This window comes from Fringilla coelebs, assembly GCF_963513975.1.
Source record: "Fringilla coelebs genome assembly, chromosome: 18".
Classification (NCBI taxonomy): Eukaryota; Metazoa; Chordata; class Aves; order Passeriformes; family Fringillidae; genus Fringilla; species Fringilla coelebs.
This window is the reverse complement of record NC_140044.1, coordinates 10,865,459-10,935,013: the sequence shown is the minus strand read 5'-3', so window position 1 is coordinate 10,935,013 and position 69,555 is coordinate 10,865,459. Positions and strand designations below refer to the sequence as shown.

At 50.3% G+C, this 69,555-nt stretch overlaps 4 protein-coding genes across 6 annotated transcripts in view; all 4 read right to left on the bottom strand.

The window, feature by feature from the left end:
* MYBL2 (MYB proto-oncogene like 2) overlaps positions 1–11,768 on the bottom strand; it is a gene marked incomplete at its 5' end in the record, with an annotated part of 16,687 nt that extends 4,919 nt beyond the window's left edge. The window contains 9 exons of the mRNA XM_084218096.1: positions 1,328–1,714; positions 2,929–3,198; positions 3,934–4,090; positions 4,230–4,450; positions 6,027–6,119; positions 6,495–6,566; positions 7,656–7,749; positions 11,393–11,530; positions 11,764–11,768. Of these exons, the coding sequence (XP_084074222.1) occupies positions 1,328–1,714; positions 2,929–3,198; positions 3,934–4,090; positions 4,230–4,450; positions 6,027–6,119; positions 6,495–6,566; positions 7,656–7,749; positions 11,393–11,530; positions 11,764–11,768 (1,437 nt within the window). The remainder of the gene's footprint in view (positions 1–1,327; positions 1,715–2,928; positions 3,199–3,933; positions 4,091–4,229; positions 4,451–6,026; positions 6,120–6,494; positions 6,567–7,655; positions 7,750–11,392; positions 11,531–11,763) is intronic.
* Positions 11,769–13,664: 1,896 nt separating this feature from the next.
* IFT52 (intraflagellar transport 52) lies at positions 13,665–22,642 on the bottom strand. 2 transcript variants are annotated; one of them, XM_084217665.1, is made up of 14 exons: positions 22,374–22,642; positions 21,411–21,498; positions 21,020–21,149; positions 20,088–20,163; positions 19,930–20,001; positions 19,466–19,592; positions 18,801–18,887; positions 18,433–18,501; positions 17,532–17,686; positions 16,447–16,534; positions 15,185–15,293; positions 14,546–14,691; positions 14,166–14,291; positions 13,665–13,969 (listed from the first exon to the last, which is right to left on the bottom strand). In XM_084217665.1, exons 1-13 carry the CDS (start codon positions 22,490–22,492, stop codon positions 14,202–14,204), a joined length of 1,356 nt encoding a protein of 451 aa, XP_084073791.1. In that variant the 5' UTR covers positions 22,493–22,642; the 3' UTR covers positions 13,665–13,969; positions 14,166–14,201. The 2 variants fall into 2 exon arrangements, with proteins under 2 accessions (XP_084073791.1, XP_084073792.1); XM_084217666.1 differs by lacking the exon at positions 14,166–14,291.
* A 1,777-nt stretch (positions 22,643–24,419) lies between these two features.
* On the bottom strand, positions 24,420–37,805 carry SGK2 (serum/glucocorticoid regulated kinase 2; the record flags this gene model as incomplete). Of its 2 annotated transcripts, none has more annotated exons than XM_084217911.1 (14): positions 24,420–24,575; positions 24,775–24,864; positions 25,233–25,388; positions 25,660–25,755; positions 27,034–27,120; positions 27,680–27,716; positions 28,196–28,308; positions 29,101–29,232; positions 29,540–29,623; positions 30,207–30,264; positions 30,838–30,887; positions 31,332–31,389; positions 32,596–32,665; positions 37,754–37,805. In XM_084217911.1, 14 exons carry the CDS (start codon positions 37,803–37,805, stop codon positions 24,420–24,422), a joined length of 1,239 nt encoding a protein of 412 aa, XP_084074037.1. The 2 variants fall into 2 exon arrangements, with proteins under 2 accessions (XP_084074037.1, XP_084074036.1); XM_084217910.1 differs by lacking the exon at positions 37,754–37,805 and adding an exon at positions 36,197–36,389.
* Positions 37,806–46,663: 8,858 nt separating this feature from the next.
* On the bottom strand, positions 46,664–49,030 carry SLC32A1 (solute carrier family 32 member 1; the record flags this gene model as incomplete). The annotated part of the gene is made up of 2 exons (XM_084218026.1): positions 46,664–47,851; positions 48,659–49,030. The coding sequence occupies 2 exons, from the start codon at positions 49,028–49,030 to the stop codon at positions 46,664–46,666; spliced, it is 1,560 nt and encodes a 519-aa protein (XP_084074152.1).
* Between the last annotated feature and the right edge of the window lie 20,525 nt (positions 49,031–69,555).

Here is a 69,555-nt window from a genome sequence, read left to right as displayed (position 1 = left end):
CAGTGGGGGTCACAGACTCACAGCTCTGTACATGGGTGGCACACAAAAGCTGCCAGAAGGTGCCTCACACCTATAAAGATTATTCACCTCCCACATGGGATGAGCTGATACAACTATCAGAGCTACCAACTACAGAGTGAAGAGAACTCTCTCCCTGCACTCCTGGTAATCCCAGCTCACCCAGCTATTCCAACTCAGGCTGGCAAACATGAGGGACAAAGTGTACACGTTTACAGGTCTTGCACTGAGCTGTCTTCAGCTTAAATTATGAGAAAACAAGCTGTTAGCTCTTCTAGGGTTTTGCTTTCCAGCAGCCAGTAAGGGACAGCTGTGCTTCCACAAGGAACAGTGTTTGCACCCAAGAGCCTCTTGGAAGAGAAAAGCTGAGTTTGTGACATTCACTGATGGCTGAAGCTCAGCTTGAGGCAGGGCATGCACTTTTGTCTTCTCACTCAATCCAGATATTCCTGCCTTTTACACTCTGCAGAGCTGTACATTATGGGACATTATGGGTCCTGCTCTGATTTCTTCTTTGTGCTGGGCTTTCATTCAAGGTCCACCTGAACCCATGACAACCTCCATTTTGGACCCTCCTGTGGTGCCTCTCCCATGTTTTCTGCTGCAGAAACAACAGAAATAAAGGCCTGGAAGGCACAGTTGGGAAGGGTCTGGACAATGGAGCTGCAGTAGGAACTGTTCTGGAGAATGCAGCAGCCTTTATTGTGATTTATAGACACCACTTCCATATGAGACACTAGTGGGTCTGACCACCACAGTGTTCCAAGGTGATGTGTGTTGGAGACCACATGTGTGGACACTGGGAGTCACAGCAAAGGCTGAAAGATCCTGAGTCCCTTTTCCAACAAAGACATGGCCAGGAGCATTTCCATAGTCACAGCAGGACAGATCTGCACAAGGTGTTTGCTGCCCAGCCTGTCTGTGTGACTGAACTGCAAACAGACAGGGAAAGGAAGTTTTTTTTTCTGGTGCCACTCTGCTGCCCACAGCTGGGGCAGAAAAGCCCTGGGGACAGCAGTAATGCCCTGGGGACAGCAGCAGTTTGCTCTCCATCACACCCTGGTATGCAGATGCCCCTCACACAGGGTAGCTGGGCTTTCTCAAAACTGCAGTCACTCCCAGATGGAGACATAGGCTGCTGCTCCCACAGGAAGGGCAGCACTGAAGAGAAGCAGTGCCAGAAACCAACTCTGAGCCTTCTTTTAGCGCAGGAACACACTCTGCACACTGGCACGGCCTCATTCAAGGCAGGAGGAGCACAAAGCTGGCAGAGCTGATGGGCATACATGACATTAGGGCAAGAAGATACCTGAGATGGAGAGAAGGGCAGTGTCTTTACAGGGGTGCCCTTGGGCGTCATGCTGTTGCAGGAGTCCAGGAAGGACATGCTGGTGCTGGCGACGTTCTCCGTGACGGGCGAGAGGGACATCTTCCTCTTCTTCTGCCTCTTCAGCACCGAGGGCGGGGTGCCAAAGCTGCCCTCAGCGTGGGGGGAGATGGGGATGAGCTCTCCCTTGCTGCTCCTGCTCAGGTCAGAGATGGTGTGGCCGTCCAGGCGGTACTCAGTGACGCTGGGCAGTGTCGGGGCCGCCTCGCCGGGCGCCGGTCTGGCCGGGCTGGCACTGCCGCTGCTGCTGCCGGCCAAGGGCTCCTCGGGCAGGTCAAACTGGGTCAGGTCACACCACCCATCCGGGTCCTGCACACAAGGGAAAGCGTCAGCAGCAGCCCAGGGTGGCAGCTGAGCAGACAGACTGGTGAACTGGGAGGTGAAATAAGTGGGGGTGTGAGATGGCACCAAGCTTTGGAAAGAGCCTGGCCAGGGACAGCTCAAGCCCTGCTCTCCTCTGCCACAGGCACAGCTGGAGCCAGAGCAGGGATCTGACCCAGCTGATAGCTACTGCTTGTGCACAGGGCAGGTTTTTCTATTTATGCAAGGCTGGTTTCCCTGTTTGGTTCACAGCACAGCTGTTTAAACAGCTGCACCCCTCAGAGAGGAGACAAAAAAAAACAGCTGGGCAGAGGGCTGAGGACAGAGACTGAAGAAAGCAACTATCACCCAAGGGCAACCCACAGTCTTGGGCACACCTGTACAGCTGGGCACGGGGCTCTGGTGTAACCTGCACAGCTGAAAGCAGATTAAAACTAACCAGACCAGTTCAGAAATGAGCTGCTTCACAGCTCCACCCCAGCAACACCCAGCACCACACAAGCAGGCCCCAAGGGCCCACAGATGTGCTGCTCAGCCTCAGGCACACCCTCTTGCTATACAGAGGCAAAGTGACTCCTTCATGCCTTAGGCAGGCTGGGGGCTGCAGAAGCCACTTCCCTCTGATGGCAGCAAAGTGCCCTGTTGATTTTAGCCAGCCTCCCACCCTGGTGTGCCTCTGTTACCCAGGGGGCCACAGCACAGAGTGGCTGAAAATAACCCATTTCAGTGAAGCTACCTCCACTGAAAGCAAATGGTGGCAGTTATGCCAGCGTGAAGGGGTCTGTCCTGCAAAGTACAATGGGAATGAGCCAAGCCCAGTCTGTCCTGTCCTATCCCACCCCAGGACAAAAAAGGGCAGCCAGTGAGCATGGGCCTAGAACCATTACAAAAAGGAGAGCTGGGCACACTCTAGCTGACAAAGAAGGGCTGGAAATGAAGTTTGCCAGCACTTACAGCCTCCCACACAGGCAGATCCCATGCACAATGACATCCAGCTAGGAAAAGCTACAAGCCCACAGCAATACTGGCAGAGCCGGAAAGGTCTAATCCAGCCCTGGAAGAGAGACAGGGGGAGGCTGCAAGGCAATGACAGACCCAGTCCTCCTCAGGGTGGATCAAGGGGATCCAGTAAGTTCACTCAAATAAAATGGGCAAGGATAACACCCTAACAGTAACTGCAGGAACAAGGGTCTGTTACTTACAGATTCAATCATGTCCAGAGCTTCACTGAGGGCTGGGGCACAAGCTGGGTACAAATAGTTGGCAGCTTCAACAACCCATTTGTACGGTGACTCGACCAATGAAGTGCCATCCTCAGGCACTGCATCATCTGGGGTCCCCTCCACGTTCTGCTCTGCCACTCCTGCAGCTGGCAGCTCCAAGGGCAGCTCCTGCACACCTGTCACTTCCTCATCACTGACATCTTCTTCCTTTATTTCAGAGATATCCACTGGCCAGCTTGGCAGGACATTCTTGGCACATACAATAAGGAAAGCCAGACATCAGCAGAAAGCAAGGGAACAGTGTCAAGTCCTGGGGACAGAGAGCACCTGAACACATTCAGCTTTGCCCACTCTACCTGACCCTGGGTTTGTTCCAAATCCCCCTTCTCCCTCACTGCTCTGCCCCATACACTGCCTAGAGCCCATGCAACATAACGAGCACAGGACTCTTTAATTGAAGATTTCACTTAACAGTGTCCCAGGAGAAAGTTGTACTTAGGCTGAGCATGTAGCACTAGTTCTGTGTTTCCTATTTATCAGGAGCCTGCCTTCAAAAACTACATGCTGTCTTCATGAAAACAATTGCTGGCTGTACTTCCCTGCTTCCTTTTTTAGAGGAAAGGAACACAGTATCTCTTCACCCTGCTCCCACACACACACTGTCTGGAGCAGCTGCCTCCTCCCACCAGCAACAGCACAATGTAGCCAAAAGAATATACAGGTCTAAGACAGACTTGATGCTGGGATTGGCAAGGTAACAGCTCCAGCAGACTGCTGTCCTCTGCCTGGATAACACACTCAGGCTCCCAAAACACCTCTAGCTCCTGGAGGGAAAGATTTGGGAGGCTGGGGAAGGCACAGACCGTCTATGCAGACACCAGGCTGTGGAAAAGGCAGTGGGAGGCAGCAGAAGGGTCGATGAAGAGCTCCAGAATGCATTAGCAGGGCAGGGACTGACCCAGCTGCCTGCTACAAGTGCAATACCTGGCTCTCAGCTGTCGTCTGACTTTGCCTCTCCTTGTTATCCACCTCCACAAGCAAGTACAGAGATTTGGACTCCTTGGTTTCATTGAGGAAACCTCCCGTATCCACCTTCCTCTTGATGGTGGAGTTCCAGTGATTCTTCACAGCATTGTCAGTCCTGCAGAGAGACAAGGGAACAAACCATCACTTATAGCAGCTTTAAAGCACAGCTAGCAGCTCCACCACACTCCCCATCCCCATCCCAAGGGCCTAACACACACCCAGCAGGGAAGGCAGCAGTGACAGAGGGGTCCTACCTCCCAGGCAGCAGCTTGGCAATCTCTGCCCAACGGTTCCCCAGGACCTTGTGGGCCTCAAATATGATGCGATCCTCCTCCTCTGTCCACGAGGACTTCTTCACCTCAGGGTTCAGGTGGTTGTGCCAGCGTTCCCGGCACTGCTTCCCTAACCGCCCTTTCAGGTGCTTGGCTATCAGGGTCCACTGTTTGGTGCCATATTTTTTAACCAGTTCAATTACCTTTGGAGAGAGTGAGAGGGAAATAAGGAAATGGAAAAAAAGAAGGGAAGGTCAGTGCAGTCATCTTCAGGCTTTACTCTTCACCTTTCCTGGGACCAGGTAAGGGCAGACAAAGGAAGGCCCCTTTGGAGGAAAAGCTGGAGGGAGCCAGCAGGGCCATCAGGTGTTCCAACCCTCATGAGAGCAATGATTCTGCCAAATTTGTGTAGAAGGCTCTTTCCATGCAGACATTTTGCCACAGGGCACCTGTGAATGCAGATGACCCCTTACAGAAGATGGGGTGGAGACTGGCAGGTGCCCAGATGTAGAAACACATTCCCATTTCTGAGCAAGGGCCAAGTCCCACCTGCTCCAAGGCTCCTCTGCCCTCCCTACTTCCAAGGGCCTTGCTGTGTGACAACTGCCCCCATCAGTGTGGTACACCCAAGACAGACAGGCCTGCAGCTCCATGCCCTGACAGCACCAGGACATACAGGGAGAGATCCAAATTCACTTCAGAACCATCCACTCTGCCTCTTACCCTCCACCCAGGGCTTTGTCACTTCTGCCAGAGCCCCAACATAAATGCTTCTGGGCACTGAATCCATTCTGGGCTCCTAAAATATCCAGGGCACAGTCAGGATGAAACAACCTGCAATGTTCAGCCAACAAAATCCTGGCTGAAGAGTTCTCAAAGAACATTCCTACCCTGCCAGCTGTGCTGGGCTGAAAGGTGCAGGTAGAAGTGATGCTCATGTAACAAATGTCCCTGCTGCAGACTCTTACCTTTCAAGCACAGAAAAATGGACCAAAGATGCCAAACTGAGGCCAAGGAGCTGGGCCAAAGCAATGAGGAGAGAGCTGGAGCCTAGCCTGGCCAGGATGGGTAGGCTGGCAGTCAGGACAAGGCAAAGGGAAGGGGAAAGTAGGCAACAACTGCTCTGCTGCAAGAACAGGGAACAGCATCAAAAGAAGCTTCCTTAGAGCTTGACAAAACATAATGGGACCAAAAAGGAAAGAAGCTGGGAAGCAGGAGTGTTACAGAGAATCTGCTAAATTAGGATGTTCTGTACCAGAAAACCTTGGTAGAATTGAGATTTCACTCCAACTTTCCTTAAGTACAGCAAGATGATGAGTCTGAGCTGGCCCCTCTTGGCTGACTCTGGATTCAGCAGAGAAACGGGCTCACAGAAGTCATGATTCACGCAGCCAACCTCAGACATCCACTCCAGCCTGCCTACTGTGGCACAGGAAATGCCAGTTTTATTTTCTCTTAGATCCAACCTGGCCAGGCCAGGTGGAGACCTGCCAGCAGGCAGATGAATTAATTCCCTTTTCAGCTCTCTCCCTTGGCAGCCCACTGTAGCAGCACTATGTGTAAGGGAGAAGGTGTTTACCTGGAGAGGCTTAGATTCACATGACATCCCAACCATGGCTGCCTGGGCTGCTCAGGGCAGGGCAGACAGAGCTGCTCTCACAGGTACCCACCAGGGAGAACAATTACACACAGTGTACAACACCTGAGGATGGGTCTGACATCTCCACCCTCACTGCAGACAGGCAATCCAACACTCTGATCCTCTCAGCCCTGACTCACCTTTTGATCCTCCTCTTTGGTCCACGGGCCCTTAACCAGGTCTGGATTCAACACCCTCAGCCACCGGTACTGACACTGCTGGTCACTGCGGTTCTGGGAACAGCAATGGGAAAGCCTTGAGTTAGACCAGGGGCTCCAGAGGCCCAGAAACCTTCCAAACTGACAGCAGTCCCCATACACACAGGCTGTCCCACAGAACACCAGCAGAAGCACAGAGAACACATATGGAGCTCCTGAGCCCAGGGCACCAGACACAGGGACAGGAACCTCAATTTCTCAGCCCAGCTCCAACAGACTCACCATGGAAAGCCCTCTATGCAGGAAGGTCTCCCTGCCCTGAAGCAGCCCCATTTCACAGCTTGGAGCTATGAAGTCAGAACATAGTCAGCAAAGAGTCCCACTGCACAGACACAGGGAACCAGCAACATGCAAACACTGGGATTCCCAGCTGAGCATGGGGTCACTCACAGGAAAGTGGCTGGCCAGGAACTTCCAGTCATTCTGCCCATAATGGCTCACTAACATCTTCAGCTGCTCATCCTGCAAAGAACAAAAATATCCACTTTAGATACACTGAGGCAACACACACCACCAGGCTGATGACCTGAAAAGAACAAGTTAGATGTTTTGAACTGTCAAGGTTTTGTTGGCATTGTGTGTTCAGGGAAGGAAGGCAGCTCACACCAGTGTTTAGCAGCCCTCCAGTACGTGGAGCCCAACTGGAACAGACTGGTTCTGAGCTTTGTACTGAGACAAGTTCATACATTAGGTACAAAACAAGAGCTCAGCTCTGTTCCTTTACAGTCTGGTTCAAACCCTGTGGCAAGGGCCTGTTTATCCAGCCCCAAAACACTCCTGACCAGACAGTCCATCTCCCAGCCCAGCCACTGGTTTTGTCTGGCCAGGAAAGCTGACTGATTGAAGTGTATCACCACCTGCACAGTGCTTTTTCAGTGCCACAGGATTCTACAACATTTCTTTTGTCATCCCTGCTACAGCCTGGGTATGCAAACTCCTACAGCTCACAGAAGGCCTGTTAGAGACATCCTTGTCTGTGAGCTCTGGATAGTTCAGTAATGAAATTATTCCCTGCCCAACGTGAGCCTAAGGCTTTGATCCCTCCACAAAGGCCACCTTACTTGGTGCTCTAACCCCAGCTGTAGTTTTCATACAGTATAAAACTGATAGTGAAACTGGGAGGAAGAGAATATCCCAGTTAACTTCAGGCTCTCAGCCAGGATGACTAAGCCATAATCCCAAATGTCAATTCTCTTTTGCTCCAGGAAAAGGAGTACATTTCCACTACACATTTCAGCTCATTGGAGGCCTCAGACATCATCTGGATTCCTCTGTGCTCACAGGAGTGCTGCAGGCAGTGGTGTTTCACTCAGTACTCACAGGCTTAAGTTAAAAATGTTTGAGCTCTTGTTCTTCAGGCTGCACTTCAAACTCCCCTGAACCTCTAAGCCTCATTCAGGCCTGAGCTCAGTACAAAAGACAGAAGGTCCTCTCCAGTAGTAAGTCAGGCCAGCAGGTGAAGGCTGGGGTGGAGTCACCCATACCCAGGGTGCCATGTCAGAGGCACCACCCCAAAGCACTTCTCTCGGTAAATGTCAGGCTCTCACTCACCTCTTCTGGTGTCCACTTGACTTTGCACCTGCCATCCCGCTGCTCCGGCACATCCAAATCTGTATCCTGGTAATGTGGCTCATCCTGGTCCTCACTAGGGGGGGAACAAAGGAAGATTATCATTTCTACCTGATAAAAAAGCAGGAGAGGGAGCAACCTCCACCATACAGAGCAGAGCTCCAGATCTCCCCCTTCCAGCACCGAGCCCCAAGCTCACCGACACCCACCCACACACCCTAGGCTGAAAGGAGATCCTCCACTTTAGGCACCAGCTGGCAAGTTTTATTCTGCCCAGAGCAGGGGAATGAGTATTTCTTTCCATTTCTTTCCACTTCTGTCCTTCGGGGTGGACTTTGCATGGGGGCACCCAGGCACGGCTCAGCAGCTCCAGGACCGCTGGCGCAAAGGGGCGCGGGGAGCGCTGAGGGGAGCGGCCGCAGGGCTCCCGCTCGCCCCCGCTGCCGAGCGGGCAGAGCCGGGGCGATGTCCCAGCGCGGGTACCGCGGGGCCGCCGCCCCGCATCCCGCTGTCCGGCCGGCGAGCGGGAACGGGGCGGCCGGGAGGAGCCTCCCGCGGCTGGGAGCGGGCACGGGGAGCCGCGGCACGGCGGGGCCGGCACTCACCCGCGGGCGCGGCGAGCCATGTCGGGCTGGGCCGGGCGGGCCGGGCCGGGCTGAGGGCCGGGCGCGGGTCCGGAGCGGCGGCGCTGGCGGCGCTTTCCTATCTCGCGCCAACGGCGCCCCCCCCCGCGCGGGGCCGGGCCGCGCATGCGCGCCGCGCCTCCCGCCCGCACAAAGAGGCGCGCGCGGGAGGGCACCCGCCCGCCCCGCCCCCGGCTCCCTCAGGGAGACTGCAGCGAGCCGGGACACCCCGCATCCAGCCCCTCACCGAGCCGGGACACCCCGCATGTACCCCTGACACCCCGAATCCATCCCTTCACCGAACCGGGACACCCCGCATGTACCCCTGACACCCCGCATCCAGCCCCTCACCGAGCCGGGACACACCGCATGTACCCCTGACACCCCGCATCCAGCCCCTCACCGAGCCGGGACACCCCGCATGTACCCCTGACATCCCGCCTCTACCCTCACACCGAGCCGGGACACCCCGCATCCAGCCCCTGACACCCCGCATCCAGCCCCTCACCGAGCCGGGACACCCCGCATGTACCCCTGACACCCCGTATCCAGCCCCTCACCGAGCCGGGACACTGCATCCACGGTCATACCGAGCCAGGACACCTGGCATCTATCCCTACACCGAAATGGGACACCCCGCATCCACACCTGATACCCCGCATCCAGCCCTGCCACCAAGCAGGGACACGGGGCAGGAACATCACACGTTACAGAAGCACAGAATATTCCAGGCTGGAAGGGACCCCCAAAGATCATTAAAGTCCAGCTCCTGGCCCTGCTCAGGACAGCCACAACAATCCAACCCTGTGCCTGAGAGCATTGCCCAAATATTCCACATATCCTGTCTATATCAATGCAAGAGCTGTACACGTGGATATTCCTAACCAGTAGCTCCCAAAACACAAAGCAAGACTTAAAGTGTGACCTTACTAAGGAGCCACTGACAGGACAACCACGGGCCAGCCCTCAGAGTACATCCCTCAATCAGCCATAGCCCACCCTCACTGCCCCTGTGCTTAATAAACGGCAAACAGAAGCTCCTCCCTCTCCCAAACTAGCTTAATTAGGAAATCAGCCTGTTAATTGATTACCAGAACTATAAAATTGCTGTAAGTAACACTAGTAGAACAGGGTCAAGAACATCAAAGGGTCTTCCCAGAAGTTGAAGGTATGAGTTATTCTGTTTTCTAATTACTTCATTTATTTCTTAAATGCTAAAAAAAAAAAGTGGGTTTTAGTCTCTTAAAGAAGACTTTCCTTCTAGACTGACTACACAGCCCTATTACAGTAAATTTAGGAGTTATTTTTCACTGTTTAACATGCATTCAAAGTAAAGCTGGGTTTGGAGTACAGCCATCCTCTTCCCTGGCCTGCCCAGTCCCTCAGGAAGGAGCTGGAGGTGAGGGTTATCATGTATAGGACTTAAAGTGAGATGAGAGCTGACCCTCAACCTCTCCCAGAGCCAGAGCCTGGGTTTTGGTGCCTCCTTCTCAAAGGCACTTAATATTAGCTGGGCCCTCTTGACTGCAGCAGTGAGGATGAAATGCCTCTATCCCTTGTACCAAGCTAAGAGTAGAGATATACAGGCTGAGGTAAAATAAGTACAACTTCAGGGAGATGCCACTATGACCTCTGAGCAACGAACAGGCTGTGGTGGAGCTGTTTAACCCTAAAAGAGATTGATAGGCTGGATGCCCTCCTTCATGTCCCACATCCTGCTCAGCTCCTTGCAAGACTGAGAGAGGGTTTTGCCAAGAGTAGTCCTGCTACTGTAAATCTGTAATCCATTGGTGAATAGTAGTGAACAGTAACAGGTTTATCCTGATCTGTCTCCATAATCTAGAGAGCTGCTGGATTCTGCACCATGCTGTCTACCCAGAAGCACAGTACCAGCATTCTGACCAGAAAGGAAATCCTGGAAAATGGGTTCTTGGCCAGCTTCTCCAGCCATAGCTATTCCTCTCCTGTTGTGAGCTATTACAGGGACTCTAGCAGTCCTTCCAAACACAACACCTGGGAGCTCAGACACAACACCTGGGAGGTTCCTGTGGACTTGGATGACGCAGCAAGTGGCGGTTCTCTGTGTGTTGTCAAGCAGGTGGAGTCTCTGAGCAGCTGTGTGAAGGCTGAGCTGCACAGCCTGACCCAGGGCATCTCTGACCTCAGTCTTGTCTGCTTCTGCAAGGCCCACCATGGCCAGACCACATTTGAGGTGTCTGGTTTGCCCTGTGAGCACCTCAGCAGAGAGGGCTGCCTGATGAATGTGGCATCACAGAACACCTCTACGCCTTGTAAGAAAGACAATCATGCCAAACCACTGGAGAGCCTGCTCTTCAAGAGCTCTGAGCTGTCTGGAGACGTCTCAGCCCTTGGGAAAGTGCCAGTGTCCGGGTGGGACATCTCAGCAATAAAATCCTTTATGGATACCAGCATGTCCCTCGATGTCAGCACTGAGGAGTTTTGCTTACTGGGATGCTCCAAACCAGACACATCACCCCTGGAGACCCCTGTGGTGATTCCTCTGACTTGGCCTGGTGCCTTCAAGAAGCACCCCACACCCTTCAAGAAGCTGATCCACAGGTCTGCCACCCAGGAGACCCGGCCGAGTGACGCAGACGCTGTCCCAGTGTTTCTGCACGAGGCTCTGTGATGCTGCCGCCCCGGCTCCAGCTGGAGCTGCTGGGTGCCTGGCCCCTCCTGCGAGGAGCAGGGACCCACGCTGCAGCACAGAAGACGGAGCCAGCGGCTTGAACGGTGATGGCAGCAGCTGTTGACAAGCTAAATCTGCCCACCTGGGGTGGCTGAGTCGGCACTGGTGATGGGGAATGTTTGGGCTGGTGATGGCACCCCCGAGAGCCGCAGCCTTGCTGGCTCCTCCTCCGCCCCGATCCCTCTGTTTTGTATTAGCACAATAAAGATACAAATGTCTCTCTGCTGGTGGTCTCTGACTCTCGCTACCCTCTCGGCCTGAAGCTGAGCCCCCTCAACACCCAGGGCCGGTACAACCCGGCAGGGCGCGGCCCCCTCCGGCACCGCCCGGGGCAGGGTCCTCCGAGCTGGCCGTGCCCGAGCCCCCGCCCCGCCCGCCCCCGTTACCTGCCAGAGGGGTCGGGGCGGGTCCGGGCGGAGAAGGGGCAGCGGGACGCGGCTGCAGCCCCGGGGCCATGGCTGCGGGGCCGGCGCTGCCCGCCGGGAGCGCGGGCGGGGCCGCGCCCGGGGCTGCGGATCCCTCTCCTGGCGCACCGGGAAAGCACAGCCTGGCTGCGGGGAGCGGCCCTCGGGCACCCCCGGCCTGGCACCCGCCTGCCTCATGCACGGTGTCATTGCTCGTCCTGGCCGCGGGAACCCGGCACCGGCCACCGCGCAAGGACCATTTCCTCTGTCGCATCCAACCCCTGCTCCGAGGGAAGGAGCCCAGGCCATCGCACCCACCCATTAGATTTTCACACTCTCCTGTTAGATCTCACCCCATTCACACAATCCTGATTTTCCTCTCCTGTCTCTCCTTACAGCAAAGAAAGGGAGGAGGAACTTGTTAAAACAACTTTTCAGGACGTTTATGGTTTGATGAATACCAAATGTACTGTCCCCCTCTTCTTTTAGGGTCAGATTAAGGGGTAATGAGTTATGCTGCATGAGAGGACAGAGACAAAGAGGGAAAGCAGCAAGAGTTGCTTGTAACAAACTTTTATGAATCACAGCAATAATTTTATTAATTACGTGCCCAACCTGCTCCCCCTGGCCTCACCTTCCCCTCTTGAAAGCACTCACCTACTTCTATTCCTTTGAAATTTTATCAGTCAGCGATAAATGTTACATGTATCACACTCCCACAACTAAAGTGTTTCTAGTTACAAAGTAAGTTAAAATACTTCCAGAGGGCCAAAGGGACAGCTTTGAAAGAGAGGCATAAGCTACTTGTATTTCACACTAGTAAAAAACAATTGATTCAGTGAAGAAAAATTTGTTTTTCAGCTGTCAGAGAGGCCTCAGAGACACCCAGAAAACAGGGAGCTGCTTGTATCCCGTGGCTGCTCACATGGCTTTTTTAAACCCTGTTACAACATCAGCAACAGGTGACAAAACAACTTGAAACAGGGCTGGGAAACAGAAGTTATTTACAGTTTGAAGTATAAACACCCCAGAAGAGTACAAACCAGAGCTAAAATTAGCAAGAGGAGCACTCAGGGGGTTGGTTCAGCTGCAGCCTGTGCTGGCTGACTGATTGCTATTGATACTGCACAGGAGAAGAGATTAAGTTTGTTGTGTAAATCTGGAGCTGGAATGTACAAAGTGCTTTGGGTGACAAACACAACCACAGCCTTAAAGGAAAACAGAGGAATAAATGAAAAATTTCCAACATGCTGCTGTGAAAAGGGAATGGCTGCAGTGAGAAAGAGATACAACCACTTCTGCAAATGTTATAATAGCACATCTCAACTGGACAGGAGATTTGGGGCACCTCCTTTAGAAAAACCTGTGCCAAGACGTTATGTGAAGCATAAAGAAATGTAAAATAAAAGATATTTTGGGGGGATAAAAAGATGAACAGATTCTTTGCAAAAAGCAGCTCTGATTTTAAAAACCATGGCAGAGCAAGGTAAAGCACAGAAGTCATGAAAGACGTGAGTGGGTGAAGAGTTTAACAATTTGAGTGTCAGACTGACAATCAAAAAAAGCTTTATAATGCAATTTCACCATGTTAATATTAAAAAATGTCCTTGCAATATAGGTGTGGCGTTGATGATGTTGACAAATCTTTTCTTCTCACCACTGAATTCCTTGATTCTATTTTTGCTGTGCATTGAGCTTCAACATTTCATGGTCAATGAATTTAACCTGGATTTCCACTCCTGTGCATTACTGAACTCACTACCTCAGGGAGTGAGCTAGATATCAAATAAATGGAAGTAAAAATATTAATGAGTTTCTGTGCAGTATCACAGTTTCTTAATAATGATCCATTAAATCTTAAGGTTTTCGTCCATGTGCTGTCCTCTCTTTTTAAAATTCTGTAGTTCCAGTCTGCTATGAGGCAGCAATCTGCAACAATGTCATTATTGCTTAATTTCAATCCTCCCCTCCCTTGGAAGAAATGTTTTCTTTCTACAGTAACAAACTCACCTCTCCTTAGTTCTCTTTGGCAGAGAGACAAAAGGAGTCTGCCTCAGGGTGATAAATGTATTTTCAGGAGCTCCTGTTAAAATTATGGCTCTATTTTTTTGTTCTAATTTCACAAACCAAAATAACAACCCTTCTCACAGTGCAATTAAGGATTTCACATACACCAGGAGAACCAATAGTAAGACTTAAGTACAGGAAAATAAATGCTGGAGCCGGAAAGAAGGACACAAAACACATTTTCTTGGTATACGATTTTTTTTAATATATTAAAAAATTACAGTTTCAATAAAGAAGTAGAAAAATAAGAAATTCTTTGGAAAGTGCTTGTGAAATACAAGCAGTTCCCCAGAAGGCATTAATTATCTGAACTACCACACATAAATGATCCAAGCATCCAGTGAACTACTGAGACAGTCCCAATCAATACACCGAGAAGAGACTTTAAAAATGGAAAATATACTTTCCCTAAAAGGTCTATGTCAAACTGGGGAAAGCCAGGTCTCAGGTACTGTTCTGGAATCCAGCTTCACTTGGGTCAGTATCGTGCTCCTTAAGTAAGGGAAGAGGAAGGGGAAAAAAAAGGAAAAAAAAGAGTTTTAATGACAGGATAGAACTGTAAGACATTTGGTTTAACTAGATATGTGTGAAATGGGCAATTCTTGTTAGCACAAAATGCTGCTCTGCCAATATGCTCCAAACACACTTTGAAGCATTAAATTTGCTATGAAGAATTCTTTCAGCACACCTGCATTCCAGTGCAGCTCCTGAAGAACAATGCTGGTCACCTCTGCACTGCAGCACTGGCCAGAGCTGTGAACACTCCTGAGGACTCCCTGCTCTCACTCAGGCACCAGTAATGAACTGGATTTAGCTGCAATTACAAACTACACTTGCATGTACTAATCCTCCAATTAAAATAAATGAGAGACTTAATAAATTGAGCAGTACATGTTTTATGGAGATTAACAACCATAAGTACTCTGGATCACACTTCACTGGTCTCATTTATTGCACAGCTAATGTCTTACATCACCTCTTGCCTGTGACAAGTGTAGCTGCTACAATGACACACCACCCTCACTGCTGCTACTACCAACTACTCACTTGTAATTGTTATTAAAATACCTGATTCAGTTTCTTAAACTCAACCACTTGGAAGAAGATGTGCTCCAGGATATATTTGGCATCTTGCTTGTCCTTTGGGAGTTCACTGGTCACTCCCAGGATGTCGCCGCATTTCCGCACGTAGAACTCCAGGTCATCGTCAGTGCCTAAACCAGCACCCAGGGAAGAAGGCAGGTGAGTATCACACACATCTGGAGCAGCTGGCCAAAAACCTGCTCTGAATCTCCATTTGCTGTTGGCATCCTGGGAGGTTCAGTCCCATCACTAAGCTCAGTGGACTAGCCATGATGTATTCCTGCAGCCAGTACCTGCTGCTCATCTTTACGTGTTTAGAATAATCTTAACATTTTTACTTCAAAGATGTGAAATTTATCAGCCAGGGTGCACAAAGCAATTTATGCACAATATAGGAAACAGCAGGCAGAAGCATGCATAAAATGTCATGTAACAGACAAAATCTAATGTCATGGTACATATAAAGTCACACTATTAATTTCCAAAGCCTTTCAATTTCTTAGATCAAGATAAGAGCATTAGATTTTCCTAAATGAAGTCCATGCTCTAAAATTAAATATAACAATTTTCCCCTAAATAAAATGGACTTTTATTTTAAATGTGGAAACAATCTGCTCCACTTACATTTGTTTGTGATCTCTGCAAGACGTGCTTTCTCTGAGGAAAAAGTTTCATCCAAGTCAAACAGTTCCAGAGCAGGAGGAGGCAATTCTTTGAAAGCAGGTGGAAAAACCTTGGAGAGAAAAAGCAGCATGGCTGATTGCTACAGATTTTTCTTACACTTTATAGATCTCTAAAACAACAGTCTTGAACATATATTGGACTTGAAGAAACCCTTTTAAAAGTCAAAAGCAACTCCAAAGCCACTGAACCAAGGGGCACCATTTGAAAATCCCATTTTTATGTCATAAAAATAACTGAACATTCCAAAAGAATTTAGTCACAGGTATGCCAGAATTATCACCCAGCATCACAACTAGACATTCTTATTTGCAGTTTCAGTTTTGCTCCATGAAACCCAGGTGATGGCTGAGAGCTGAGGAACTAAATTGGCCCCAACAGCTCACCCTGAAAATATATTGACATCAATTCTGGTCAGAGTATTCTCTGTTTCATGCAGGCATCATTTATATCACAAGCTGGACTTGGGTTTTTAAAAAGCAATGAAGGAGACACCCCTTTCAGTTGCACTTCCAAAGCTCTAAAGGATCCCAGTGATGCTTTCTCAGTGGCCAGGGTAAAGCAGGATGGAACAATGATGGCAACATTCAGATACTCAAGAGATTCCTGCCTTCTGAAATGAGTTTGACACCCCCCTAGCTCATGTTGTTGCTGTCAACCCAAACATTGCTGGTTAAAGTTTGATCAGCTCCTGCTGTAAACGACTGATGCTCCACTTTCTGCTTCCCCTGAGGATCTGGGAGATGGAGGCAGAGCAGGACAAACTGGCTCTTCCCTGGCAGCAGGCAGTGCAGTACCTTCACCACCACAGCTTCCTCAAATACCACATCATGTTTTCACTGGGAAGGCTGAGCCAGCACCTCACAGGACTGGGAGCAGCTACTCAATCAAAGGCTTATCACACAAGGATTCTGTTTTGGTACCACACACTATATTTTGAAGCTCTTTTAATAAATTAGAAGTGTAAATGAGTGCTCTTTCCTAAAAGATAGTCCCTACAGTGTAGTCAACTCCCAAGTGATTAGTTATTGCTACAGCATTTCTCACTACTTTTTTTACAGAACATGGAAATGACATACAGAGGTTTTGCATGAAACAAATGAAATAGAGACTCATTAAGGTTGGAACAGATATCCAGGATTATCAAGTCCAACCTTCATGGAGAAGGGTTCTCCCTGCAATATACAAGCAAGAAAATTACTCACAGCTGGCTGAAGGACAGGTAGTGGAGTCTCAAATTCAGGCTGAATAAGTTGGAGGGGTTCATGTTTCATATTCAGTTCTTCATAAGCTCTGCAGCACAGAAAAATTCCAAGTATGAGGAAAAAAGTGATACCACATCTATTTCCACTAGCAGGCTATAGAGATGGATTTTTGTGAACACACCAGCATCAAAGTTTTGCACTGCAACAGCACAAAAAAATGGGATGTCAATTTTATAAGGACCTCAGAGAACTACAGATCAGTAATAAATAACTTCTACAGTGAGAAAATTAAAGTTGTGACAGGGGAAGATAATGATAGGTGAATATATAAGGTGACTAAAAAAATCACAGCTCAATTCTACAATCGACTTTAAGCAAGACGAACACAGATGAAGGAAAATGATCCAGCACAAAACAAGCAGAACTGGGATTACAAAAAAAAGTTTTATAAGGAAGTCAATAAACAAAAGTTATTTTTTAAAAAAGTATTTCTTATGGGGTCAGAAGGGAGATCCTCCTGTGAATTCACAAGAAGTGAAAATACAAGAAATACAGAGTAAGAAGAAAAAGTGTCCCCAGCAGAGTGGAGTTTATGGAATCTGTGTTAAGCTGCCACTACTCAAAGTGTTCAGACATGATCTGGGTAACAGGGGAGTTATGATGGACAAAACTGATAGTGACAAAAACCAGTAAAACTGAGCAGCTGATAAATCTCAAAACAATTACTGGGAAATGCAGAGGTGACTGAAATGCAGTTTTCAGTAAATGCCAAGTAATTCAAAAGTAGAAAAATGAGCACTCCAGAAAGTGCCCAACTTCACAGCAGACAATTCTCAAAATATCAAGTCAATGAATCTCATGTAGTCAGAAAAAAAAAGGAGAAAAGAGGGCCAGAAACTACAGCTAAGACAAGAAGCAAGAGAAAGCATCATTGCCACACTGTACAAATCTATTTTCTGGTATATCTATATTCAAAATGCTCAGTCCTTCCAGCTCTTAAGGAGACAGAGTTAAAGCACAAACTGAAAATGCAGAACACCAAATGGAATAAATAAATAAGTAATAAGAAAATTACAGCTGCTGACTTGATAACTGAAGGGAGGGCAGTTGTGTCCAGCTGATAAAGGGATGTATCAAACAGCTTTGTGAAGTCTCTGGGGTTCTCATCTCCTTCCTGCAGGCACACTCGCAGCTGCTCGGAGAGCGCGGCGGTGTCTGGGAGCACGGTGTAGTCTGAAATCTGGACACACAGATACACACCCCTGTCATCTGAAATGGCCCACCCATTCCCATTGTCTCTTTCTACCTCATATCTCACCTAAAATCTCACTCAGAAATAAATATTTCACTCTTTACCAGGTATGGCCCTTTGCAGTGCAGCTCACTAGATCAGTAACTGTGCCACCTCTTCTCTCAGCTGTAAGCTACCCAACACAGGGGTGCTTTATTTGGATTTCTGTTAATTCTTTAAAACAGACAGTTTTCTAATCAACTGTGCAAAACCACTGCTTTTTATGCACACAGAGTATATAACTTAATCACATAAAGATATTTCCAAATAAAAACAGCATTTGTATACAACTAAAACTGACACACAAGTTGATCCCTGCTCACATACAGAAAATCTGCCTTTCCTTCCTGCACATTCCTCTTGTCTCAGAGCTCAGAGTAAAGTGCAAACTCATCACACTGGAGCAGTCCATCTCATAAACATGGGCAAATTGGAAAGAGACTCTCACAAATCATATGTGATGATGAATACCATGGTATTCATCTGCTGATGAATACCACTCAATCTAAGGCTGAGTGGCACCACTAATTTTTACACCTGAGCCATCTGTCTACTCAATCCTAGACCATGAATAAAGGTTCTGCAACAACAGCAGCACCCATCCTGCTGTTAGCCACTCTGTGCTAAACACAGGGTGTGCCAAGACCAGTGCTGATCCCACTGCTCTTTACCTCCTTGTGATGGATCTCTCTTACCTCAGGGTCCTCCATATCCATCTGGTTTAAGTGGATATCTGATGTTGTGAGCCACTGGAAAAGCACATCCTGGGGAAGGGCAAAACTCAATTACTTTCAGGAGGATCCAAGTAATCTCATACTATGCTTAAATATTCCTATTAAATCTCTTAAATAACATACCATGAAAAATTAAAAATAAGATAATAAATCAAAGAATATCTCTTAGTATTAGCTGAGAATTCCCATACTGAATCCATTTCATAGCTGTCTTGCTCTAAAATGAAGCTGAGCCTGGAGTGCTTTACAAATGTTGTGAAGTTACAACAGGGTGTTTTTAAAGAAAAAAAAAAAAAAGCAAACAAAACTCCCAAAAAACTCCAACTTACCATGATCTTACCATTTTCTTCTTTATCTAAATACTGGTCATTGAACATATGGGAAGATCCCAGGGCTGCCATCTTTCCACCTTTACTCTACCAACAAAGAATACAATATAGCAAAAATTCCTTCCAAATCACATTTTCAGAGGCAATTGTTATTGCATTGCATTACTTGTCAACATAGTAAAAAACTGTGTTAACTTGTTCACATTCATTAACAATATCAATCCTGTGCTTGTAACTCTTTACTACTAAATTTCTGAATATATTTTTATAAATGAACAGGGGTGGATGAGTAAAACAATTTATGAAAAATCTACTGGTTCCAAGGTGAGAACCTTGAAATTCAATATGCTGTATTTACAGAGCTAATAATAATCTTATTTAATAAATTATTACTAAAACAGCAGAAAACCCCAAAACTTTTAAGAATTAAAGGCATCCACCAGTCAACCAAAAAACATGCAATCTTTGCTGAACACCTCATTAATTCTCCTCTGAACCCCATGCAAAGAAGTTTACCATAAAAAAAAGTCAGGAGTCAGTGGGCTCATCTGTAATTTGCAGATGTATCAAAAACTGAGGTGGGTTTGTAAGTACCCTCAAAAGATCCACTCACAATTTCTGTGTGGGGCAGGGAGAATGCAGGGAGGGCCCCAGGCAGCTCATACCTCATGCTGATAGAAAGCCAGGATAGGCCTGTTGAGCGGGAAGCAGACAGACCCTGTGGACAGGATTGCCACAGCTGGCTTCATCACATTCAGGGTGGCTCCAAAAGGATAAACAAAGGTGAGAGCTCTGCAGGAAATACAGGAATTCCATAAGCACTTGCATGCACCAGGCAGGCTGGACAGATTCACAGAACTCAAACTGAAACCCATAGACTAGAGGCAAACAAGATCAGGTCATGAGAACAGGAATTCCTTTCCAAACCTATCCCTCCTGCTCCTTCAGAGGTTACCAAGCTCTATTAAACAGATTGTCCTTTCCAGATATAACCTAAGAAGCACAAGAACATAAGAAATGCATTACAAAACCTCACCATAAGCACAGTGTACTGCTGCTAATCACAAACCTGCCAATTCTGAGGTGTTCTACACATTTTCACATCAGTTTCCTCACAGAAAACACTTACTGTGAGTCATGGCCCCTTCCATCTTCATCTGCTGTCTCAAGCACTGTTTTCTTTGCAGCTTCACTGATTCCCCTTCGAGATATTGAAAAACAAACCTTACTGAAACAATCCAGTTTACAAGAGTTTACTGTGAAGATTCACATACCCCAAATATTCACCTGTTCAAAACCCCATCAGAGATGAGTGCTTCTTTTGGGTGGTGGTACTTGTAATACACATTTCTTACTACAGCATCTTGAAAAAAGAAAAAAATATAGAAATTGACATCTTAGCTGATCAGTGTGTTAGATTTAGCAAAGAAAAATTAGTTTGGCTCTTGGATTCCCTGGGTGCTTGCTTTTAACACCACAAATCTGGCATTTGGCTACCAAAAGAACTGAAATCAGCCTTCACTACTGTTTCCTTTTGGACAGAATAGATTTAGGATAGGAATATGTTTGCAAATAAAAAAAAAAAACCCCACAATAAGTTAAGCACATCACCATCTTCTGCAAAGCAAAAGAGACAAAAAGATGATCCAGTTAAAAAAGCCTTTATCAACTTTTACAACTCAATTTTTTTATACATCTTCCAAACACTTGATTAATTGAGTGCCACTGATGCAAAAAAAGTTATAGGCTAGAAAAGCCACCAAAGACCCCAAATATTTTATGTACACTGCCTTGGGTTCTTGGGGCTTTTTTCCACATTGGCAGCACAAAACTAATGAGTGACATTATATTGGTCTGCTAAAGTGCCACTTCTTATTCAGGGTGAGCATTAAGTGATTAAATCCTTTAAAATATGTGGAAAATGTTTTAAATTAATAGGTTTTAAATCAAGAAATTTCCCTAGAATTATTTTTTTTTTTTTTAGTAAATTAAAACTAACAACTACAGCAAAGGAATAGAAATGGCCAAGCCCATGTCCATGGAAAGCCTTTGCTGCGCTCCAATATTACCTTGCCATGTGCATGCAGATTTAAAGAAAAAAATATTTTAGATGAAAAAGTACTTTGTGAGAAAGATCTGCTTGGCTTATATCCACAAAGGCTGAACTGCTCTTTTCAATTTTCAAATTGATGACTAAAGGTAGCAGTGAGCCCCATTACCATTGTTGAAAATGATCCCATATTCTTCTAACAAAAAGTTAATGTTTGTGCCATTCCGGGACTCTCCACCTTCTCTCAGCATCACCAGGATGGCCCCACCATCCTCCAGGAATTTCTTCAGAACGGAAAACTAGAAATCAACAAAGATCCAGGAAAAAAAAACCAAACATGAGAAGCTATGCACTAAACTGCATGAAGTTATATTGAGATGAGGGGAGAGAAATTATTTTGACTGCTTCCATTTAACTTTGCCCTATAACAAAAACATTTCAATTCCAATGTATATGAACTCATTTAAAGCAGCATTACAGCAAAGTCTTCTGTCTTGTTCTTTTCTACTTAAGCAAATTTTAAAACATAACTAACTTGAAAACAATTATTGACTTCTTACCTCATCAGCACTGAACTTCTCTCTTGGTCCTGCTGTAATCCACAATTTCACCCCAAACAATCTCTCAGAAGTGATCTCATCTTTCAAGCTATGAATAGATTAATAAAGACACACATTATTCCTGGATACAGTCCCGAACCACAACTTTTTCCTTTTGTTTTTTTAATAAAGGACTGGCAAATGAACACAAAGTAAATCACTTCAGTCACTTTGCATCCTTTTATCTTGGTTTCAAGTTGACAACTTGAGCAAAAATAATCCTTACAAATGCCAACCAGCTAAACAGTAACGCTCCTCTGACAAGGCACTGTGGCAGCTCCAGAACTGCTGCAAGCTGTCACAGCTGCTATTAAACTTTGCACCTGAGGAGCTTCCCATTATTCTTCTTTTTTTTCTTTTTGGTCTGGCCACATTTCATAGAATAAGATGAGGTGGAAGGGACCCACTGGGCTGTGGAGCCCAGCTCCTGTCCCTGCACAGACCCCCCAACAGCCCCACCCTGGGCACCCCTGGGAATGGTGTTCAAACTCTCCTGGAGCTCTGGCAGCCTCGGGCCGTGCCCGTTCCCTGGGGAGCCTGGGCAGTGCCGGCACCCTCTGGGGAAGAACCTTCCCCTGACATCCTCTCTCAAACAGCTCATGCCATATTTTGCAGCAGTCAGATAAACAGTACCATCCACAAAAACCCTGCTTTCTTTTTGGCCCAAACTCCAAATCGAGACAGACCCACAAACCTGTATGAAGAGCTTTATCCTTACAATTTACACTCCATCTCCTTCAGGTGAGCTCTAGCTCCCAAGAACCACCCACAGCATCCCACAGGGGCAGAAGATGCAACAGGGCGCAATCAACGCGAGAGAGCGACCTCGGCTCACGACACACACCCCCAAAGGCGACTCGGGTGCCCAGCGCGGCCCACACGCGCCCGCCGGGGCCTCGCCGTGCCCCGGGAGCCGCACCTCACCTCTGCACCTTCCAGCTGCCCCGCAGCCTCTTCCGCAGGGCCTTGTAGCCGCCGGCTGGCGTGAAGCTCTCGCCCTTGGAGGCGTTGAACACTATGGCATTGCGCGGGCCGCTCTCCATAGGCTCCCCCGGGGCTGCCGGAGGGCTCCGGGGAGCAGCGGGCAAGCGCCAGCGCTCCGGCGGCCCGCGGGTCCCCAACGAGCCCCCGCCGTGCCGCCGTCACCACGCGCGCCCTAGCAACGCTCCGGCCGCACGCATGCGCGGGTGGCGTTTCCCCCCCCCCCCCCTCGAGTGCAGAGGTCGTCGCAGTGGTTCGCTCCACTCCTCGCCAGGGAAAGGGAAGGGGCGGTACCACTGCGAAGGGCGGGGGGTGTGACGGGGCGGGGACAGGGCGGTGCGCTCCCGCCCTCCCTCAGCCCCAGTCCGCGCCTGTCGGGGCTGATCGCCGCCCCGCTCTCTTGGAGCCCTCTTGCCTTTCCGGGCCTTTGATTTTGTTTGTGTCTGAAATCTCAGTCCTGAGAGCGGCAGGTTCTTCCCTGTGAGGGTGGGGAGGCTCTGGCACAGGGTGTCCAGAGAAGCTGTGGCTGCCCCTGGATCCCTGGAAGCGTCCAAAGCCAGGCTGGATGGGCTTTGGAGCGGCCTGGAAGAGCAGAAGGTGTCCTTGCTATGGCCTTTAAGATCTTCAACCCTTCTGTGTTTCTGTATGTGCTTAAATTAGGGAATTCCTCTTTAATTTAAACCCAGCAGTGTCAGTCACTTTTTGCCTGCAGCCTTGCGCTCTCAGGCCCAGCAGAAGGCAAACAGCCTCCTTCCCCTCTTACCCAGGACACCCAGAGAAGCACATGAGTGTTTGCAACTTTAATATAAACCATGTCATATTTCCAATGACTTCAGCATATACAAGATAGAGCCTGATAAAAAAAACCCAAAACACACAGTGGTACCAGCACAAGGTTCCCCCGAGCACGAGCATCACACAACTTTTAGAAAGCCCCTTGTTTATCCCCGTGTTGCTTTGAGCCCCCTCTCCTACCCCCAGCAACAGCACAGAACAGCTTAAAAAAAAGTGGGAAGTGACATTCAATGAATACACCAGCTTTTAAATTAAGGCAGAATAAATAACTGTTCCACATGAGTGATGGGCATTTTCAGGTGAGTGCTGGAGCGTGGCCACCACTCATTGTTCACTGCCCTGTGCTCATCACAGTCGTGTTGGTGTGCCTGGGGCGAGTCAAGCACATGCTGTGAAAGCACCCTCACCCCCAACCAGAATTCAGCTATAAAGTTATTTTTATTTTTCCAAGCAACTCAGTCTCTTTCTCCACCCCCACCTTGATCTGGGATTTTCCTCCTACACATTGGCTCCTCCATCACAGCCTCGTTGTTGCTTCAGGAGCATCCCAGTCCTGGGCCAGAAAGATAATGCACTCACTTTGAGGAGGATCAGACTGGCATGAAAGGCCATAGTGCAGTTCAGAACTTACAGATCTGCAGCTGCCTTTGGAGCAATAACTGATGAACAGTTTTTCACTCAGCCCAGGATGAGCAGCTTGAGTGACAGAGTTCATGTAAAGGAAAGAAGCCACTGTTCATGGTGATGTGAAGAGTTTCCTTTTCTGTTGAGGGCTTTGAGAAAGACATGGACATAGCTGAGCATAGCTCCACAAAAAAAAAAAAAAAAAAACAACCTAAAATAAATGTGTCCAGTTACAGGGACATGGCTGTTGATGTGAATGATGCCACATACCTCAACCATAAATATAACCACAGAGTGAATACAATTCTGCCAAGCAGCACAAGACACTCAGGGAAAATCATAGTCAGTTTCCCACTTTCCCTGGGAGGGAAACACTCATTTAGAGAAAAAATCCACCAAACAACAAAAATTAACAGCTCTGTTCCATCCCAGCCAGTTAGTGTGTTAGTGCCAATTTCCTTAAACCATGAGCAAAGGACAGTACCAATCCTCTCAAAAGGGGGAAAAAACCCAAAAAACTCCATAAAACCCATTAATTTAAAATATGGCTTGACAAAGCCTTTGTAAAACTTAAATGTCCTCTTCAGTTGGTGCATATGAAAATCCTAAAAATGCATCTGAGGCACTGGAGCTGCTGGCTGCCAGGTCAGGCGTGCGGGTGATGGAGGCAGAGATGGCTTCCTGGGTGAACTCAGGATCAAAGTGTCGCAGATCAGCTGGGCCAGCCTAAGCCAAGGAGCAGACACACAATCATTGAGGGAGCAGACCCAAACCTTGTGTTCAGACAGCCCAACACAGCTGCTCTTCCAAAAGAGCCATCACTACTGCATCTGCAGGTCCCAACCCACACCTCAGAACCCTCAGCATCGGCATGAGGTATTTGGAGAGGATCCCTTCTGTAAAACAGACAGAATTACCCACTTACCACATTGGGGTTGAATGGAGGAGTAATCCTCTTGTGATATAAATCATCCCAGTTTATTGGGCTGAAGAATACATGGCTCTTTATCTCAAGCTGTACAGAAAGCAGGAAGGGAAAGTGAATTTTCTGCTAACCCTCATTTTCCAGCACCTGATCTCACAGCTTTAGGAGGTTGACTTGAAGTTCCCACATACTCATATCTGCAAATCCTTAACACATGAGGGTCGTGGTCCAGGAATCCCCAAAGGGAAATGACCCATCACACACTGGTGTCCTTAGCTGGCCACCTCCCCTCTCCCTTTGGAAATCCAAATCAACCCCATGTGTTCCTTGTAGGAGGCTGAAGGGACAGACTGTGTGGGAAGGTTTTTCCAAGGCAGTGCTGTTCTGAAAAAAATGCTCAGAATAGAAATTTCCCCATCCATCCTCCCTCCCTCCTGCTCATAGTGAAGGCCACCTACAAAGTCTGTTTTGGCACCCAGCCTCCTCTTCTGGTCCTTGTGGAGAAGTCCCTGAAGGATGTCACAAGCTGCCACTGTCTTGGTTCCTTGGATCTGTAGTGGCTTGTGCAGAATGTTGTCATACATCTGAGACACATCCCGGCTGTAAAAAGGAGGCTAATTTGAAAGAGAGGAGAAGCAGCCAGGTAAAACATGAGCTACCAGAAGGAGCCACACATTGCAGGTCAAAATGAGTCCTGCAGTGAGTAGATGAGGGAGACATGCCACACCTCTGCTCAAAAGGGCAGTGGTAGGATTGAACCAGATCATTAACTCAGGATTTAGTTGTCTGTCAAGTACCTTGTGAGCACCAGACCAACCTCACACCACAGGTTATGCAAATCAAATTTCCACTATGCAAAGTAAACCAGCCCATTTCCAAACTCACCAGTCCAAAGAGCATTTCATAGAGGACAGCTCCTAGACACCACCAGTCCACCGTCCTGTCATAGGGCTGCTTCTTTAGCACCTCAGGAGCCAGATACTGGGAAGTCAGAAGGAAATGTTGGAGTCAAATTATAAAGGAAGGGCTTTGCCCTCCTTAGTCCCAAATCTGGCTGTAACTCAAGTCAATCAAATGCATTAAGAATAGCACAGATGCTGTTCTTAGTATTATCTAATAAACTCTCCACTTGCTTTGGAGCAATGGGGTTGAGAGACACCTACCAAAACCCTCAAAGTGTCCTTGAAGGCTACAGGAGGTTCTCTTCCTTGAGAGGACTTCTACAAGCATTTGATATCTGCCACAACTCAGCCAACACTCCTGTCCAACTAGGAGATATCACACATCTAAAAATCTCCTGTATTTTTGAAAAAGCTGCAATTTTCAGCCCCAGTAAGTCTGTCCAAAGCAGCAAAACTACCAAGAAGCACCATCAAGGAGCAACAGCTAACAGTTTGAGCAGTCTGCAGAAGTTTCCCACAGAATTACCTCTGTGTACTCTCAGGCCCTGTCTAGAACAGGAAAATACCAACACACACCAAAACTAGAAAACTAAGCTGAAACATTCCTGCTTGGTTCATGCTGTGCTGTTGGATAAGTGAAACCTCACTGGCAAAGGAGGGAAATTCCTGCCCACTTCTGCTGAGCTGGAATGCTGAAAGGTGCCATGCTTACAGACCCTTTGCCAAGCTGCCTGGGGAAAGCAGCAGGACAGGTATATTACCTAGGCTGAAGTGCATCCAAAATCCCCAGGCTCAGAGTAAGAAGCAGGCAAAAAAGCCTCCAAGAAGTCAGACTGGAAATAGGTTTTTGCAAAACCCAGTTGGAGTGCACTGGAGGAAAAACATTTCCTCCCCTCTGAGCAGTGTTTGCATTCCAGGGGGGAGCCTGGTCCCCTCCTCTGCACAGAGCATTCTGCAGCTCCTGCATGCACCAAGGACACAGAGGAGAGCACAGCAAGGTCCTGTGCATGGCAGTACCAGCAGGCTCCTTGTTCTGCACCACTGGGGTCTCAGAGCAGGTAAACATCCTGCTCCCAGGAACAAGGTTGTCTCCACCTCCACAGTTATTTTCACAAGCCTGGCCATTTCCAAGTGCAGGAACCCCTGCCCCAATGGCTCATTCATACTCCAAAATTGCCGTGTTGTTACAGGTAGCTGTTCCTGCTGGATAGGGAAGGCCTTATCTGAACTCGAGCTCCAGGCTGACAGCCTCAGAGAGCCCATAATTTTTTGGTCACATAAGCACAAGCCCCAGAGCACCAAGTGTCTGAAGGTTTCCAGCCCCCGGGTCTCAGCAAAGCCCCAGCACATGCAGTACCTCAGGAGTGCCACAAAAGGTAGAAGTTGTCTCTTCTTGCTCCATTCCTTCTTTGCAGAGTCCAAAGTCTGTCAACACTATGTGTCCCTAAAGAAAAGAGAAACTTTAGCTTGTCCCACTCTTTATGGAGAGGAGACAGGATTTCCAAGTATTTTCCTATGCATTACTATCTCATGTGGGTTTTGGTTCCCCACTGCCCATCTGCCTCCCCTCCCTCCCATTATGTTCATCCTATAGTACAGGTATAGGAGCCTGTAGAAAAAAAGTCTCAATTTCTTATTTTTTATTTGCCTACAGCTATATAGTCATGAGGAGCTCCAGCACTGCTGTGATTTTCTCCTGCTGTATCACAGAGCCAATTTATGTAACAGCCACCACCAGAGCTGCAGCAGTGACCTGCTCTTCACCGCCCTGATCCCCCCACAGGTCTGGTCCCAGCTTCTGGGAATGAGCCCCAAAACCATGCCGTTCTTCAGAGGGCAAGCCCTCTCATCCCTCCAGGATCTGCACAGAAACGCAGTGGGGCAGACAGACAAAATCCATGCCATCATGTCAGCTGTAGTTCAGCTTGCAGAGCCACAGCCCTCTGCTTGTGGTCCTGATGTTTTTAAAGCCAGCAGGAAGACAGCCCAAGCTGTGAATATACCTGGCAATCCAGGAGGATGTTCTCAGGCTTTAAGTCCCTGCAAGACAAAGTGCTGTTTGAGCAGATTTGGCCAGATATTTAGAAAACATGGATCAGAAACTGTTTCAGCTAAGAGCAGGAGCTAATAAAGCCTCCCAATCCAGATCACCAAGACCTTCCCAAATTGCAGACTCCTGCCAGTATACATACATGCAAACATAAATAGGCTGCTTTCCCACAGGATCAGGCATTAGCCTGCATTTCCATGCACAAATGGTTACTGAGAGATGATTTCTTACTTATTGAGCCAGGTTTATTTGATGTCTTTAAACTCAATACCCTCGGACTGATACTGGGAAGGGGAAAGAATGGTTCATTGCCCATCAGGTCTTGCAGGATAAAGTGCCAGCAGCGCAGTCTTGTCTGGGCTAGGATGTTCTTCAGCTACTCCAGTCCTGCACTTCACTTCCCCAGTGGATCCCTTTCCCTTCCTACACTGCACCCCCTGCCAGGGCAGGCTTGGAGCCCCTGCCTTACCTGTAGATGATGTTTAGGGAATGCAGGTACCCAATGGCACTGGCCACTTCTGCAGCGTAGAATCGGGCCCGGGGCTCACGGAAACAGCGCTCCCTTTGCAAGTGGAAGAAGAGCTATGGGAAGGTGAGAGGATTGATCATGTCTCCAAATAAATTAAGGCTAATCTGGAGCAAGGCTGAAAGCCAGCTACATAAGTGGAAAGTGATTTACAGCACATAGCACATTAACAGCCAAGTGAATTTAAGCAATCCAAACACCATTCTAGAAATTGTTTCATTTTTCCTCTTTATCATTCACAAAACTTGGCAATTAATTCTCAAACCCCCCATCATCTGCTGATCTGGTTAAGCTCCTAATTTGCTACAACCCACAGGCTGATTACAGTGGTACTATGGCCATGAGAAGTGATACATGCAGAGAGCTGAACCTGCAATGGTCCCCAGCATCAACTTGATTTGGGCAAGATATCCACTTAATATCTTCCAGCCAGTTTTAGATAGCACAGAAAGACAGCTGAGAAAAGTAAGCTTCTAGAGGACAGAAAAAGCCTAAAAAGTTGCAATGGCATCATCCCTAAGCACTAGACATGGATCCAGAGCTGGCCCACAAGGGGGTTTCCCTGAACCTCACCAATGCCAGCATTTCCCATATTTTCCATAGAATTTTAAAATGCCCCAATACCACTTTTCTCAGAATATTTACTTTGGGAATCAACTGACTCAAGTCATAGCCAGCAAGATCTTGACTCAATTTACAGGTGAGATATTCCTGCCTGCTCCTTGCCAGCAGTCAAAACAACATTATCCCTCCGCATCCTTATCTTCTGACAAGAAATAGTTTTAAATAAAGCAGCATGTTTGGGAAGGACCAAAAAGGATTCAAACAAGGCCTGGAAGTACACTCACCTCTCCTCCATTTACATAGTCAAGCACAAAGTAAAGCTTCTCTGAGGTCTGGAAGGAGTAGTGGAGTCCCACAAGGAAGGGGTGCTTGACATTTTTCAGAAGCACGTTGCGTTCTGCCATGATGTGGTTTTGCTATCAAGAAGCAGACAAGGCTTTAAGGTTTCAGGCAATGATCCAACCCAGCCTGCCCTAAGGTCTCACTGATGCTTTCGAAGCAGGTGGATGCTGGGAGCCCACGAGGGTCATTTCCAGCCCCCAAAAGAGAACCACTCCCTCCTATCTGACCTAATTAATCTCTGTTCTTTTGTTCTCATGGCACAGGCAAATCCATGTTTAACATGTGAACTGCCTACCTGAATGCCAGGTACCCCAATTGCATTACCCAGAGAGCTTATACACTGACCACATTTTCCAGAACAACCCAGCAGAGCAGGCATACCTCCTTTTTCTTGAGGATGGTTTTCTTATGCAAGACTTTGACTGCATAAAAAGTCCCATCACACTTGCGTTTGGCCAGGAGAACCTGCAACACAAGGTCCTGGTCACAGCTATCTGTCTCAGTGTCAGTGTGTCCTCACCAGCTCAACACTCTTGTGAGTGATTATACACAGAAGAACTACTTCAGAGGGCCAGGTACAAGGTTTTAAAGACCAAGCTCCAGCCCTCTCAATTCCCAGCACTTTTTCATTGCCAGAAGAAAAGCATTCAATATCTCCACATATATCCCCTAGACACCCAATAGAAAATAGTTTTGGAGTATTTGGGGCCAGTCCCATTTAAAGAATCCTGGCTATCTCCAAGGTTTCTCCAGAGATCTTTTGCTGAACAAGTTTGAAACTTATTTCAAATCAATCACTGCTCTTTACTATCACCACCCTGAGCATAAACAACCTCACTCTTCAGTCCTTAGAGAGGTTGAAGGACCTTAAATTTAGAATGGACTATTAGTAATGGTGTCTCAGCTTTTATTTAATCTCAGTCCCACTCAGGCCAAACACCTCAGGAGAGGTGCAAGCAAAGGACACAGCCAGAAACTCCTTCGGCAACACATTTTCCTTCCAAGCTGCCTCCAAACAGCTACAGCCCACCTGCACAAGCCTACTTACTTTTCCAAAGCTTCCTTTGCCAATAACCTTCAGGAAGTCAAAGTCTGTTGGCTTGGCACTGTTGGGCAAGAATGAAACAAGTTAATGTTTCTGGGAGAGAAACATGCAACAGTAACAGCACCATCAAAGCAGAGATCCTGCTTGGAAAAAACAGTGTTTGTGAAAGGGATTAAAGGGCGCTGGTGGGCGACCCTCACTCCCAGGCAGCTCAGAATTCACACTGTGTAAGTCAGTGCACCCTGCAGAGCACGAGCAGCCCCTCAGCAACCTGGGCTGAAGGCAGCAGCAGGGACAGCACCTGTCAGGACTAAATGATGCCCTTACAGGGGTACACTTTCTAGAGAAAGATAGTCAGGAAGCCAGCAGTGACAAGGAAGAGCTTCCCCTACTACCTCTCAAAAGCAAAGGGACAAGGGCTATAGACACGGCCAGGAGAGGATGATACAATAACTACCAGCTACAGCTTAGTCTTGGAAGCTGGTGCGTTGGTGGCACATACGGTGTTAAAGGCCAAGAAATGTAACTGTCCAGACTCCTGCAGACACCACCCTGTGACACACAGGGACCAGCTGCATCCCCCTACCAAATCTCTTCACACTCCACACCCTACCTGGCTTTGCAGGGAGCTTACTTGGGGTTAGCAGAAGGTCCGAGGTTGATGTTGTCAGTTGGTGTTGAAGGCTAGAGAAGATAACAAGAATTTTAGTCACAAGGACTATGCTGCAGGTTGGGTTTTCCCTTCCTCAGCACAGCAACCCTCACACAGAGCCATTGATAAACACCCAGTGGATATGTCAGCAAACATTTAAGGTCTCTTTAGATGGCCTTATGCACACACAGCATCACAGAGCTGCAGCCTCTCTCTTTCCAAAGACAAGGGCATACATACACACACCCATGCTCTTCCTGTTCCCTAGGGACCTTACTGTCCCCAGACTCTGGGAACATCATGCCTTGTCCAAAAGGGCCTCCCTTTTGTTTTTCCCCACCCAGTATCACCCACAGGACAGGGCAGCAGCAAGAGTCCCAGCAGGCTAACTGTCTCTCTCCTTGTTTTTGATCTAAAGGCAGCAGCCCCCTTTGTCCCAAAAGTGAGGATTTGTTTGCTCAGAGCCATGATCTCACCTGTGTGCTTTTGTCTGGGCTCCGGGAACGATCCATTAATAAAACAACTCGTTCAGCACTTGGGAAAAGAAGAGGAAGTCAGTGTTGAGTACAAAATCCGAGAGAGAAACAGCTTCAGATCGTTAACTTGCCAGGGAGTAGTGCAAGCCCCAGCGTGTGCACCCCTTCCATCATAGGAGGGCTCAGCTGAGCTCCCCAGCACTGCCACCCCCAAAGGATGGGATACCTGCACTCTGGGGGAGGCAGGGAACTGTGTGTGCTGTCAGGAGATTAGGGAAGCAGGGCTCCTGGCTGACCAAACTTATCTAATATTGGCCCCTGACTTGCAATAACAGAAACTGCACAAGCACATAAGGGCCAGCACAGCCCCAGCAGCAACACAGCACCAGGCCAGGTGCAGTCACAGCTCTCCTGGCCATGGCCAGACCCCTCTGCAGGCAGATGCAGCCCCCTCCTCACAGCACAGGGATGCTGCAGCCCAGTGAGTATCCCCACAGGGCAGCCAGGAGTCCAGCTAGGTCCAGGCACCACGGTCCATGGGGCTGGCAGCGGCCAGAGGTCACTCCCCTGGGCAGGTCAGACCAGGGCAGCTCAGGGACGTTGACATTGCAGGGAAGAGGAGCTGCCATGGCAGCCAGGGCAGGCTTGGTGAGCAGAGGCATTAAAGACCTCTTGTCTGCCTGGCACAGCTTTTGCTGGGGCTGGAGAAGCCAGACTTGAACACTCGTTGGTTCAGATCCATCCTGCCTGAGCATCACTGGGGATGGGTGAGCCTTGCCTCAGGGATTCCTCCCTTTGGTTTTAGGGGTTCCTCTATGCTCTTTGCAAAAGCCAGAATTAAGAAGATAACATGAACAAAACAGCTCTGCTCCCTTCTCCTCTGCCCCAGAGAGCTTAACCCTCCCCCTCAGCCCCACCACACTACATCAAGGCTCTGAAGGCTCTCATCCCCACAGCCACCCTCTGCCCCACCCCTCCCAAAAAGGGGGCCCAAAGACCCCACCAGCCTCCCCACATCTCACCTGTGGGTGCTCCCACTCTCTGCCCCCACACACCACCAGGCACAGACCCCCAGCCATCCCAAAGAAACCCCTCCTGCACAGCCAGGCTGGGCATGGCAGGAGCTGCCAGGCAGCAGCGGATGCTGGCAGCTGTGTCAGGGACTGCCCACATCTGCCTGGTGCCAGCCAGCTCCATCCACCACAGGGGTTATCAGCTGAGCTGTTAAAGGGCTCCCATCCCACTGGGAGGGGTTCATACTCACTATGAGCAGAGCCTGGAGCCAGAGGCCTTGATGGTTTGTTCTATCCTCTCCCGGCCGTGCCTGATGAGTTCTGTGAGCAAAGTTGGAGCACCGAAGCCGATTAGCTGGCAGCGTGATCACAAGTGCACAGAGGCACATTTGTTCTTCACTGACCTTGCTCTTCTCTCCACAGCCACCCTCCTCCCCCCTCCACTCACATACCAAAATAACCAGGAAATTATAGGAACCAGGACATCTTCCCTCCCAGCCTCACCAGGAGCCCTCAATAGCTCACAGGACAGGGAGGAGTGCCACAAAACAAACACCCTCTCTGGTGGCCAAGGGGACTCAGGCTGAAGCACCACTGTCAAGCCTTTCTGAGCCACCTCTGTGTCCCCAGGGGGGACAAGGAGAGTGCTTACAAGGATGAGGTTGTACTGGGATACGTCACACACTTGGCACATCCACTGTCCCTTCCATTCAGGACTCTGTGAGTAATTAGGGACGTGAATGAAACCTTTCAGGCCCTGCAGGAGGTAAGCCAGCACACACACATCACAGCAGTGACTTGCCCAAGGACACATAGCCAGTGCCAGAAGCTGGGATTCCCATCATAGAGCATCCTTGCTGCTCAGCTCTGCAGGCAGTTGCCACCACTCATCATCATCATCACCTCTCCCTTCACAGAGAGGAAGCACTGAGCCTGCTCCCTGCTGCACAGGCTGAAGCCAGAGGGAAGCCCAAGGAGTGCAGCCTGTACAGAGGAGTCCTTTGTTTTGCATAGGAGTAGATACCAAAATTATTTCAAGACTCAGTTTTACTCCTCAGTTCTGCCACTGAAGGGAAAGCAAGAATCAAAACATTCACAGAAACAGGTTTCCTTCTCCATTTATAGATACAAGCAGGCTGGAGTAGCTCTTCTACAGACCAAGGAATGGGCAGTGCCAACTGCCAGAGCACATCTCCCTGGGCAAGGATTTTGTAGGACAATGAGTTTTGAGGCAAACAAGCCCATAACAGAGCCCTTCCTGCATGGATCTTCAGATCTGCCAGGCAGGGGGTCCTGAAACTTCTGAGAGCCCCTGAACTGGCCCCACCAGCAGATCTGGGATTTGGGGGCAGCTCTGATGAGCAGCCAAAACACTAAACTGTGGGTTTAGAGTTTCTGAATGGATAAGAAAGGCAAAGGGAATTTAAAGCAAAGCCCACAAACCATGCAGAGGGAGAACTTACAACATCAGGCTGGTCTGAGCCCCTGACCTTGTCCATACTTTGCCCTGCAGCAAGTCCAAGATCCTGTCCCAGCTGGCAGCCACCAGCAGGGACAGCATGCAGGCAGCACCCAGACAGATCAAGCCCCATCTCCTCCCACTGGGCATAGTCCTTTCCCTGACAGCCTGGCTCTCCCAGGTCTGCTGAAGGTCACCCAACACCTGCCTCAGGGCTGTGTCTGCCTCACAGGCTGCTGGACAGGCTGGGCAGATTCATGGCCACAGCAGAGGGACATCACTGCTGCTGTGTCTGAGCAGACAACACTCCCTGGAGGATCCAGACCTGGGAGGAGGCTGGCACAGGGCACACAGGTGTGTGTGGACAAGCCCCAAACTGCACATGGCAGCAGTAGCGAGAGAAGTGAAGTTCCCACCCCTGCTCAGGAGCCTCTGGCCAGAGCAACTCAACCCAACACCTCACTCCTGCTTGCTGCCTGCAGCTCCATCAGGTGATACATCCCAGTTCCTCCAAAGCTGAAGCCCCACAAGCTTAGGCTTGGCCTCAGGGCCAGCTTGTCACCACTGTTCTGATCCCAGATTCAGGGGAAATAATGACTCAGGCACAGATGGAGATATTACAGCTTGGGCATCTTGGAGAGCACATGGGCAAGCCATGAAAACACATCCACATGCCCTGGATGTATTTACAGGATGCAGGACAAGTCCCTGACTCGCTCCAAGGGGCTTGGACAAGCCTCTTTTAGCAACCTGCAGCCAGGCAGGAGCCCCTTCCAGCCTGGCAGCCCATTCATGCCTCCCTCCACCAGCCCTGTTCTGCTCCACTGCCTCTTTGCTAGAAGTGAAGCCACTCAACAAGTCCCTGCTGACCAAGGGCAGCCTTTTCCAGCGCAGCTTTTTCATTAAAGGGACTTGCTCTGAGGTTAAAGTCTCTGGCACTGAAGCACCATACCCATTTGTAGGATGTGTATATCCCCACCCCATCACTTCCTGTTCAGGTTCAGAGCCACCTTCCCCAGCCCAAGCCCACCTTCAGAACCAGGTTAGTTTGTGGTTTAAATCTCACAAGCAGACAAGCAGGCTTTTCCTTATCACTAACAAACCCTACCCCCCAAAGCAGAGAGATTTCCTGAGCGCACACACTGAACAACAGAACCAGAAATAGGTCACGAAGATACGCTGGAATCCTTGGTTATCCATGCCCGGCTGCATCCCTCCTCGTGCCTGCTGGTGCGGCACGGATGCTCCAGGCACGACCAGGGCCACAGAGAGCATTGGCAAAGCAAGTCTAGGGGAGCACATCAGGAACACAGACCCCTGCACCCCACTCCCCCTTCCTCAAACACCCTTTCACCCCAACTCCCAGCCACAGGCACCCACCAGGCAGGAAGCACCCGCTCACACAACAGAAAGCTGCTACTTCCAAGTTGGAGCAGTTTCTGCAGCTAAATCTCCCCCCACCACACATCCCTCGGTAACATACGTTTGCTTCCCAGCACAGCACGAGCAGCTCCCTGTTCCTCGCACAGTTCTGCCAGTGGTGACCCACATTCCCATGCCAGCCCAGCGTTATTTGCTACAAACACATTACTAATGCAAGGCGTACCTTGCACGGAGACACAACCTCACAGCCTCGTCATCTGCGGGCTGCTCCCGCCTCCTCCCCGATGTCACCGCTCTCGGCAGCCTTCCCTGCCTAACCTACATCGCAAACCCCTCGGAGCGAGTCCCTCGTCCCCTCCTGCTCTGGGAAGGGCTGGCTGCCAGCCTGGAGAGGCCTGGCAGGGCTGTGGCTGGGACAGCAGGTGATGTTGTGGAGGAAGCTCAGAGTTTGGAGGGGCAGGGGTGAGGGAAGGGCACCCACAGGTTTCACCCAGCGCAGGGGCTGCTCTCAGCTTAAGGGGGAGATGCCCCAGTTTCAGCTCAGAGAGGAGCAGGGAGGGAAGTGGGAAGGAGGATTCCTGCAAACACGTGCTTTTACTGGGGAGAGAAAAAAAGGCTCAAGTTTTCCTCTGCTGCAGATCTAAGAGATAGCTGCAAGCTAGTACTGAACTCCACTTCCATCCCCACTGAGACACTACAGTAAGTCCAGGGAGAGGTTAGGAAAGACTTTAAAGAACTTCTGCATTTGAGGAAGCTTTCTTAGCCAGTCTCTGGAGACCTATTGGCTTGCCCAATTTTCTCCTGAAGATCCTGTTCCCTACACCCCAGGGACACTGCAAAACAGAGCAGAAACCCAGCCAAGCAGCCCTGGCTCAGGGCAAGCTGGAGACAGCCAACCTTTGAAATTTTAGAGAAAAGCTACTTGCAGAACTTAAAGAAAACAGCAGGTGGCTAAAGCTTGAAGCACTTTGTAAAAAAATAACTCTATGAAAACAAGTCATCAAACATACCTGGGAGCTCATCTCCCACAGGCTGAGTCCTAAAGCATGGGAAGCAGTCCACAAGCACCGAGCACAGAGACCTCTCATTGCCCACACTCCCCATCCCTGCACCAGCCCACTCTGCCTGCCCTGCTAGGCCAGGACCCCAAAGCTCCTTCCTAAAACACAGAGGGGAAGAGCTTTGCTTCCTGCAGCAGCTCATTTAGCCCCTAAACAGAACCACCCCCAACTCCTCAGAGTGATCAGGCCACTGCAGCATTTTTAAAGAGAGCAGGAAGAGCTCACCAGCTGCAAAAGATGAAGAAACACCTGCTAGCTGTACCCAAGGAGTGAGAATTTAAGTGGGAGGGATAGCTTTGGATGGGGAGGAAGAGGTGCAGGTGGTGTGTAGAAACAAATTGCAGCATGGCAGGTAGATCAGGTGTTCTGAATAATTTTTTACAAGTCAGCTGGAAATTCGTCCTCTGTCTAGTGGTTTGGAGGAAGGTCAAAACTGGCATTTGGTTCAGGTCAAACCCTGAAGAAGCTGCTTTTTACAGTGTCCTGGGGACCCTGGAGGGCTGCAGCCAGGGCAGCCAGGCTGGTGCTTTGCAGCACTGCCAAGTGCAAACATAAACACATGGGGAGCTTGGTGATTTGAGAGACCAGAGACTGAGATCTGAGCAAAAGGAGATCTGGGAGAAGGGCTGATGTCTTCTCTCTCTTCATTAAAATTAAAGCAGTTGCTTTTTGATTCCATTGTAATTTTTTATTAAAATCTCCCTGCATGCAGCTGCAGCAGCAGGAAAGCAGCTTCTGGAGCAATTTCAGTGGTGGGTGCAAGGAGGTAGAAGCCAGGCTGTGGCAGCATTCCCTGTGGGAAGCAGAAGGGCTGGTCACCATGGGATGGGTCCCTCACCCAGACTGCAGCTACCAGAGGAGATCATTGGGAACATCTCATGTGCTTGGTGCCCTGTGTAATGAGGGAGGGGAACCAGCATTTTACTTGAAATATTACCTTATTTCTGGTCAAAAGCTGATTTTTTGCTCAGCCAGTCAAAAAGCTGAGCTTTTGACTAGTCAGTGTCTTCTGCTTTTGTTTCTTTAATGAAAATCTTGGTGTTATCAACAAAATCTACTTGATTTTGATTTCCATGGAAAAAGGCATCTTTAATTAAAAACCCACTTTCTATCTGTAGAAGAGAAAGCAGGAGGATCCTGTAGGGAAAATTGCAAGAGCTAAAATGCATAAAGCACCTAATCTGATGACAGCTAGTGATGGACAAAGTGATGTTGGGTCGGTTTTGTCCATCCTACCCCCTCTGTGATGATCATTAGCCCTCCAGGGCTGGGTGTCCCTCAGAGCCTGGTGTCACCCAGGGCCAGGTGTGAGAGGCAAAGCTGCCACCTCTGTGTGTGTCCCATGGGAGCCAGGCTCCCTGCAGCCCTTGCTGGGCAGTCTGAGCCCAGCTGGAGCCCACCAGGAAGGCTCTGCAGCCCAACACTTGTGGGAGACCATGGAGAAGCCTTCTCCATGCCCTCACCATGCCCAGGGCTCAGTGCCACCCTGCCACCCAGCAGCATTACCTTTTGTCTTGCCCAAGGCAGTGGAAGAGGGCTCCATCCAGGCAAAGAACATAAGCCAGCCAAAATAATCTTCTCTCCTTGCAGCTGGGGCAGGAATTCAGCTGCTGGCTCTGGGTGTCCTCGGGAAGCAGAGCACACAGATGTTCCTCTGTCTGCAAAGGTGAAGGGCACAGGATTGAGAGCAGAGACAAGTCCTTGGGTGCAGCACTGGCTGCCTGCCAGCCAGGCACAGCTCTGGGGCACAGGGACAGCTCCTGACCCTCGCCTGAGCAGCACCCACCCAGTCTGGTGGAGATTACTGGGGGGCTCTGCCATCACCCCAAGTGACAAAGCCCTTTGGGACTGGCAGACAGAGGGAATGGAAGAGCTGAGACGTTTGGCTCCTGTAACACAGGGGAAGTAATTTACCCAAAACCTGTTAAATTCATGTATTTCTGCTGTTGGGAAAGGATTTGGGGTTTAGATGCTTTTGAGGAGCTGAAAACCAGTTCACCCTACCTGTACCCAGGGTGACTGCCCCGACAGCAGTTGCTCCCTGGCACAGGAGCAAACATTCCCTGGAAGCACAGGGACACATGACCCATGGGTGAACCTGCAGGGCAGGTCCTCATCAGAAATTCAACATCACACATCACCAGACACCTGGGGCAGCTGCAAAGGGCTCTGCCTGTGGAGCCCTGTGACTCTCCCTGGAGAGGGTGAGCAGTTGTCACCACGATGACATGGGTGGGACAGGCAGGTGTGAGCAGGGTTGGCCTCCTGCCCTCCCCATGTGTAAGAGGTGAGGCTTTGCCCTTGCCCTGTCCTGTGTGCCCACAGCCAGTCCTCTCCTGCAGCAGCTCGTGTCCCTCACCCATCATTGCCCGTGCCCATGGCAGGACACAGCAGTGCCACACTGAAGGGACCACTTGCACGGCACACACATCCCACAGGCACGTGTCCCTGCAGGTGCCAGCAGGGTAACCATGCCCCTCACAGCAGCACTGACCTTGGCCCATTCCCCTGCCAGGACTCACACACTCCTGCACAAAATTAAACAATTCTGGTGGAGCTGGAGAGCTGCTGATGTCAGGGCTGGGTTTTGCCAGCATTGCTGCTCTTCTGTGCCTGGCTGCTGTTTCCCTGTCCTCCAGAGAACACATCTGTGCCAGGAAAACCTCTGGCTGGACCTGAGTTCAAAGGTGAGGAGCAGATCTCGGGCAATTTAACCCCTTCTGTGCACACCTCCTGCCTGGACCTGGCCAGACCATGAGGGAAACAAACTCTGGCCACAGAGAGGGATTTTATTCAGCTGGACTTGCACAACTCAGAGCCTCCAGACATTGCCTATTATTGGAAACATTTTCTTTTCTCCCAAGAGAGGGAAGCTGCCTTTCTCTTCCCCAAGCCCTATAAGGGGTCAAGGGCTGTGTGGTCCTTCCATGGCTGAGTTGGATCCCTCCAGGAAGGACCATCCCAGCAAAGCCACATTTGCAGCTTCATCAGGACAGGACACATCCAGTGGAGACAACAGGTCCAGCCCATTGTCTCTACACACAGAGAAGTACCCTCTTTCTCTCTCTTACTACATTTTATATGCTATTTTACAGAGGAAGATAATCCTAATCTCCCTGTCTGGCAACATCCATAACCATAATCATAAAAGTGTCACTGAAGTGGAACCACACAGTCCTGAGCAATTGGAATTGCAGGGAAAGTCCAGATAAGGCTAAAAACAAATACTTCTCTGGAGAGCACAAAGCAAGAGTCCATGGATCTGCAGTGAAAGGTGACCTAAAATATTTGGCTACTCAGTTATTTATGCTGGGTAAGAGTTAAATGAGATTAGGATAGGATAGGATAGGATAGGATAGGATAGGATAGGATAGGATAGGATAGGATAGGATAGGATAGGATAGGATAGGATAGGATAGGATAGGATGTTCTTGAAAAGCTCAGAGGCTATTTGTTCCCTTTAGGAGTATCCATGAAAGAATAAATAGATTACTGGGAGCCATTGCAGCTCTTTAAAATATTTCTTCTTTTTTTTCCCCTCTACATTTTTCTTTCAGCTTCAAAAAGCAGGACTCTGCCTGAGGCTTTGCCTTTGATTTTGCCAAGGAATCCCACATAAGTACTGGGATATTTTCCCATGTTTCAAAAAAAGGAGATAAGAAGAGGCCACTAGGGATCAAGTTTTTATTCCAAAGGACAGCTAAGGTGGGTTTGAACAATTTTTGCCACTTTTTGTGCCTCTATTTCTGTAAATATGAATGTGGCAGAATATTACTGATCTATTGCAAAGCAATTCCATCTTCTGCGGAATAAATTCCTGGGGTTATTATTGCCATTAAATTAGGTGGCTGGAACTTCTTTTGCTCCCAAGTGCTTTTCAAGTGTAGGCACAGTCTCAGTGAATAAATAGCACACCGTTGGAAGCAGTCTGACTGTGAGTGGCCATTCCTGGCCAACCTTGTCCTTGCAAAAGGCCCAACTGCCCTTGCTGCTTGCTGTCCCCTTTTCTCTTTCCCAGCAGCACTTCAGGACACATTACAGCCTGTGCTTGAGGGCCTTTAAAAAAAAAAAACCAAAACCCAAAAAACCACAACAACAACCTAAAAAAACAGCCACAAACCAAAAAAACCCCATTTGGGATGAATACCTCTTTTCCTCTGCAGCACAGGTCAGTGGGACACAGGGCCACCACCCCTAGCTCAAGCCCCAGATGTGCTCACCTGGTGGGGACAAGGGCAGAGGGGCAGTTTCCTGGCTGGATTGAGCAGACTTTAGCAGCTCAGAAGTGGCTCTGAGCTGCACTGCCCAAACTCAGACCCCTGGCTGCTGGCTGCTGGCACAGGACTGGCTTCATCAGGAGCAGCTGTGGGTGGAGTGTCCCTGGGAATGCCTCCCCTCTGCCTGCTCCATCCCTGAGAGCTGCCAGCTCCAGCTCCCCTGCCTGGAATCCATGTTTTCAACCCTTTTCATCCATGTGCAAATCCTGGGAGGCAAGTGGAGCTGGCACAGCCAGAGATTGTCTCCAGCAGAGCTCTACATACTGCATCCAGTGAGCAGCCCAGTCCAGGCTGGGCTCAAGGCATTGCCAGGAGCTGTGAGCCCTTGTGCCAGAGCAGCAGAGCTGCCCTGAAATGTCCAAGCCCACCTCTGTTCCCCTGCTCTGGAACCAAGCAGGAACAGCCCTCCCTGTCCTGCCAGAGAGGGCTTTGGCAATGTTCTGTTAGAAGGCTGCTGGACACCCCTGAGCTTCATCAGGCTCTCAGACTCTCACTGCCCAGGAGACCACAGGAGCCAACACAACCTGAAATTCCTGGTATAAACTTCACCCTTCTGATGCTGCTGCTAATCCCAGTGGAGCCCAATGTGCAGGTGGCCCAGGACCATGGGGATGCACAGTTGGTTTCTGCTGCTCTGCCAGCTCCTGAAATTACCCAGATCAGGAGCACTCATGGTGCTGCCCATAGGAGCTCACCCAGCTGAGGGGCTGCAGGGACAAGTAGGGTGATGGAAGTTCCTTTGATGGAAGATCCCTGGGGGAGGCAGAGTTAATGCCAGAAATTTTCCCAGCTAGTTTGCAGAGGCAGCAAGGAGGCTGCTCATCTCCTCTCTGGACTTCTCCACATCTGGGAAACAACCCCACTGCTGGAACTCAACCCCCCTCCACTTCCAGCTGCTGGCCCTGGGGAGCAGCTCTTCCACAGGCCAGCCAGGTTCCTGGCAACAAGGGACAAGTTCTTCACAAAACCCTCTGCTGCTCCCAAAGGGCTTCAGGAAGCCTCTAAAAGAAGGGAAAGTCTCAATCATCCCAGAGAAAGCAAAGGGGCATTACCTGCAGGCAGGGCTCCTGGGATCTGGCAGCAGGGCTGGCGGGCACTGCCACACTCTCGCTGTGGGAGCAGCTTGTGCCTCTCTCCCTCCTGTTGTTTTTATTTTGGCAATGCGGTCTGAAGGTCGAAGAAAAAGTCCGAAGGAGTGGCTTGTGGCAGGCAGTAAATTATTACCCTGGACTGCTCCCCGAGGGGACCAAGGCAGAGGGAGCTGGGGTGGAAGAGGAAAATCCCTCCTTGGGGGGATTAGAGGGCAGCTCGCTGGCAGGGAAGTGCAAAGGGTCAGAACAAAATGCTCTGTTTGCCGGAGGCTGTGCTGGGTCACATGCTGGCTCCCAGCAGAGGTAATGAGGCATGGGTCACCTCCCAAACTCCAGCAAGACCTCCTGGCTGTGAACAGGATCTTTTGCCAATCCCCCAGCAACCCACAGACCTTGTCAGACATTAGGAGCCGGGTGAGAGGGAGCCTTGCCCTCTGGCAGCACTGAGGGGCAAGAAATCCAGGGACTTTTACATGCCTGATCTGTGCAGGTGTGGCAGTCCTTCAATCTCCCTTCTGTCCCCTGTGTGTCCCCTGCTCTGGGGATCCTGGGCCACTCATACAGAGGAAAAACCACTTGAGAATCCAAGGAGGACCTGTGGGCACATCAGAACTGAGCCCGGAGGAGCACTTTAGAGCCAAAATCCACTGGCCTCCATGCTCTCCCCAATTTGCTCCATTCCTCTTGCTTCCCTTCTGCAGGACCCCAGCACCAGGGGTCACACATCCCTGTGAGGTGGCCCAAACAAGAATCTGACAGGTGAGTGTGGTTGGTGGAGTCACTGGTGGAGCCTCCAGCTCCTCACCAGAAACACAAACTCCAAAGATGTAGAAAATCAATTGATGGAGAACGCTGATGCCACTGTTAAAATAAGCATTTTCTGAAATAGCCTGGAATATGTGATATGGAATATCCAAACTTCATGAGGCTGAGATACCCAGCTGCCACCACAGGCAAGCTCTCTGTCTCCATGTGTGTGGAGGAGGCAGAGCCATACCTGCCCTCTGCACACAGGGAGGAGTGGGCTCAGCCCTCACTCACTCCAGCTCCCACCGATGGTCCCGTTGGGTGGCACAACTGTGTGGATGAGTGAGGGCAACAGAGATTTGGTATTACCCTCATGTCTCAGGAAACGAGCCCAAATAGAGGTCCCCATTGTGCCTGAGGAACTGTAAAGACACAGAGAGAAATAAATCCGTTCCCTGGTAGTGCAGAGAGGGCCTTTGTTTGTCTGGTTTTCAGAGTGAGAAGGTTTAGAGGATTGTTGCAGCACATGACCAGAAGCTACAAAGCACAGACGAAAGCCATTTGGAGCCCAGACATGGCACTGGGCTTTCAGAAGATTTCTGCTTTGTTCACGTTAAACCCGCTGCTATTTTGGGGGTTGTTTTCCTCACTCCGCTGCATCCCTTGCTGACAGGGCTGCACATATCCCGCAGCACTGGGCACACGAAGGCTGTCACAGGCACAGTCACAGCATCAAAATGTCTGCTGCGACGGGCTGGAGGGGCTGCCCGTGTTCCAAGCCCAAGGCACAAATGTTGCACCAACAGCCACGTCCGCTCCAGCCACGGACAAGTTTAGAGGACACAGCCCCTGCTTATCGCTCGGCTTGCAGAGCCGGCTCGTTTCGCAAGCGGGTCGCGCGTCAGCCACCAGCGAGAGCCTGCTCCCGGCAGGAGCACGGAGGGAAGCGCCTGAGCAGAGCTGACAGCGAGACAAAGCCCTTTGGGGCTCGCTGGGAAATCGCTGCCTTCGCCGCAGCTGAAAAGTGCAGCGGGGTAGGCGCTGAGGTGCCCTGTCATCCCCCGGAGCCGCCCCGCCGGGCGGCAGCGGGGACATCAATGCTCCTCCAGGCGGGGCTATCTCCCCGCAAGCAGGAGCTTGGGGAGCACAGGGATTTGAGGGGCCCTTGCGGGCGCTGAGGGAACCCTCTGGTCAAGCTTCCCTGTTCTTCACCCTGAGGGGTAGGAGCGAGGATCCCTGACCTTGCCCTCACTGTCACAAAAAGGGCACAAATCTTACAGCCCCAAGTACAGCAGGGGGCACGTCTGCTCACAAGGGGAAGAGGGGGAAAAAAAGTGCTGAATTAGGTTTAAAACCTCTGCAAAATTAAAGCTTCACAATATGGTTTCCATCATCATGCACTCTGAACCAGAGAACTTTTGGTCCCAGTAAAGCACAAGGACCAGGACACCTTAGACTGTGAGCATCCTGTGTCCAGACTCAAGGAACTGCCCGCAGGAGAGAAAAGCCAGCTGCCATGCTGCGGCATGGCATGGCATGGCATGGCATGGCATGGCATGGCATGGCATGGCATGGCATGGCATGGCATGGCATGGCATGGCATGGGTCCCTTTGCTTCCCTGGTGGGGAACACAGAGATAGAAGCGCCCCGAAAGCACCGTGTACAAACCAGAGATGCGCAGAGCGCTGTATCAACCTTCCAGCCAACCTCAGCTCTGCACTTATTTCAGCATCCGAGGGGTTATCTCAGGGCAGGGAGACGGGCTGGATCTCCTCCCATGCTGGCCCTTTATAATCACCCTGGGGAGAAAGCAGACCTGGAACAGAGAGTTCAGGGCAGAAGCAAGAGCAGCGAGCACCCCTGAAGAGAAGCCCCTTGTCCGGGCTGGCTCCCCTCATTGCGGGCGGGTGGGTGCCGTGGCTCCGGGCCGGGCCCATCCCGTCTCCCGGCTGGGGATGGATGCAGTGGCTCCGGGCCGGTTCCATCCCGTCTCCCGGCTGGGGATGGATGCAGTGGCTCCGGGCCCATCCCGTCTCCCGGCTGGGGATGGATGCGGTGGCTCCGGGCCGGGCGCGCCGTCGGGCGAGGGCGCTGCGCCGCCGTGGCGGCTCCGGGCCGGCTGCGGGCGGGGAGCGCACGGGGCGGGGGGCGGAACGGGCTGTCGGTGCCTGCGGCAGGGCGGCAATCACGGGTCACCTGCGCCGGGGTGGGAGCAGGGGTGATGAGAATGAAAGTGGTGAGGATGGGGGTAGGGGTGAGCGTGAAGATGATGGTCATGAGCTTGAGAACGGGGTAGGACGCTGCTGGGTATTCCCAGGCAAGGGCGCTGGCATGGAGGGAAACGCGGCTAATCCGGGGGCAGGAGCCTCAGCACGATGCCACGCACCCACACTCACCCACCCCCGGTGCCACACCACCCTGTCCCCACACGGCACAGACCCCACAGCTCCCCTGTTCTTTCCTTTCAGAAGCTGCCCAGAAAATGGCCCGAAATGCGGTTTTCCCCGGGCAGGGACATCCCTCTGTCCTTCCCGCAGCCCCTTTCCCAGCTTGTGCCAACACCCCCCTCCCGCCCCCGGTACCGCATTGCGGAGCTGCCCGCTAACCCCGGACCGGATCGGGCGGGGGAGATGGGGGGAGATCCCAGCCCTACCGGGGCTCGACGTGTTTTGGGGGCAATAATAGGAGCCCCATGGGGACCTCAGCTGTGCCTGTGCTGCGGGAGCGCTGCCGGTGGGTCCCCCCATTCTCATCCTCGCTGTGTAGCGGCAGCGGATGGACAATTTATTGCCGTGGCCTTTAAAATGGTGTCAATCGAGGTGTTTTCGGTCACGGGATTGGAGTGTGGGGCTGACCTCCCCCGCGGTGGCGGCTTTGCCCGCAGCGGGGATCAGCCCGACGCTCCACACCCGTGGGCAGGGTTTGGTGAGTTTGGATCAAGCCAGGGGTACAGCCAGCCTTTTATTTCGTTTATTTCTCCTCCTTTGGTTGTTTGTGAGGTGATTCCCCCCCACGCCTTTCACAAGAACAAAAACCTCGGGGTGCATCTGCAAACTCCTGTCCCTGTAGTCTGAGCACTACGGGAGAAAACAAAACTGTGAGGAGGGGGTGAAAGAAGCCCCGCCACCCCCAGCTGTGAGACAACCTCTTCCCAAATAATGTCTCCTACCTCTTGCAAGCACCTGAATGCCACCTTCTCTGGAAACCCGGCACTGCCTCCCCTTAGCCCGAGGATGTGTTGTAGCCCCGACACGGGGAGGGTGAACCTCCCTCTGCCCCTGCCCTGCTCCTCCAAGCCCCCCACGAACTAGGCCAGCCTCATCATCTATGTTTTCTCTTTATTGTTCCATATATTTATGTACCACATTATATGTTAAAGATAGATTTTTTTTTTTCTGATATACATTTTTCATCTTATTTACCACAATGACACCACACGTACATTGGAAACAGCTCCACGGATCTGGTAGATTGCACAGAATGAATTGTGTCATAGTTTTGTTCCTGTAATCCCGAACGACATCAAATCCAACCATATATTATTATTAATATTATTATTATTATTATTTTTAGCATTTCATAATTTAGAAATAACAATTGTTAAAACGAAACGAAACATAAGTCACTGAGAAGTGGACTCCAGGGCTGCGATTTCAACCAGAGGCAACACATTTGTACTTGATGGGAAGCGCCGTTCCTCGGTGTGGGTTGGGATGGAAGAATCGAGCAGTCCTGACATCTTTTGTGACTACGGTGTAAACATTGCAGGCAAGCGGCATCGCCGGTGGTCAGACGCTGCTTGGGCTTGTTGGGCTGGTCGTACAATCTGGGTCTCGTCTACATCCATCTCTCAAAGTGTTAAAACAAAGGTCCCTGCTCCCGCCCCATTGGCGGGTTTGCTTCCCAATCCCATGGGATCGGCACCTGTGTTTCAGCTCCTGAAACACTGATTTGCATATCTGTGAGGAGTGTTGAAAACTGCGACTGTTTCCCAACAGGCCGTTTGTGGGGGGCCAAGCTTCAGGCAACTAGTGAGGAGATAGGGGTGGGGCATCAGATAATTTCCTTCCAAAAAATCTAAATAACAAAAAATAGATTTAAATCTGAGCTTATTTAAAAAGACATCAGGGCGAGCACTTTCATCTCTTCTTATTTTCCTTAGTTTGCAGATTCTATGACATAGAATTTGTTGGATGCACGTAACGAAAATAATGACTCTTTCCATTAAAGGGATGCAGAATTATTTGGCTATGTGGATGTTCAATGCAATTCTCTTCCTGCTCCCAACTCTGGCCCCTCCTTAGTCTTCAGCATTGGTTCTGAAAGCCTCTATGAGGCCTTCTAAAGAGTGGATGAACCCAGAGATGCTGCAGATACCACCTATAACGAAAATGGCAACATCGAAGAAGACATGATGCCACAAGAGCTTCCTCCACAAGAGTTTGAGGTGGAAGAGACTGGGGAGCAGGAAACAGAGCCCTGCGCCTGTGAGGCTCCCAGTAAGACCCATCAAGAGGGCAAAATGGGGGACATAAATAGCCATGAGCAGGGTGAAAACTACCAGGGCACATCTGAGGGTGAGTCCCCAGGATTTGAGCCGCCCGTCACCCCCATAGCAGTTGGGGAAGAAAGCCCTATTTCCATCTTGGAAAAGGGACCTCTCCAGGACTTCTACAGCTGCAAAGAACGGCAAGGGGTACGAGAGCAAGGCTTTGGCCACCAAGAAAATATTGACTACTGCCCTAATGGTGGATGGCAAGTTGTCTGTAATGACCTCCTTGGTCTCATCAGCCCAGGTCAGGTAGGCGACCAAGGCAAAGAGTCCCTTAAGGATGCAAGCTGCGATGTGAGTCCAGTTCATCATGCAATGGAACTCCTTGGGGTTCTGCATGTTCCCCTCCAAGGAAGGCAGAAAGATCTGGGAGGTGTAGCTGAAGACAATGATGCCAATGGAGATGGGAAACTTCTTGACATCAATGTAAAACTTGACTTTGTCCCAGGCCCAGTCGCGCGCCCTGGAGAGGCAGTAGGCGATCACCAGGATGTTGATGACAAAGTGGGCTAACGTGCAGAGCAAGCTGAACTTGGAGACTGCCTTGAGGTTCTTCAAGAACGCGCAAGGCAGGAGCACTGCCGTGGCAATGATGGACCACGACTTCTGGGAGACGGGCAGGTTGGGGAAGCTGTTGTACATCAGGTTCCCACTGACCACCACATAGAGGATGCAGGTCATGACCAGTTCAATGATCTGAGCCACGTTCACGATTCTGCCCCCGAGGGTGGGGAAGCGGGGCGCGCAGCACGCGTTCGCGATGTCCACGTAGGAGTCTCTCACCCTGACTATCTCCCCATCCTCATTCTCTTCGTAAAGACAGGCAATAAGGATTTTCCCAGTGTAGCAGCAAACCACTGCAGCGAAAATTATTAAAAAGAGTCCTAGGTATCCACCGTGAAGGATGGCATAGGGCAGGCCCAGAACAAACATCCCCTAGAAAGAGACAAAATGGAAACCGTGTTGCCGGATCTCCGAGGGGCCCGGGCCTGTGGCCGAGCACACGCAGCCGCACCACGGCGGTCACGTGCGTGCTGCCTGCCTGCCCACACACCGTGGCGCCCACGCAGGCGGTCACACAGTCACGCCACGCAGCCGCGGCCACGCGCGGTGACGCAGCCCTGTCCCTGTGACGTGCCACCCCCACAGTCACACCCGCGTCATCGCGCCCCCGAGCACCCACAACAGGAGAGCGAGGTTTGGGTGCCTGGGCTTTGCTCCAGTCTCCATCCTCGCTGTCCCCAGTCCCTCTCAGTGCACCATAGCTGGGGACATCCCGAGGGGCCAGAGTGGGCCCATTCCAGTGCAGCCCCAGCACCAGCCCGGTCACCCCCCCGTCCCCCGTCCCTCCTTGCCCGTGGCCCCTGCTGGGGCAGCCTGATGGGGTCAGAATCTGCAGCGTGACAGGGCTGGGGCCTGGGGCCCTCCCTGGCACTGTGCCCAGTTCCGGGGGGGTGCTGGGGGGGACGAGAATGGGCAAAGCAGAAAGCCAGGCTAGGGGGTTTGAGTTTCCTTTTTTTTTTAAATCTGCTTTTCCTTTTAATTCCTTCCTCCCGCTCTATTATTCACCTCTATCTTTCACCTGTTTTTATTTCTATATTTCCCCCTTTTTCCCCTATTTTCCCTTTTCCTCGAAGCCGGTTTGCAATCAGCCCACGGCTTCTGGCCGAGATACAGAGCACGTAACGGGACCGGGATCAGGGAGCGCTGCCCGGTGCCCCGCGGCGGTGGCGGCGGCCGTACCTGGATGGCGTTGGTGACGTTCCATCCCGCCTCCCATGCCGTGATTTTGGGCTTGCCCTGCCCGGAGAGCTCGGAGCAGGCCTCCTTGGAGGCGGAGGGCGGCAGGGGCCCCGTGCCGTCCCTCTGGTAGTGGATGTCCCCCTCCAGGGGCGGCTCCCCGCCCTCCTCGCTGCCCTCGGACTTGAGGATGTCCATCTGCAGCCCTTGCCGATGCTCCATGTCCAGGTCGTCGCAGTGGGCGAAGCCCACCGCCTCCTCGTCGGTGGCCGCCTGGAAGCCCATCCTGGCGAACATGCCGCTCATCTTCGCCTGGGATTTGTGCGACACCGAGGTGGCCACGTTGGAGAGCTTGCTGCGGAGGAGGGTGGCCATGGCGGCGGCTCTGGTGACTCCGCTGCTCGCGGACCCTCGGGGATGCGGAGACCCGACGGGGCGGGCGGGCGGCGGGGCGGTGGACGGGACTTGGTCACCCCTTGGCGAGGGGCGGCTGCGGGGAGCTGCTCCGAGCCGCTACCTCCGTGTCCCGGCGCAGTGCGGGCGGCTCCCGGCCGAGGTGCTCAGGGGCATGACACCGCTGCGGGGGGAGCGGGCCCGCACGCCCCGCCGCCCGCTCCACGCTGCTCCGCGCCGCTCCGCCGAGCCCCGCGGCGGGATCGGGGGGCGAGTCGGGCGGAACGGGGGCTGTCAGCAGCCGGCGGATGTCACCAGACGGGCAGAGCAAGCCCCTGGCAGAGCGCGCCGCGTCTCCATCGCAGTGCGCCCACCTCGCGGAGAGAAGAGGAGAGGGGAGAGAATTGCTGCATTTCTGGGGGAGGTACCAGCCTCCCCGGCCAAGCCCAGCCCCCCGCACTCCCCCCCGCCCCACCCACGCCCGCCGGGCCCCGCCAGCAGCGCCGCAGCCCGGGACCCCCCCCCTCCCCCCCGCCCGGCTCCGCATCCCTTGCGCTGCCCGCCCTGCCCCGCACCTGCCCCGCACCCGCCCGCAGGCCCCCGGCCGCCAGCCCCTTCCCCACTGAGAAACAAAAGAGCTCCGCTCAAGAGGCGGACAGGCGGCTTTCGACAGGTTCTTAACGGGATTTTCCTCCTCGCACCTCCTTCTTTTTCTTTTCTCTGTCCCCCAAAACGCGCGGCCCCTTCGGAGGCGGGGGGCGGCCTGGGCAGCGACCCCTGCCCGGGGGACACAGCGGTGCGTGGCCACCCGCGCACAGGGAGCGAGGGCCCAGCTCTCTCTAACGATTCCTGGGGTCCGTGAGCCCCAAAACCGGCGGGACAAGGGGCACAGATCTCGTTTGGGGCCCTCAGCCGGGTGGCACCGCATCGGCACCGCAGCGGTACCACCCGGCCGCGGGGGGCACCGGCACCCGGGGGATGCTCCGTGCAGAGCTCTCGGTCCTCACCAGCGGACACGGAGCTTCTCCTTTCTTTAAACAAAATACCCATATTTTCGGTTTACTTCCAAGCGCTTATGTTCGTTTGTAAGTTAAAAGCCTTACGATTTTTAATTTCTTTTAAATTTTTCCGAGGTGAGCGGCCAACGCATTCGACAACGGCAACGGGAAATCCCGGTCCTGTGCCGTGGCACAGACAAGCGGAGAGTGGCAGGGGGAGCGATGGCATTCGGGGGCGGTGTGTGGGAAAGCACGTCCCCTCTGCGGCGGGAGAGCCTTTGAATCGTTGTTTAAAAATTTTTTATATAAATATATATATATATATATATATATATATATATATATATATATATACACACACATGTATATGTATGTATGTTCCTTGAAAGGTGGGAGAAGTGAGGAATTTCTGTTTCCTTTGCTGTTTTGGAAGGCAAAAAAGGAACATTTTTTACTACAGATGGGAGGAAAAGCCACCACTAAATTATTTCCTAGTATCGTTGTTGGGAGGGAGCGCCCAGGCTGCGGTTGCAGGTGGGATGCGGTACTGAGCAGAGATGGGGGAAAAAAAACCCCAATTCCTAGGAAAAAACCCCTAAATCACCTCCTTAAAAACCTTTTTCTATTTTCCCCAGCCACAATCTAAAAGCAAATAAGGTGCAAAGAGGCTGAAGGGCGCAAAAAACCAGAATAAAACTGATTTATCTCCGGTGTGGGCTGTACCCCTTAGGGGTCTCTCGGCCGCTGCTCCCGGCGCGGGGATGAACGAGCTGCTTCTACAGCCGGCCCCACAAAAATGGGGTTTTTTGATGGCAGCGGAGGAGGAGGGCGACTGAGCGTGGCGCATCCTTGGCTTTGCGTGGGAATTATTACATGTGAGTGCACAGATAGGTCGCGAAAGCCGAGCGGGGCACGGCTTCGCCCCGGGTTTAGCAGCGTCTTGACGGGCCGGGATTTAAGGGGCGAAACTGAAAATCTCGGGCCGTCACCGCTGCCCGCGGCCGCCGTTTCGCCTCTTCACAGCTCGGGAAAACCAGTGCTACGACTGACACCGTGGGGGATTAATCAAACGATTTATTTTTCTTTTTTATTAACATTTTTTTTTTATTCATCCTAAGACGAGTTCGTTATGAAAGAAGACGTGAAGGAGCTCTGTTTCTGGAGGCTGCAGGGGGCATCAGGGGAGAAGGAACGAAAATTCATCCAAACCTCTGTCTGGTGCGTGATTATCTTCTCAAATAACCCGGGCGCATCCATGCCCCTAACCCGGCACCCCCAACGTCAGCTGGGAGACCCAAAATGGCCCCACCGGGCACCTCCGGCCAGCAGCCCTCGATGCCAGGGAGTGGAGAGGGTTCCTCTGACCTTTAAGGTCCCTTCCAACCCAAGCCTTTCTATGATCACGCCAAGGGTGGAGGAAATGAGATTTTGGCTCTTCGTTGAGTATCAAAAATGTCAAGAATGTGTCGGGCTCGGGAGATGTCTCATAGAGAAAAAAAAAAAATCCTAACCCAAATAAATAATAATATTTAAAAAAAAAATGAATGACAAACAAAAAGGGAACAAAAAAAAAATCACCATCAAAACAAACCGACAGAACACCAATCAAACAAGAAAAAAAAAAACAACCTAAACCAAACCAAACCAAAATCCCAACACAAAACCAAAAAACCAAAACCTAGTAAAATCCCTCCACAACAACCAATAAAACGAAAACTTAAACCAAGGAAAGGAAGAAAATAAAAAAGGAAAATCCACAGGGAGCTTGAAAATAAGTTCAGGATCTCGGGGCCGGTGCGGAGAGAACGCCCCGGGGCAGGGCTGCCTGGCGAGGGCCCTGGGACCCTCCTCGGGTCCTGCTCGGGCCGTTCCTCCGGCCGGGGATGCCCTGGGGTGGGGGTCCCTTTTCCCAGTGCTGCGCGGGGCTGTGCCCCCTCCTTGCCCGGGGGACCCCACAAGCTGAGAGCCCGCAGAGCGCCGGGGGCTGCTGAGCCTCGCCGGACCCCGAGGTCAGCGAGGAACTGCGGGGTATGCTGAGGATGCTGAGAAGGTCAGGGTCGGGGGCTCCGAGGGGTACAGGAGCGGGGGTGCCGCTCTGCCCCCCCATCCCGGTGTTCCCTCCCGGAGCTGAGCCCGCACCCTTCTCCCCTCTCCACCTCGGGACCGCCCCGCAGCCCTGCCCGGCTGGGAACACCCACCCGGGGTCCCTCTGCCTCCGGGATGCCGGCTCGCTCCTGCCCCTTTCCAGGAGAGGGAGAAGAAAATTTTCTGTAGCAGCGGCTGGAAAAATAAAAATGCTTTGTCCCCTCTCCCCCCGAACTACTACCGGCGGCTGAAATCGGGGAGAAAGCACAAAAATAGGAGCGGGGGCGGGGGGCGGGGAAGGGTTACAGGATACAGAAAGAAGAGAGGAAGAGAGGAAAACCCGGAGAGATGGAGAGGAGGGTCGGGGCATTTACCTCTGCTTCTCTCCCCATCGCTGCCCGCAGCGCGCCGGGGAAGGCTGGAGGGGCGGGTGGACGGACGGACGGACCGACGGACGGATGGAGGCAGCCGCCTCACTCCGGGGCTCTCCCTAACTCCCAATTAACCCAAGCAGGATAATGGTGCCAAACCTTATCCAAAGGTTAGCGGCTCTCAGGGGGGCGTTTGAGCTGCAAATCGTTTCAGCCGAAGCTGAAAGGCGAGAGCGAGCCCGCGAACGAGCCGCAGCCAGCGCTGGAGCCGGGGCTCTGGCACTCTCTGCCTTCTCCGAGCCGCTCACGGGGCGGGCTGAGGGTCTCCTGCACCCCCCCGAGCAGCCCTAGGGGTGTGCAGCCCTGCTCCTGCGGGGAGCAGCTCGTCCAGACCCCACCGTGCTCCCCAGGAGCATCCGAGCCGGAGGAGCAGCTCTGCCTTATCTCTGCAGACCAGGCTGGGGAGGCTCGTGGCTGGGTCTTCTGATTATCACACTGAGGGAAAAGAGCAATTCGTGCTCTAAAATCATTTAAAGCCATTCAGGAAGGCCAGTCCTGGGTGCGTTATCTTTCTGGGTGTGTTGCCTTTCCAAATCCCTCGCCACCTGCCCCTCTTCAGGCTGCTGGGCAGCACAGAGCGGTGCCTGTTCCACAGAGGGGCAGATATTTGGGAGCAGGATGGCCATCACTCCTAGTTCGCTGCTCAGTCAGGCTCCCAAATGCAAAGGATTTGATTCTCATGGGCTTTGGGGGGCTGTGAGCTGCCACAAACACACTAGACTGCAAATTGCGACCCTATGAAAAAGGGGGTGTGCAAATGCTGGATGTTCACCTGCAACCTTCCCTGTAACACTCAGGAAAAGAGTGGCTGTCCAAACAGAGGTGTGCAAGCCCCTGAATCCTGCTCAGACTCGGCCTGTGCCACGATCTTTCCCCACACCCCTCTAACCTGCTGCAGGGCACCTCCAGGAAGGCTGAGGGGCACCTTCTGCCCAAACAGCCGAGAAAATTCCATGGTCACATCTGCCCGAAGAACGGAACACTTCCAGGTCAGCCCAGGCATTCCTGGCGCACAGCCACCCCTCTGCACAGGTACATCAGCACCCAGGGAGGTGATCCCCGGACATGGAAGCCGTTCCACCTTCCTGCAGACGTTGCCAAAGCAGCTCCTGTGTTTATGGCCGGGCCGATGGCATCCCTGCAGCCCCAGCGGTGCCCTTCATCCCAGCCCTGCCTCCTCATCCCCCCGCCGCCACCGCGCCGGGCGGCTCTGACAGGGTAATGAAGAGTTGCACGATATTCTATAAAAAGGCAATTAGATAAACTGCTGGATTGGGACCAGCTCCCGTGACCTAGTTAATAGCTCTGGGAATTTCGGCTAGGGAAGGAAAAGGCGTCGGTGTCCGGACTTGGTGCGCGGTGAGAGGGCTGGGGAGGGGAGGGGAGAGGGGAGGCTGCTGGAATGTCCCAAGCCTTGGATGTTCCAAGCCTTGGGTTCTCCCTCTCGAGTGTGTTTGGAGCTCAGCAGCAGCAGCAAAAAGCACGAAGTGCAAACTCTGGATGTAGAAGGACACAAGCTGCTGCTGGGATCGTGCTCTGGCTGTCGGGGCTGATCCACAGTCCGGTGTTCAAGACAAAGACAGCAGCAGCCAGACTGGCAGATACTCTGCAGTAAAATAACCATAACAGAGTGAAACCCAAAGGCAGAGTCTCCAGCAGATAGCCCGCAGTGGATGTCCCCTCTTTATTTCGTTTTTTGTTACTGAACACACAAAATGGCTGCCTAAATTACAGACTCGTAAAAAAATAAAGCATACATTTTAAGGACTGGGAATATCATCATTTTAGATTAATGTGTATTACAATAAGAACATTTTACCATGTCTAAAAAAAAAATGTTTCTTGCTTTAACCTCACTATTTGCAAAATAAATAACTTTTGAGCTGGAATTTGAGATAAAATTTGTACATGAATTGCTGTAATTTCCATTTCCCAGAGGGAAGAGCCTTGATAAACCATCATCACCTATAAACTAAAAATGAATTTGCAATTTGAGGACAACACGTTCCCAAAGACACTTTCCATAGGTTGGAATTAAATTTAACCCATTGTTTGTCTTTATGCTTCACATCAAAATTAAGTGGTAGCCACTGGGTACCAAATTCCCAACTCATTACTCTGTAGGATTGTTCCCACGAGCCTAACAGCATTTTCATTGACTTAATATATAAAGCTTCATCACTGTCAAATTAAATATTCATATATGTACACACTCTTGTATTTCACAGGAAATGAGAATGGACTAGGTAAGGAAGGTGCACACTTCATAGATGCCAAGCTTTTTAATATCAACTTTCAAATGAAAATCTTTTCTGCTGCAGTTGTAGAGGCTGTAAGAGCAACTGCTCTGTACAGGAAAGTTCTCCCTGTGTCCAGATGATGCCCCAGTACTGGAGAATTTTCATATAACCTGTATTTTTTCTTATTCTTTTAATGCTGTTTTTTCTTAATTGTGTTTAATCTGTGTGTGCTGTGGGAAGGGCCTCTCATGCAGAGGCCCTGCCAGCAGCCAGCTTGCCTTGGGGTGTTTCTTGTCAGGAGGGCTCAGTCTCAGCCTGCTCCATCCCCCATCTGTCCATGTGCCTTCTCCTTTTTGTGTCCATTTCTGATAAAAGCAGGTCAGCAACACACAGTCACTCACATCTCCTGCAAGCATCTTCCAGCTCTATCCAAAAAACAAGAGGAGCAATTTGGGAAATCCCAAATCCTGTTTTGAGATATTCCTGACAGCTCAGCCAAGGCTGACAAGGCAAGGCAGCAGGCACAGGTTTGTGTATCTTCCTTTAACAGGACTCTCTCAGTGTTTTGGAGTGACAGAAACCAGGTTCACCTAAGCCAGGGACTGGATCTACTGGCAAATTTGCAGCTGGGTCTCTGAACATGACTCCCACATCAATTTGTGGAGCCTCACACGTGGAGGGTGCTGTTTCCAGCACCAGGATTGGATGTATGTGCAGCCTCTGTGTGCAGATATCATCCGTTAGTCTGGTTGTTTTTTTTCCCTAGAGACCAAAAATAAACCCCATGTAAAGGATACTGTCAAAACCTGAGCCCAGAAAATCACCACATGAAGCTGCTGCTGTGTCCTAAGGAAAGCCAAAAGGAAAGTGAGGTACATGGCAGCTTGATGCAAAGGGGAGCTCAGCCCACAGCAGCACTTCCCATGCTGCTGGAGAGGAGGAGACACAAACCCTCACCCCGTGCTGCTGCCTGTGTGCCCTGCATGCCCACTGCCAGCTGAGGGGACTCTGCTGCTTGTGGGCAAGCACTGGGGGCTGCACTCACCTTGGCTGCTCTGCTCTGCACTACAGAATCCTGCTTCTAGCAAAGAAACCAAAAAAAAAAAAAAAGGAGAAGAGGAGAAAAAATAGAAAACCCTCTTTTTGCAGGAAGGCTCCACACACATCATTCCCTTTCATCCCACAGTGCCAGTGTGAGCAGTGTAGTGCACAGTGCTGGCAAAACTCCCTGCAGCACAGGGAGGGTGTGGGTGCCTGGCTGTCTGCAGCCACAGGGGCACTTGGCACAGAACCAGCCCTGCACTAGCAGGGAAATGCAGCTACCTGTGCCCAACACAAGCCATGGAGAACCTGCCCATTTCTGATGTGGCTCAGAGAGGTCAGCTCATCACAGTGTCTTTATGTGCTGCTGCTGCAGGGGTGCCCATCATAACCCTGGGACCTCACACTGCCGGCAGTGCTGACTCCAGAGCCAGTCACGGGGAGAGCACTCTGTAATTACAGCCTAAATGCAGCATTTCTGCAGAATTTCTCAAATACTCTGACCTGAAAAGTTTTCCTGTCAGCACTTCAGATTAGCAAAGCTGGGACAGGATAACATTTATTGTCCTGAGGAACAAGCAAGCAGTGAGTTTCTTGTCCAGAGGCACCAGAGGAGCCCAGCCAGCCCTGGGGGTCCCAGCATCAACCCCACAGGCAGAAAACCAGACCTTTGCAGAGGAGCCTTTCTTCTTTTATCTGGGATAATGTACAGAAACAGAACAGGTGCTAGGGCAGGACTGAAATTACCCCTTGCCAGGAGACAATAAGGAGGGAACAGACCATGAGCTGGAAACCACAGCTGCAGCAGAGGATGTGTTTTTGGTGACACAGCAGCACAGTGCCCAGCTGTGCAGCTCACACTGACATACAGCAAATATTTCAGCAACATAGAAATTTCACCTGTTACCACTGCAGCAACCCTCCTGAGAGGATTTTGGTCACTCCCTGCTGGAATGCTCTGCTCCACAAGAGGCAGAAATGGGCCCAGGACTAGGCAAGGTGCAGGCAGGGTGGTTCTCACCCAGGCTCTGCTCTGCCAGGAGCCTGAGGGTCTCTGCTTCATGGGCATTGCAAGGACAGATTCTGTGCCTTTCCATGAACTTAGCTTAAGCCTTTGAATTAAGAGAGGAAGGAGAATGAGATTAATAAATATTTGTAAATAAGTTCTTTCTGGGCACTACAGCAGCGCTCCTGCCCACAGCCTCCATCCTTGCAGAGAGATGAGGGCAGCAGCCCAGGGTGCTTGCCTGGGGCTCAGAGGTGCTCGTGGTACCAGCACCACCCTGCACTGAGCACTCCAGGAGCCCAGCCCAGTGTGGTGCATCCCTTTGGGACACCCTGCAGGTTAGAGAGAGGCTTTGCCCTCCCCTGCTGCTGCTTTTCCAGCAGGAAAGAGGCTCAAACCCAGGGGAGCCTTGCTGTGCTGGTTTGCTGCTCCCCCACACCACTTTCCTCCTGGGACAGCTCCTGATAAAGGGGACAAGCTGTTGATGAAGTGCATCACTGCATCCCATGAAAGAGCCCATGAATGCCCCAGCTGGGCTCCCTCTCTGTGGCTCAGGAGCTTCCCAAACCCACTCAGGACCACCAAGACTTCAGGCACCCCTCCAGCTTTGTGTGGGGATCCAAGGATCTTCAGCAAGTAAAATAACCAATATTTTAACCACATTTAGAGCTTTTCATCCATTTGTACCATCTTGCAGGCCTCTGTAAATGCATCCCAGAATATTTATTTCACAGTATTAAACAGTCTTTAAACTTTGAAACTCTGAACTTAGCAGCCTGTAGTCCCAAAGTATTGCTATTAAAAACACCATTCTCATGATAAACTTTTGGCATCACAACACTATTTGCTTTTAATAGAACAGTACTTCTTAAGCAATTTAGCTAATTTGATTTATGACAAAAAGAAATTTGGAGAGTATAAAACCTCAGGAAGAGAACAGCAGGGAAGGCAGCTCTGTGATTACCTCCCCCTGCATGCATGTAAACTGCAGATGAGGTAAATTAATAATGAGACTTAAAGTTACTCCTTCTCCACGTTAGAAAGTTGAGTGAGAGGAGACTGCAAGGCTGGGAAAGGAGAGGGCAGTGCTGTCCCACAGCAGGACTGTGATTCAGAGCTCTCTTCCCAAACTGAAACACCTCACCTTAGGACAAGCTATCAAATAAACATTTGGTGGTGCATTAGGTAGAAGATCCTCAAGATTTGTTTCCTGAGGCTTGCAAATGTCACTGAGCTCACCAGGCTGGGCACAGCAGCCTCTCAGCTTCCCCAGGAGGAGCTGATATCCTTCCTGCCACACCAAAGGTCTTTGGCTGTTCAAGCTGGACATTTGGTTTTGCAAAGAACTTCTACATGCAGCACAAACCCCTGGTGAGGAAAGGGCAGCCTGGGATTCCAAATTTCCAACTTGTGCAGGAAGGCAGAGATTAAACTTCCCTGTCCCAGTTCAGTGGCTGTAGCTCTGTCACTGCAGATAAATCACTGGAGCCTGGTTCAGCTCACATCCCAGCTGACAATGGGACAGAAATGCCCAGAGGGAAAGTTAAACTAGAGGGTCTCACATTCCTTGGTTTCTCTAGGTTTGATCCTTTCTACACACCAGGATTCCTTCCTGGCACCCGATGTCCAGTTTCTCCCTGACATTCCCTCTGTCACCTCGCTGGCTGTCCCTGCAGCAGAGCCTTGCACAGGGACCCCTCCTCACCCCATGGCTCAGCCACTGGCCGTGCTGGAGGCTCCTGCCCAGCCCAGTTCGTGCTCCTCCCTCCCACTGTCCCTCCTTTCCTTCCCCAGGAAGGCTCAGTCCTGGTGTCCCCTCTGCCAGCCCCTGCGAGGTGACACGGCTGAACTGCAGGGGCCAGAGGTAACATTTATTTGCTCTCATTAACAGACAATTACCGAGGGCTCTGAAGCTGTCAGGTCTGATAAAGGGACATTAAAATAGTCCTTATCTTCTTTCACTTTTCCAGTTTCCCTCAGAACAGAGCAGTGGTCGCAGAGACCTGTCTGGGAGGACTGAGGGTGACCTTACAAGCCCCTGTCTCCAGAGAAGCTGCAAAAAGCAGCATGTCCTCCTGCTGAGTCAAACCCAGTACCTGTTCAGATCCCCACCCGTGGCTTCTCAGTTTGTTTGTACCCATCAATCCAATCTTTCCAAGGAAATTCAATCTTTACAATGATTTTCCCATTAATCTTCACCACAGAAAGCCACCAGGAAGAGCAGTGAAACAGTCGCATTCAAAACCAGCTCTGAACAGCTGCTGGCTGGAAACTCTCTGGGGCAATGTGAGAGGCTACAACAGCCCTGAAGGGACCATTACCTAAAGAAACAGCAGCCAAAAAGGGACTATTACTCAAATAAACTTCTTGAAAGCGCAGTTCTGAAGCAGGGAAGGGGTCAGAGCAGATAATCCCGCGTCTCCAGGAGCTCAGGTGGTGCCCTGCAACAACACGGGGTGTCTGCAGAACCCTCATCAGGGCTGAAAGCAGGGAAATAAGTCAATAATTGTGCAATCAGTAGCATCTTACTTTTCCTAAATGAACCTATGGGATGAGGGTTTCCCCCAGCACCCTTCCTCTCCTCTTTTTGCCAGAGCTCATCTTTCACTTTGTCATGCAATTCCCAGCTGGCCAGCTGCAGCCTGCCTCCATCTCTTTTCCATTACACACTCGGCTGAGCCGAGGACGAAAGGGCCCCTGGATTCCAGCGAGAAGGTAATTAATTGACTTTCTGCTCTCGTTGCTATGCGGCAAAGGTGGAAGCTGCAGCAGCTACAGTTCATTTTTAATCCGGGAAGATTAGCCACAAACGGCATCATTACCGAGGTGATCAGCTGCCCCAATAGAGACACGGGCTCGGGAAGGGGTGTTCTCAGGAGGAGGAGGAGGAGGGCTGTGAGGAAGAGACATGAAGCCAGGAGCAGCACACCCACCCCACTCCCTGTGAACCCATCAGCCAGGGGTTAATTTTGTAGCTCATCTCCTGGGTAGTCTTTACCTTTGTATCTTAAACCTGCCCTAACCTCCAGGCTGGGCAGAGAGCAGAGCCAGCACTGCTTTGCTGGCTGGTGTCAGCTCCCCAGGTACACACTCCAGGTAGGAGCAAAAAAAATATCACTTTTTGGAGGTGAAAACAAGTGGCTGGTTGGATCTCCTGTCCCTGGAAGTGTCCCAGGCCAGGTTGGGCTGGGCTTGGAGCAGCCTGGTCTGGTGGAAGGTGTCCCTGCCCATGGCAGGGGGTGGAATGAGATGTCCCCAAAGTGCATCCCAGCCCAAACCACTCTGTGGTTCTGTGACTATGCCATGTGCCCAGCTCAGCTGAGCACCTTTCCCTGTTGGGGCAGCAGTGCTGTCCCCTCGAAGGCAAAGACATCACCAAAATCAGCTTCTTAGTGATGGAATGGAAAACTCTACCAATTTTTTTAAAAGATCTTTTTTTGGTTCAAAATACTAAAAAATATTCTCCAGCCAATTACATGCAGAAAATTATACATATGCTGAAAATATGTCTGAATTTCAACTCCAGACATATACTGGAAATTAATTCCTCTCTCTTCAGCAGCAAAAAGTAATGGCAAAAATATATCTGTTATTTGGACACATTCATCCAGGTAAGGGCTTCTCACTGCTCTGGAATTCGACTCCCCTGAGTAATCAGCTGGTTCTCTACAGCCCACTCTGGCTTTTGGTGATTTCTCACTTCCCCAGCAGCATGATGCCTCCAGCCCCACAGAGCCTGATGTGCTATTTGCCTGAGAAGGTCAGCAGCAGAACAAATATTTGCCCTTCCTGTGTCTCATTTAGGGCTTTATAAGAATTAAAGTTTTATTTTATAGTCAAACTCTGTATCTCTCTCTCTGTTTTTCCCAGGTTTCTTGTCACTCTAGGATTGTTTCCTTTGATTTTCAGGTAGTACCAATGCCATTTTGCCAGCAGACACACACAGAACCTTGCCAGGATCCAAGTCTTAGTGATAATACAGAAAATACTGTTTTCATAGAATCCCAGAATGGTTTGGGTGTGAAGGAACCTGAAAACCATCTCACTGTAACCCCCTGCCATGGGCAGGGACACCTTCCACTATTCCAGTTTGCTCCAAGCCCTGTCCAGCCTGTCCTTGGACACTTCCAGGGATGGGGGCTTTGCAGGAATGCCCTGAATAAACACACCTGTAACAACAGAAGGGATTTTCCTGCTTGTGTGCCTTGTCCTCCACTCAGCAGTGGAAGTTCATCATTTCCACTCACTCATGTCCCAGGACAGACTCACCCTGGGGTTGAGGGCTGGTTTTGGTCAGACCCCAAGCACACATGGGGATGTGCTGAGGGTGGAAGGAGGGAAACAAGGCAGGGATCCTCTTCTCACTCCTGGCCAGGGCCATCATCGAATTTACAGCGCCTGTAAAAGCACAAGGCTCCCTCCCCTGCCAGCAATCCCGGCAGAGCTGCCTCATTTGCTGAGGTGGCAAATGCTCTTCCACGTGGACCTGAGTGCAGACATCACACCCGGGAGAGGCAGAGGGGCCTCAGCTGTGACAGAATCAGAAGTAAAAGCACATTGTTAAAGGTGTCAGCTTATAGCACAGGGCTGGGGCAAGGCACAGATTCATTTTCACCTTTCTGAAACTGTTGCAAAGCCTGAAAGTAATTTTCTTTCACGATTCTTAGAGCGTTGTGAACTGCCTCCTTCATCCCTGCGAGGTGTTTGCTCCGAAATTCGATGAAGGTGACCCGTGTTCCTGTGCTGCTTGCACACAGCTGTTCTGTGATCCTCACAGCCCCTGTGGCTGTACGAGCAGCACAGCAGCAGCAGCAGCATCCCAAGGAGCTGATTCCAGAAGTTCCCATCCCCCCTTCCCGTCGCTGCATCCCAGGGATTTCTGCGTCACTGATGGCGTTCGAGCCCTCACCTGCATAGGAGCCGTGCTTCCCCCTCCTCCCCGCCCGCCGTCTGCTCCCAGGAACCGGGACCCACCTCTGACGTGCTTTCCAGAGCGAATCTGAAGAAAATCAAGAGCTAAAATGTGTTTCACTGTTTGAACATTTAACACCTCACTCAGGTTTCATCAGCTTGGCGTTTACATCCCACCGTGCCTCTCCCGTGCCTGATGAGGCGTGCCCTGAGCTGTGCTCTGTGCAGCTGGAGCGCTTCCCTGTGCCCACGGTGAGGCTGCAGAGCTGCTGCACGATGCCTCTGACGTGGGATTTGCATCAGCAAAAAAACAACGCCTGAGGTTGTGAAGAAGAATTTCTGAATGGGCACACCCCCCTCGGCAGAGTACTACCTTGTGAAAGAAGCAAGTTTATTTCCTGAGATGCAATAAAGTGAATTGTCTTCAAACGTGGAGGTGGAGAAATGTATGCATATGCCTTGTACGAGGAATCAAGAACCTCCTGAGCTGGAAAGGCCCACAAGGGTTGAGTCCAAGTGGTGCTCCTGCACAGGTCACCCCCAAGAATCCCACCCTGTGCCTGAGAGCAGCGTCCAAGCACTCCTTGAGCCCTGGCAGCCTTTGTCCTGACACAGATTCATTTGTTATATACAGAATACAGTGGCTACAGGAGATCATTTCTTTTCCCTATGGAGATACAGCACAGTGTGATTTGGTTCAGGTTTTACATCCTCAGATTCTCTCTAGGGCAGTTTCTATAGGTTCCTGGGCAGATGCTGGAGGTAAAGCCACTCACCAACACCCATCCACCCATCATCCATCCATCCATCCATCCATCCATCCATCCATCCATCCATCCATCCATCATCCATCCATCCCTCATCCACCCATCATCCATCCCTCCATCCATCCCTCATCTACCCATCATCCATCCCTCCATCCATCTGTCCATGCATCCATCATCCATCCCTCCCTCATCCACCCATCATCCGTCCCTCCATCCATCTGTCCATGCATCCATCATCCATCCATCCCTCATCCACCCATCATCCATCCCTCCATCCATCCCTCATCCACCCATCATCCATCCCTCCATCCATCTGTCCATGCATCCATCATCCATCCCTCCATCCATCTGTCCATGCATCCATCATCCATCCCTCCATCCATCTGTCCATGCATCCATCATCCATCCATCCCTCCATCCATCCATGCCTTATCCATCCCTCCATCATCCATCCATCCATCATCCATCCCTCCATCCATCCCTCATCCATCCATCCCTTATCCATCCCTCCATCCCTCATCCGTCCATGGTAGTTCCAGTTTCCCCTTTGCTCAGGAGGTCCCTTTGCTCTTTGGGGTTCAGTCCCAGAGTCACAGAGCCAGCACTGCCTCACAGCTCTCAGCAGGGCCGGTTGGGAGCTCTGAATTGGGAACATTTTGTTGTGCTGCTGATAATCTGGCTGGGTATTGTTGGGCCGAGTGCCAAACGCTCGGGTTACACAGAGTGAGGGGCTGTGATTGTGTAGATAGGAGCCAGTGAAACAGTGTGAGGCAGTGGGGAATCATTCCTTGCCTTATCTTCTCTGCTCAGTGCACGTCACCATCCCTGATCTCACAGAGGTCCCAGAGGACGTGGCTGCCAGTGCTGCTCACCTGATAAGGGAAGCTCTGTCACATGTGCTTGTACAGTTCCTTCCCTTCCATATTTTGCATAGCCATGGCTGTTATTCTGCATTTCTTTTACAAGAAGACACATGGAAGGCAGCACATGCAATGAACTCTGATTAAAATGCATGTGTAGGCTGCTGCTGCCACAGCATCCACAGTGGGGACCAGGCCTGATATTACAGCATAACATGTAAATTGATGTTTGATGGGAACCAATATGATAATTGCCTCAGAAAAAAAAAATGTCTGCATAAGAAGATGTGGTGAGCACTCACCTCTCTGCCTCTCCCTTCCCCACGTTTAGAGGTGAGCCTCAGTGGGAGTTTGAAATACTCCACAGAGAGCAGCCCATCCCCAAAGGTGGGGAGGGATGGAATGTAAGAAAACAGTGCAGAAGGTAATCTCACACCTGAGGAGTTGCAGCTGTACTAATCACCAAAGATTAGGAACAGGCCTGCCCTTAACAGGCCATGGCTGTGTCCAATAAGAAGTGTTACAAAAGAGTGGGTTAGCTGGTGGAGGAGAGAGTTGGGGTTTGTTGGCTGTGCTGTGAGGAGAGTTGGAATTGTTGGCTGAGAAGAAAGAGTTAGTGCTGTGAGGAGATGCCTGTGAGAGATCACCAAGAAGGTATGAGAGCTTTGAAATATGATGACAGCACAAAGGCATTGTTTCCCTGCACGTCCCAGGTGAGCTGGAGCCTCTGCTTTCTCCTGCAGTTCCATTACACTGTAAATAAACAGCAGAGCATTTTAAGGCACTGTCACCTCTCTTCCTGCACGTTCCTGTGGCCAAGTGATCTCCATTGCCATTGACTAAGAAATCAGGGAAGGAGATGTTCTGGGCAAGTAAGATGTGCCTATTTATTCATAGATAGAAAAAGGTTTTATTCATCCACTTTTAAAAACATGGCAAAATACCCCAAATCTCTTTCTATGTCTCTGCCTGCCTGTTCAAAAACTGGCAGTGCTAAGCCTCCTTTTGTTCACAGCTTTTGGGAAAGTTAAATATTTTGATCTCTACCTTTAGATCACTGGGCCCTTGGTGTTTCTTTCCAGGCCCCCTACTCTGATCCCATTGCCAGAGGTGGAGGAAATTCTATTTCTTTCATGGGCAGATGGATCAGGCTCGTTGGAAATTTCAGATCTTGCCTCTTTGTTGTGTTTCACGCTCGTGTGTTTAAGAATTGGCTTATTGTCCAGCCTGCTAATGTTTTCAATTATGTGGAGGCCAATTCAATATCCCTACCTGATTGGGAGGCAGCAGGAGTTGGCTTTTTGTGTTCTCTGACCTAGAGCTGACTCCATTTGCTGCCTATCTGACTAACTAGTGAAGCAGAAAATGCTCACAATACAGCACAATTAATGACAGACTGAAAAACACACCAGATCCCAGTGGAGAGGAAGAAATTAGCTCTTGCACAGTGAAGGAGTTTGTTGATGGTGTTTTTCTATTTATAACATTTTAAAGGGCAGGCACGAGTTAGGCTTACTGGAAAATCTTGATTTTTTTTTTGCCTAAAATTGGTTTATATTTTTTTTAATTGGAGACAATAATATTCAAATTCATTTCAGCTGTGTGGCCCTGTGGTGTGCCAAGAGAGGGAGAGGGTTTTTTCTGGCCTTTAACAATCTGTCTCCCTTGGCAAATATGGCAAAGTATTTAAATCTATATAAAATGAGAAATATCCTTTAAAAATAGTTGTCAGTGCTGTTATATTACCATTAAACAGGATTTTACAGCCAAGAGACATATGAGAAGATAGATCTGGAGTGCTGTGTCCAGTTCTGGGCTCCTCAGAACATGGAAGAGCTATTGGAGAGGTCCAATGGAAGTCACAAAGTTCATTTGGGGTCTGGAGCATCTCCCTTATGAGGGGAAATAAACTGGGGCTGTTTAGTGTGGAGAAGACTGAGAGGAGATCTCATCAATCCATATAAATGTCTCCAAGGGATGTCAGAGGATGGTGCCAGATTTTTAATGGTGCCCAGGGACAGAATGAGGAGCAATGGCCAAAATACAAAAAATTTCACCTCAGCATGAGGAGAACTTTGCCCTGAGGGTGGGGAGCACTGGAATGGCTCAGGCTGGGAACCCCTCAGTAGGAAAACATCAGCACCATGTCAGCAAACACTGGTTTAATGGAGTTCACCAAGGAGATGGGTTGTTGTAAGCTCCTGGTCTTTAGCTCTGGTGTGTGAGCTGACTTTGGATCTGCAAAAGAACCTACAGGAGCAGCATGAGCTCATCAATGCCATGATAATAGAGGGAACAAAGGCATCCCAGTGAGGTGTGACAAGGGGAAAGCACAGGAACATGGAGCTATCTCAAGGCATGATCTCTGTAAATCAGGAATATATGGACTTATTTACAGTGCCCTTCCCTTCAGGCTACTTTAGGAGGAGCAAACACTACTTTGGCAGATGGTCTTCACTAATATTTTTTTAAACACTTCCCGCCACATTTAAATATCCAATCTAAATTTAACTTCATTTCATCTCTACCCTGGAAAGTTTCCCCTGCCCTGTATTCTCCCGTGGCAGTGTTCCCAGCCAACACACAGGTCCTGCTTCACATCCCACGTGGCAAGGACACTGCTCCAGGAGGGAACACGGAGCAGCAGCATCCATTTCTGCTGTGCCACAAGCTCCATTCAGTGCACAGAGGCAGACTCTGCTCTCAGTGATGAGTTTGTGTTTCCCCACAGGCTGTTTTTCATGGCCAATAGAGCAACCAGACTTTTCAAGCACTGATAAATGCATCTGCCATGATTCAGTAGGACACAGCAGCATCAGTCCCACCTCACCTTGGCAGCAGAGGGTTTGGCTGTGTGGTCAGCTCAAAACACACAGCATCTCCTGGTTCTCCAAAGGACTTTCATGTTCTCCCACCTCTGGCATCTTCAAAATCCAAACCCCTGGGCTTTAATTGCAGACTGGAGGAGTTGGACTACTCAAAAATCAGCTCTCAGAGTATCAGGCTGTGAAATGCTACTGTGGATCTTAAACATTTAGTGAGCAGTTTTTGAAAAGCAAATATTCATCAGCTTGATAACATTCATTTTAATGCTAATACTTTTCAGTAACCCTCTCTGCAAACACTGAGCCAGGTCAGGTCTATGATAAACACGAGTATGGCATCTGGCCTGCTTGAACTTTACATCATTTGCATATTTTGGCAGTGAGTTTCTAATTCTCTCCTGTTTAAAACAGTTCGTGGGGGTGGGTCTTTGTTTGATTTGGGGATTTTTTTGTTTTGTTTTGTTTTTAATGGTAATTAACCATCTGAACATATATTTTCATTTTAAAAAAAGGAAATCTTTCAGAAATTCCAGTTCCCCAGCTGCTTTTCTACACTTCCCAGCGTTTTATTAGAGAGACATAACCCTGGATCCACGTGGTAAAACAGGGCCTTGAAAGAGCCTGTAAATGGATTCTGAATTGATGTTTAAAAGCCTTTTATTTTTCCCCTAAATGGCAGAGTCTAATGAGTTTTAATTCCTTGAAAAGCCAGCTACTACAGTAAAAAAAAATGTTTCTATTACCACCAAATCATCTGCTTTGGAGAGTGGCTTACTTATTTATATAAGACCTGACCAAAAATGTATTTGATTAAGGCTGTGTTTGGCCTTCCAATAAATTCTAAGGGGTGCTGCTGAGGCAGGTTGTACAGGGAAGGAGAGGTGGAATGGCATAGACACATTAGCCAAAGGGAAAAACCTGAACATTCCTGCCAGCACCCTGGTATATACATAATTTCCATGTGCTGAGAGCACTGAAACTCCCACAGAGCGCTTTAGGCCCCACAGGAAGAACAGCAGCAGCCAGATCACTCTCAAGACAAGAATAATATTTCAGATCTTAATTCACAATTTGGGTTCTTTGCCTGAGGGTTGTCTGCCCATGGCAGGGGAAATCCTTCCAGTTTCAAGAACAGAAAAGGCAACACTTCTGCCTCTTGGCATCTTCACTGGGAGAGACCCTGGAGTGTCAGATAAACGGGGAGGAGATGAAAAACCTGCTGTCCCTTAAAGAACAAGGTGTTGAGGAGCACTGCAGGAAACCTTGTGATGATCACAGCACCTGTGGCTGTTTTCCCTCCCAGCCCCATCCTGGTAAAACATGTTGCCTTACACATTTACAGGTTAATCCAGTGCCTCCATATAATTCCTTAAATAGGTTACAGATACTGCCAGGAGAGAGGCAGGGAGGTGCTGGATCACAGTTTGGAGGTCTGGACAGCTTCCAGCACTGTGGGAGGGGGACTGAAGCCCCTGGTAAAACAGCAGCAGAAGCAGAAAAAAGGGATGGAGTTGAGGGAAGGGCAACAGCGTGTGCTGGAGTCCATGGACCCCCGAAACTGTCCCAGCAGGAATCCCTCTGGACAAGCAGAGGGACAAAGGGGTGCTGGGTGCCATCCCTGCCTCGCATCACGGAGGGGCTGCAGGGGACAAAACCAAAGCTGGAAGCCTCAGGAATGAGATTTATCGCTTGGTTAATGACATCCTTCCTTCCCACTGACCCGGGAGAAGCCAGAAAAGGCTGAGTGGCTTTATCTGCATTCAGTGCCGCGGTCCTTGTGGGACACTTGAGCCTGATTGCATCGCTTTGGTGTCAGCCTCCATCAGATGCTGATTGTGTCTCCGGTTTTCAGGGCAGAGGAGTCCCCCAGCAGCCTGGGTGGTTAATGGCAGCTGACTGGCTCCAGTTTGCCAGAGCAGCTCCCTTTGGCTTCCTGCTGTAGCACATTAACACAACAAATTAACATTGTAATTGCGTTTTAACTATTTATCACTGTGGAAAAAGAGGGGGAAATCTAGAAAAAAGGCAGATCACAGACAAGGGCCCAAGAGACAGGTTAGTAAAGCAAGTCTCTGTCTGCACCTCTCTTCATTTCTATTTTTAGCCAGCCATTAAGTTATGCTAATAAACAGCCAGCCACAGGCTATGGCAAATCCCCTGCTCAGACACAGGAAACGCTGAGTTAAATATATTCCTCTTACTCACTGCCAGGACTGCTGTGACTGCTACCAAACCCAAAACCACAGGGGTCTAAGGGCAGCTCCAGCACCTCTCACTGACCCCCATTCGTGCAGCACAGCCATGGCAAGGCACAGCTATTTGGCATTTTTATGCATACATATGTAAATCAAGCACAGGATAAATGAAACATGGAAATTCCAACAAAATACCCTCTGACTTAATCAATTATTTCAGCAAAGGCCAATTCACTACAGTGCATAAACTGATTAATCTGGGAGAAAACAGCCCTTTTAACCAAATAGCAGTGTGGTGCCTCTGCCACTGATTTCTACAGAGCAACTGGATCAAAAATAGCATTTATTGTAGCTCTCCCTCCCATGCAATTGGTTGTTGTTTTATTTCTGTCTATGTGCAGCAGTTCCTAAAGGGGATAGCATCAGGTCCTCACATAACCTATATATTTAATCAGATTATCCAATTAAACACTACAGCCTTAAATGAAAAGTCTGCTATTCCCTCAAGCATTTCTGGGAATGTTTTCATTGCTTGTTCTTGTGCTTAAAATGTACAAGCAGCACTGTTTTCTGCAGCTATTTTTGGGTATCCAGACATCTGTAAAGCACCCATCACTAATTTTTAGATGCCAATACCTTGTTTTCCTCATCAAACTATGGCAGTCAGAAATGTCACATTCATCTATAAAGTCACAGAGCACATAAAAATAACGAGTGCCTTTATGTGTTCTGACTGAGCAAACACAGGATGGAAAAGTGATTGTGATGATGGGGTTTTTGCTGAGGAAAGAGGGGAATCCCAGCAGGGTGATGTGATTGTTGTCCCCTGCAGAGCTGCTTCTCATGCTGAGCTGCACCTTTGGGATTTTGCCAGCATGTACCCGGCAGAGGAGCAGCCAGGGAGGCTGGATAACCCCTGGGATTCCCTCTGACCCTCCCAGCAGCCAGCACAGTGAGGTGCTGTGGGACTGATTCAGCTCCTGGGGTGCCCCATCCCGGCTGCAGGGCTGCAGCAGCTCTGGTGCTCCAGCTTTGAGGCTTTTGGTGCCACTCTGAGCAAGGATGTACAGGCAGGGAAAGGTTTTTATCAACTCTGAGCAGGGAGTGCTGGAGTTTGCGAATCCCCAGAGGAGGATTTCACATGAGGA

Bases quoted from the DNA above. Each gene is read 5' to 3' on its own strand.
- IFT52 (XM_084217665.1), bottom strand. From the start codon at position 22,492: ATGGAGAGCGGCCCGCGCAATGCCATAGTGTTCAACGCCTCCAAGGGC. The intron at 17,687-18,432 runs GTAAGAGAGATC...CTGTGTGTCCAG, and splicing joins TGGATATGGAGGACCCTGAG to ATTTCAGACTACACCGTGCT. The intron at 14,692-15,184 runs GTAAGTGGAGCA...GTGCTGGTTTAG, and splicing joins TGCAGAGATCACAAACAAAT to GCACTGACGATGACCTGGAG.